The 72089-nt window shown below is 42.7% G+C and overlaps 1 protein-coding gene across 1 annotated transcript; it reads right to left on the minus strand.

The window, feature by feature from the left end:
* Nucleotides 1-698: 698 nt before the first annotated feature.
* Nucleotides 699-36947, minus strand: LOC116357429 (uncharacterized). Its single transcript, XM_031804577.1, has 13 exons — nucleotides 36774-36947; nucleotides 9568-9686; nucleotides 7789-7825; nucleotides 7492-7613; nucleotides 6388-7288; nucleotides 6163-6250; nucleotides 5184-5746; nucleotides 4922-5048; nucleotides 4077-4588; nucleotides 3801-3927; nucleotides 2945-3489; nucleotides 2669-2795; nucleotides 699-1261 (listed from the first exon to the last, which is right to left on the minus strand). The coding sequence occupies exons 1-13, from the start codon at nucleotides 36945-36947 to the stop codon at nucleotides 699-701; spliced, it is 4005 nt and encodes a 1334-aa protein (XP_031660437.1).
* Nucleotides 36948-72089: the final 35142 nt, after the last annotated feature.

A 72089-nucleotide genomic window follows, 5' to 3' on the forward strand; every position in this document is an offset into this window, starting at 1 on the left:
GATGTTGTCTATCTTAACTGGGTTATCAACCAGGGGTGTTGTGATGTTGTCTATCTTAACTGGGGCATCAACCAGGGGTGTTGTGATGTTTTCCACCTTAACTGGGGCATCAACCAGGGGTGTCGTGATGTTGTCTACCTTAACTGGGGCATCAACCAGGGGTGTTGTGATGTTGTCCAACTTAACTGGGGCATCAACCAGGGGTGTTGTGATGTTGTCTACCTTAACTGGGGCATCAACCAGGGGTGTTGGGATGTTGTCCACCTTAACTGCGGCATCAACCAGGGGTGTTGTGATGTTGTCCACCTTAACTGGGGCATCAACCAGGGGTGTTGTGATGTTGTCCACCTTAACTGGGGAGTCAACCAGGGGTGTTGTGATGTTGTCTATCTTAACTGGGGCATCAACCAGGGTTGTTGTTGTGTTGTCCAGCACTTTGTCACGGATAGTGGTCATGGGCTTTTTGATGTCTGGAAGTGACAGGGGTTGAAGCAACTCCAACACCTTGACAGGGTTAGGGACAAATTTGTCGGCGATTGCCAGGTTCATGTCCACAGACTGAAAGAAAAATATGAAATATTTAATATAGATATTATTTAACATAACATTTACAATATTGCAGATAAAAAAACAACAACAATTTTACCAATATTGACAACAATACATTTTTGGATCAGAGACAACTGAATGAGTGGACTTTAATAACCCTTGCTTACTCCATTGCTCCCTGAATCTTCAGCCTTGTCGACGTCTGCTGCTGAGAGGAACATCTTGGGGTACAATTTCTTTGCAAACAAGGTGGCCAACACTAAACATCTCTCCTCATCACATGTGAAGGCTTCAATCCCCAGGCACTGGGATGATGGGCACCTCTTCATGTACTCCCAGTCTAAGGTGTAAGCCCAGTACTGCTTACTGTCAGAGTCGGTACACTTCTCCAGCTCCTCATTAACGATGTTGCCGAATCTGTCAGTGATGCTTTGAAACAGCGTGCAGATATGATCGGCAATAGTGAGGAACTCTGACTCAAGGTCGTCTGATATAGGAGGGTGCCTCTCCAAGAATAGCAGGACCATTTGTTTCAGGATGATTTTCGTGCCAAAGCCCTGCATGGCATTAGCGGCGAAGCTTGGCGATGCGGTGCAGGATGTCAGGGGAAAGCCTGAGGGTGGAATGCAGGGTGCTGGGGAAAATCCTGGGGGTGGAATGCAGGGTGCTGGGGAAAAGCCTGGGGGTGGAATGCAGGGTGCCGGGACAAAGCCTGTTGGTGGCGGACAAAATTAAGATCAGTCTTACATAAAAACTAGAAGTGGCACTCTAGTGTCCTTTTCACCTCAGTTAACACCTGATGTACTTAACAAAAGTCACCTCTCAACAGGTGGTCTAGGTATGTCATGACATAGCACAAGTGTGGGGGTGGGCCATTTCTCTTTTGTTCTATATTGCTTCTTTATTGTTCCTCAAGAAAGGGGGGCAGCCGATGACATCACGGATCACCATCAGACCAACACCTTGAATAGCCTGCTCCTTGAAGTTGGCAGTTGTCTCTAAGAAACTGTATTTTGCTAAAAACGTATTATTTTCCCCTTGAGAGCAATAGTCGCCAACCTTTTCTGAGTCAAAATCACTTTCTGAGTCAAGATCAATTTCTGAGTTAAAATGCAAGTCCAGATCTACCGCTCAGATTTTTTTTAAACATGACTTTAAAAAAGGTTTACCTATGCAACATTAACTATTTCTAAACTGTTCTGTAGCAATGAGATTTGTTCCGTAGGCTGTAGGCCCAATACATTATGACTGCATATTGGCTATGCTTGGATTGGCCTGCCAATGTTCAAATCAAATCATATCAAATCAAATCAAATCAAAATTTATTTGTCACATACACATGGTTAGCAGATGTTAATGTGAGTGTAGCGAAATGCTTGTGCTTCTAGTTCGACAATGCAGTTGTTGATCTGTTGATCTTTTCACACCGTGTGTTTAAATAATATATTTATATATTTTTTTATATATGATAACACTGGTAATAAGATAATGTGTTGTATTATTTGGGAGGCAAAGCTGAGTGAGCATAATAATTCAATATAATTTTTTTACAGGACTGATGGTCAGGTTGGGGGGAGGGAGAAGCAGTGAGGCTGCCTCTCAACTGACTCCTCTGCACTCCAGCTGAGGGTGAAACTCAAGGCCCACTGCATTATTTCCACCTCATGCACCAATTCATTTGATTTGCTCTCTGCGCCTGCCGGGTACGCGTTCTACCTTCAGACACATGAAATGGTTCAAAATGGGAACACTATGCCTTCCCGGCGCTAGGGCTGCTGAATCAAGTGCACCTACCACCAACAGCGTAAAAGTAATACAAAAAATAGGAACGTAAAGCTTTATTGTTGGGTTTTTTACATACATGTTTGGTGATTGACTAGAAATGCCTTGGTGATCGACCAGTCGATTGCGATTGGCCGGTTGGTGACCACTGCTTTAGTGTGTGTACTTTACTGGATTTATACTTGGGATATCGCTTTTCAACAGGAAAAGTTCAACAATCTCTGGGGGACGTCTTTAACTTAATTACCAAACTGTCTAGTTATAAAACTTTAGCCAATAAGTTACATTACAGTGAAAAATGATCACCTGTCAAAGTGATTGTGACAGTGTAACTCACCTGACTGAAGGACAAGTGTTTCATCCAAAACCTCAAGGTTGACTGGATTAGTGGTCAGGGGTGTTGTGATGTCTACCACTTTGACAGGGTTAGCGGTCTCTAGGATTGCCAGGTTCAAGTCCACAGACTGAAAGCAACAAGGACACAATATTTACCAGAACATTTGCTGCATTTCATATCTACTTTTTCTCAACATTGACATTTATTTGTATTTTTATCAGAGATAATTTAATGAGTGGACATTCATAAAGATAAACACTTGAAATCATCGCTTACTCCATTGCTGCCTGAATCTTCAGCCTTGTCGACGTCTGCTGCTGAGGGGAGCATCTTGGGGCACATCTTCTTTGCAAACAATTTGGCCACCACTAAACATCTCTCCTCATCACATGTGAAGGCTTCAATCCCCAGGCACTGGGATGATGGGTACCTCTTTATATACTCCCAGTAGAAGGTGTAAGCCCAGTACTGCATACTGTCCGAGTCGGTACACTTCTCCAGCTCCTCATTAACGATGTTGCGGAATCTGGCAGTGATGCTTTGAAACAGCGTGCAGATACGATCAGTGATAGTCAGGAACTCTGACTCAAGGTCCTCTGACGCAGGAGGGAGCCTCTCCAAGAATAGAAGGACCATTTGTTTCAGGATGACTTTCCTGCCAAAGCCCTGCATTGCATTAGCGGCAAAGCTTGGCGACGAGGTGCAGGTTGCCAGGGCAAAGCCTGGGGGTGGAATGCAGAGTGCTGGGGAAAATTCTGTTGGTGGGGTGCAGGGTGCCGGGGAAAAGCCTGGTGGTGGGGTGCAGTGTGCCGTGGAAAAGCCTGTTGGTGGCGGACAAAGTGAAGATCAGTCTATTGTTGAGTTTTTTACATACATCTTTAGTGATTGACTAGGAATGCCTTGGAGATCGACCAGTCGATTGCGATTGGCCGGTTGGTGACCACTGCTTTAGTGTGTGTACTTTACTGGATTTATACTTGTGATATCTCTTTTCAACAGGAAAAGTTCAACAATCTCTGGAGGACGTCTTTAACTTAATTACCAAACTGTCTCGTTATAAACCTTGAGCCAGTAAGTTACATTACAGTGAAAAATGATCACCTGTCAAAGTGATTGTGACAGTGTAACTCACCTGACTGAAGGACAAGTGTTTCATCCAAAACCTCAAGGTTGACTGGATTAGTGGTCAGGGGTGTTGTGATGTCTACCACTTTGACAGGGTTAGCGGTCTCTGGGATCGCCAGGTTCAAGTCCACAGACTGAAAGCAACAAGGACACAATATTTAACAGAACATTTGCTACATTTCATATCTCCTTTTTCACAACATTGACATATATTTGTATGTTTATCAGAGATAATTTCATGAGCGGACTTTCATAAAGATAAACACTTGAAATTATCGCTTACTCCATTGCTCCCTGAATCTTCAGCCTCGTCGAAGTCTGCTGCTGAGGGGAGCATCTTGGGGCACATCTTCTTTGCAAACACTTTGGCCACCACTAAACATCTCTCCTCATCACATGTGAAGGCTTCAATCCCCAGACACTGGGATGATGGGTACCTCTTCATATACTCCCAGTAGAAGGTGTAAGCCCAGTACTTCTTACTGTCAGAGTCGGTACACTTCTCCAGCTCCTCATTAACGATGTTGCGGAATCTGGCAGTGATGCTTTGAAACAGCGTGCAGATACGATCGGTGATAGTCAGGAACTCTGACTCAAGGTCCTCTGACGAAGGAGGGAGCCTCTCCAAGAATAGCAGGACCATTTGTTTCAGGATGACTTTGGTGCCAAAGCCCTGCATGGCATTAGCGACAAAGCTTGGCGACGAGGTGTAGGTTGTCAGGGCAAAGCCTGGGGGTGGAGTGCAGGGTGTTGGGGCAAATTCAGGTGGCGGGGTGCAGTGTGCCGGGGAAAAGCCTGGTGGTGGCGGACAATGTGAAGATCAGTCTTACATAAAAACTTTAAGGCTTTATTGTTGGGTTTTTTACATACATGTTTGGTGATTGACTAGGAATGCCTTGGAGATCGACCAGTCGACTGCCATTTGCCAGTTGGTGACCACTGCTTTAGTGTGTGTACTTTACTGGATTTATACTTGGGATATCGCTTTTCAACAGGAAAAGTTCAACAATCTCTGGAGGACGTCTTTAACTTAATTACCAAACTGTCTAGTTATAAACCTTGAGCCAGTAAGTTACATTACAGTGAAAAATGATCACCTGTCAAAGTGATTGTGACAGTGTAACTCACCTGACTGAAGGACAAGTGTTTCATCCAAAACCTCAAGGTTGACTGGATTAGTGGTCAGGGGTGTTGTGATGTCTACCACTTTGACAGGGTTAGCGGTCTCTGGGATCGCCAGGTTCAAGTCCACAGACTGAAAGCAACAAGGACACAATATTTAACAGAACATTTGTTACATTTCATATCTCCTCTTTACCTCTTTATTTTTATCAGAGAAAATTGAATGAGTGGACTTTCATAAGGATAAACACTTGTGATCGTTGCTTACCCCACTGCTCCCTACTTCATCCACATTAAAGTCTTCCACTGAGAGGAGCATCTCTAGCTGGAGATTGTTCAGCAATATTCTGCCGATTATGTTGGCCACCACTAAAAATCTCTCCTCATCAAATGAGAAGGCTTCAATCCCCTGGGGTGATGGGTACATCTTCATGTACTCGCAGTAGAAAGTGTCAGCCCAGATGCTCTTACTATAAGAGTCGATACACTTCTCCAGCTCCTTGTTGACGATGTTGTTGGATCTGGCAGTGATGCTCTGAATTAGAGTGCAGATATGATCTGCGATAGTGAGTGGTGGGTGGCAAGAGGCCGGGGGAAAGCCTGGTGGTGGGGGGCATGACGCCGGGATAAAGGCTGATTGTGGGGGGCAGGATGCCTGGGCAAAGCCTGGTGGTGGGGGGCAGGATAGATGGGCAAACCCTGGTGGTGGGGGGCATGATAGAGGGGCAAGGCCTGGTGTTGGGGGGCATGATGCCTGGGAAAATCCTGGTGGTGGGGGGCAGGATAGAGGGGCAAAGCCTGGTGTTGGGGGGAAGGATAGAAGGGCAAAGCCTGGTGGTGGGGGGCATGATAGAGGGGCAAAGAATGGTGGTGGGGGGCATGATAGAGAGGCAAAGCCTGGTGGTGGGGGGCATGATAGAGGGGCAAAGCCTGGTGGTGGGGGACATGATGCCAGGGAAAAGCCTGCTGGGAGTGGGCATGATGCCGGGTCAAAGACTGGTGGTGGGATGCAGGATGCAGTGGCAAAGCCTGGGGGTAATATGCATGGTGCCGTGGCAAAGCCTGCAGGTGGAATACAGGGTGCTGAGTGTTTTACCACAACATTCCCTTGAAATTAGAAGGAGAAAATCCATCTCATACAAACACAACTTATTGCGAAACTGTCTATTTTCAAAACATTAGCTAATAAGTTATATTACAGTAAGACATGGACACCTATCAAAGTGATCCGTGTCAATTTAACTCACCTGACTGGAGGTCAACTGGAGTCGTGGTCATGGTTGTTGTGATGTTGTCCACTTTGACGGGGTTAGTGATTAGGGGTGCTGTGACAGACTGAAAGCAACAAGGACATCATATTTAACGTAATATTTGCGACATTGCAAATCTTCTTTTTACCAACAACAACAACAACAAAAATGTTTTGTATGAGTGGACCTTCATAAAGATAAACACTTGTAATCATTGCTTACCTCACTGCTCCCTGAAGCTAGTGTCCCTTCATCCACGTCCTTCAGCTTTACCAGCTCCTCGACCACATGGTGAACCATGTGCCTCGTTAGCATGGTGGCCCTGGCAGATGTTGCAAACTTTAGTACCAGCTCTGTGCCAGTATAGTGGTGAAGATGAGTATGGATGTTTGTCACCATCTCAAGGATCTGGTACCAGCCAATGTGCCAGTTGGCCTTGCCCCCTTTCTTTGTGACTTTGACCCCACACAGTGACAGCTGGTGGATTATGTCGTTTATGAGGGGCCAGTAATGAAGGTTGATGTCTTCCTCTAGGTGGCCTTCGAAGACTACATAAACTATCATACCAATGATGTTCCTCAGGAGCTCCGAGGAGATTACCAGCTGGTCAGGGCACTTTGGACGAACCTCGCTCGCCTTGGGCTCTGATAGCCAGCTGCGGATAGAGCTTAATGGAATGTAGTCAGCAGGAGCTTCAAACAGCCTCTGGACTTTGGTGCTCACAGCTTCAATGATGGTGCTGATCAAGGTGGAACTTTGGGTGAAAAGAGCTCTCCTAAGGTCCTCAGGGCTGTTTAGGCACTGGATCTTACGGTTGAGTGAGTGGACCATCCTGACACCAGTGGAACGGGAGTAGAAGACTTGAGCGACAGGAGGAGCCTTCAGAACTCTAGAGAGGTTCTCCACTACTGCCAGCACTATGGTGACACTCATGTCACTCAGGGCCATGGAGGACTGGTCACAGGGGCTCTCCATCTGGCAGGACCAGAGGGCCTGGAGCAGCCTGGACACGATGTCCACCACCACCTTAGAGGGACAGCACAGCTCGGAGTACGGCTGGAAGGCCAGGCTCTGGGAAATGCTCTTTAGAGCTCTTACAACTTCATCGCAGACCTCAGGGTTTCTAAAATATACAAGCAGGATAGAGAGAAGAGGAAACACTTTTATGCACTTTGAAACGCATCCTCTGTAAGAAATGTGCTACATACAGTAAATGAAGTTCGATTGATATCGGCCCCTGCACTCGTCATTTCATTTAGCATCAGTGGATGGATAGAATAATACATAGACCAAATAACTGTAACATAAAGAGTGAATGTGACTCACAGGTAGGAGAGATCAGCAGTAAAGTCAAGTGAGTTAATGGCCTGACTAAGGTCGGTGGCCAACTCAGTAAAAGCCTCATGTTCAACGTCCCTCATTCTGAGTTGAGTGTTCACCTCCCAGGTCTGTCACAGGAAACAGGGGGTGCCATTAATGCCCATAGCAGTGAGGGTAAAATATTGATATCAACATACCATGAGCCAATGCTAAATAAGGACATTGTTTATTAGAAAGGATAACTCACTAACTGTATATTATCTCCACTTAACTTATACTGTAGAGATCTTTCCAATCTCTTACCAGGTGACTTATGTCATTCCCTTCCTCTGCTTCCTTTCTGAACCTTAAAATCAAATACAGAGCAACTGAACATTCCTGCCTTTTTTATCCTTCCTCTACTTTCACATTGATTTCCCATTGAGCCTATGATGGTGATTCAGTGGCGTAGCCAGACATTTGTTGGTGGGTGGGCCTGCAGACATTTGGGTGGGCCAGAAACTTCCTGCTATTGTACACATTTTGCCATGAGGCTGAGAGAAAAAACATTTTTAAAGCTACAATATAGATATGTTGACTGATAAAGGCACTGAATTATGAGCTGAATTGTTTTCTAAATGAACAAATGAAATAGGCTGTGGCATGGTGCATATAGCCATAGAAGCATAGTGAAATATGCCTCAATGCAGTCATATTTGTGGCTTATTGGGAGTGTGGCTTTCAGTTAGTTATTTTTGGCAACCCATCCCGGGAGAGTGAATGTCATTCCAGAACATCTGTTCTGTTATATTTCATCACATTTGTGCACTGATAACTATAAATTCTATCTGATGGTGTTTAGGTAAAAAGAAAATCATGTCCCATTCAGAACACAAACAATTCAAAAAATATATACATATTTCTTTACTCAAGCCGAGTTGGTGGACCTGGCTCCCCAGTGGGCATGTCTATGCCCTTGCAGTGAATGACAGTGGTAGTGTACATGGCATTGAGATCCTATAAAATTATATGGGCTATGCCATAAACGCTCAAAGTTACAGAATGGGAGGAAAATGGCTGCCTTTGTTGTCAGGGAGAAAACCGGAGTGAATTGCAGTACAGCAGCCTGGCCTCAAATACTAGACGTAATATAGTAAATGTAAATCTGTGACACTCAAATGAGTATGATATGTTACGTTGTACATAAGAAATAAGGATATTTAAGCCAAAAACAAAATGAGGGAGGTTGATTGGGGAAGTCCCAAAGGTTGCGTGTTCGTATCACATCATTGACAATTTTATAATTTTTTGCTAATTAGCAACTTTGCAACTACTTAGCATGTAAAACAACCCTTCCCATAACCATAACCCCTAACCCCTAGCCTTGCTAACGTTAGTCACCTAGCTGACGTTAGCCACAAATAAGTGGAATTCGGAAACATATCATATGTATTGCAAATTCATAACATATTGTATAGACTGCTTAAAAAAAAAAAAAATCTATTTTTGATGTAAATGGCATGTTACAGAAGGGTCCTGACATTTTTGGGGTAATTTTACTTGTTTTTGAAAAACTTACCCCAACCAGCGATTCACTTCCTCATCGTTTTGCAGTACTGGGGCTCTAAAAAAACATGAACAAATGCTCTCAATATAGCGATGCTGGTCTTTAGATGTTGTACACATGAAATTGTGTCATTCCAAATGTATCCGCAACATTTTATTCCATTTTGTGCGAATCAAGCTGTTTCCCCTATACAGCTGTTCCATTCTCTGTGTAGCCTGCTGCTAGAATGGACAGAGAGGTATCCCTCGAGTTGCAACAAAATGTAATATAACGTTGTGGATAAAGTTCAGAATGATACAATTCTACCCCACCTGCCCTGAATGACGGGTCGCCACTGTAGCTAACAAACATACTGTGCAGATAATGTTCAAATTCATTGTTTTACACAATATTTTATCATAGCACTGGCTGACCACTGGCTTACCAACTCCCTTACCAAAATGGCTGACCTTTTATACTGTCATATGAAGGTTCATGTCAATTCTAGTATTCTGATTCCTAATTATATGGTACATAGTACAAGTAGCTGTACTCACCGCTCCAGGGACTTGTTCTTAATAAGCCAGTTGCTCATGTCCTCCACGGTGGTGTGGTGAGGGACATGACTCTGGAGGCCTTGTCTCTGGAGCACCAAAAACTGCTTCATCAGCTTCTTCTGCAAGACAAATCATGTTGTCAAAAAGACAACCTAGGGTTTGCTTTAGCCGGTCTGAATTGACAGGTGGGCAGGGTTTGTACTAGGGATGTGCCAGCAGCATACCACCATGCATCCCACTGCATCTGAAGCTAAGCAGGGTTGGTCCTGGATGGGAGACCAGATGCTGCTGGAAGTGGTGTTTGAGGGCCAGTAGAAGGGACTTTTTCCTCTGGTCTAAAAAACAATATCCCAATTCCCCAGTGTAGTGATTGGGGACATTACCCTGTGTAGGGTGCTGGATTTCTGGTCACTAAAGATCCCATGGCACTTATTGTAAGAGTAGGGGTATGAACTACAGTGTCATGACTGGCCCTCATACCATCATGGCCACCTAATCATCCCCAGCTTCCAATTGGCACATTCATCCCCTTCCTCTCCCCTGTAACTATTCCCCAGGTCATTGCTGTAAATGAGAATGTATTCTCAGTCAACTTGCCTAGTAAAATACATGTGCATCTTTCCCTTTCAAGATGATTTGATATGTAGTGTGTCTTGATGCAGGAATCAGTAAGTTTTAGTTATAAGCGATTTGATAAGAAAAACAAATCGATGCACTGACATTTGTTGAAAAAACACATACATTTTCCTTTCTAAATAAAATTGTGCTGTTGTTGATGGAGCTCATGAGCTGAACCTCACTGAGCTGGATCTGTCTGAGCTGACTTCTATGTGTGTGTGTGTGTGTGTGTGTGTGTGTGTGTGTGTGTGTGTGTGTGTGTGTGTGTGTGTGTGTGTGTGTGTGTGTGTGTGTGTGTGTGTGTGTGTGTGTGTGTGTGTGTGTGTGTGTGTGTGTGTGTAAATTATGTACAGTGGGAATCATAAGTATTCATCCCCCTTGTGGATGTTTTCAAATGTTCTTGTATTACAAAGTGGGATTTTTTGTCAATGATCTACACAAAATACTCAATCATGTAAAAGTGAGAAGAAACATTTACAAATGAATAAAAATTAAATAACTAAAATATAGTCGTTGCATAAGTATTCACTCCCTTGTTTAGGCAAGACTAAATTAGTTCAGGAGTAAAATGTGGCTTAACAAATCACATAAATTACATGGACGGTGTGAAAAAATAGGGCAAGACCTTGGAAATAAAGTTCTATCTGACATTTTGGTCAAAAATGAGTTACTCACATAGAGATTCCCTTTAGGTGGTCTTTCATGTGAGATATGTCCGGTTTTTCTTGAACTCCATTTCCATTGAAAGACAAATGTATAATCTGAAAGTTCTGTCTGAGCAAACATCTTTTAACTTGGTGCTATTAGGTTCTGTCTGCAATCCAATTATACAATACTGGGTTGTCAGTAAAAAATAATTGCCTGTAAGGTGATATACAGCGCATTTGGAAAGTATTTAGACCCCTTGACTTTTTTCACTTGTTGTTACATTACAGCCTTATTCTAAAATTGATTAAATTACATATTTTCCTCATAAATCTACACACGATACCCCATAATGACAAAGCAAAAACAGGTTTTCAGACAAGTTTGCAAATGTATTAAAGGTAAAAAACAGTAATACATTATTTCCATAAGTATTCAGACCCTTTAATATGAGAGTCAAAATTGAGCTCAGGTGCATCCTGTTTCCATTGATCATCCTTGAGATGAGTCCATCTGTTATAAATTCAAATTATTGTAAATTATTTGGAAAGGTCCCACAGTTGACAGTTCATGTCAGAGCAAAAACCAAGCCATGGGGTGGAAGGAATTGTCCATAGAGCTCTGAGACAGGATTGGGTTGAGCATTGAAGGTCTCCAAGAAGACAGTGGCCTCCATCATTCTTAAATGGAAGAATTGTGGAACTACCAAGACTATTTCTAGAGCTGGCCACCCAACCAAACTGAGCAATCGGGGGAGAAGGGCCTTGGTCAGGGAGGTGACCAAGAACCCGATGGTCAATATGAAGGAACTCCAGAGTTCCTCTGTGGAGATGGGAGAACCTTCCAGAAGGACAACCATCTCTGCAGCACTCCACCAATCAGGCCTTTATGGTAGTGGCTAGATGGAAGCCACTCCTCAGTAAAAGGCATATGACAGCCCACTTGGATTTTTCCAAAAGGCACCAAAAGGTTTCTCTGATCATGAGAAACAAGATTCTCTGGTCTGATGAAACCAAGAAAGAACTCTTTGGCCTGAATGCCAAGCGTCACATCTGGAGGAAACCTGTCACCATTCCTGATGCATGGTGGTGGCAGCATCACGCTGTGGGGATGTTTTTCAGTGTCGGGGGCTGGGAAGTTGTCAGGGTTGAGGGAAAGATGAATGGAGCAAAGTACAGAGAGATCCTTGATGAAAACCTGCTCCAGAGCGCTCAGGACCTCAGATTGGGGCGAAGGTTCACCTTCCAACAGGACAACCACCCTAAGCATCTTGGTGAAACTCCCCAGATACAAGTGTGCCAAGCTTGTAGCGTAAAAGCCAAGAAGTTTCAAGGCTGTAATCTCCGCCAAAGGTGCTTCAACAAAGTACTGAGTAAAGCGTCTGAATACTTACGTAAATGTGATCTTTCTGTTTTATATTTTTATACATTTGCAAAAATGTCTAAAACCTGTTTTTTATTTGTCGTTATGGGGTATTGTGTGTAGATTGAAGAGGGGAATTTTGTTTACATCTATTTTTGAATAAGGCTGTAACGTAACAACATGTGGAATAAGTCAATGGGTCTGAATACTTTCCAAATGCACTGTATTTATTAAGTCATGAAGAGGAAGACATCAATAAACAATTCTGAGATCTGGGACTTGAATAATACCCATTATCTCAAAACCTTACATTTTGCATTTACTTTTTCAGAAGAATGGCCATAACGTAGCCACCCCCCACCTCTAAAACAACAGATTTACAAATGGCTTAGGATTTTGATACTCAGCACTTTAGGTACCTTTAAGGTGAGGACCTTACTGGGTTATGAAAGAAGAATGAACTACAAAACAGTTCTGAGATCTGCGAAGTGAACACTTTGATGCTCAATATCTCAGACCTATGCTTTGTACATATAGAAACGTATAGTCCCAAGGTCTGAAGGGGATGACATGATTTTTTAATGACTACCCTTTCTTCTGTCCCCTGTACATACAACATCTGTAAGGTCCCTCAGTCAAGTATAGAATTTCAAGCACAGATTCAACTACAAAGACAAGGGAGGTTTTCAAAAGCCTCGTAAAGAAGGGCAGTGCTTGGTAGATGGGTAACAATAACAATTAGACATTGAATATCTCTTTAAGCACGGTCAAGTTAATAATTATGTCGTCCTATTTGACCTAAATGCAGCCCATGTTTGGTGCAAATCCAACACTTCACATCACGAAGTAACTGCATCCTTATTTTCAAGCATCGTGGTGGCTGCATCATTATATGGGTAGGCTTGACATCGACAAAGACTGGGGAGTTTATCAGGATAAAAAGAAATGGGACGGATTTCAGCACAGGAAAAATCCTAGAGGAAAACCTGCTTTGCACCAGACACTGGGAGATGAATTCACCTTTCAGCAGGACAATAACCTAAAACACAAGGCCAAATCTACACTGGAGTTGCTTACCAAGAAGACAGTAAATGTTCCAGAGTGGCAAAGTTACAGTTTTGACTTAAATCTGTTTGAAAATCAATGGCAAGACTTGAAAATTGCTGTCTAGCCATGATCCCCATCAACTCCTAGACAGACCTTAAAGAATTAAAACATAAATAATAATGGGCAAATATTGCACAGTCCAGGCTTGCAAAAAGCTCTTCAAATCAAAAATCAAATTAAATGTTATTTGTCACATGCGCCGAATACAACAGGTGTAGGTAGTAGACCTTACAGTGAAATGCTTACTTACAAGCCCTTAACCAACAGTTTTATGAAAAAAAAGTGTGAAAAAGTATTTACTAAGATAATCTAAAGTCAAACATAAGTAGAAAAATATCAAATAACTAAGGAGCAACAATAAAATAACAGTAGCAGGCTATATACAGGGGGTACCGGTACAGAGTCTATATGCGGGGCTACAGAGTCAATGTGTGTTAGTTGAGGTAATTGAGGTAATATGTACGTGTAGGTAGAGGTAAAGTGACTATGCATGGATAATAAACGAGTAGCAGCAGTGAGAGTAGCGGCAGTGTAAAAATGGGTGGGTGGGTGGGGACAATGCAAATAGTCCGGGTAGCATCTTGATTTTGCTGTTCAGGAGTCTTATGGTTTGTGGGTAGAAGCTGTTAAGTAGCCTACAGTGCCAGTCACAAGTTTGGACACACCTACTCATTCCAGTTTTTCCTTTATTATTTACTACTTTCTGAAGACAGCAAATCTGAAATAAAACATATGGAATCAGTGGTGAAAAGTTAAAATACTTGAAGTAGTTTTTGGGGGTATCTGTACATTACTATTTATATTTTTGACTACTTTTACTTCACTACATTCCTAAAGAAAATGATGTAAGTTTTACTCCATCCATTTTCCATGACTCCCAAAAGTTCTAGTTACATTTTGAATGCTTACCAGTACAGGAAAGATGTCCAATTCACACACTTATCAAGATAATGTCCCTGGTCATTCCTACTGCCTCTGATCTGGTGAACTCACTGAACATAAATGCTTCCTTTCTAAATTATGTCTGAGTGTTGGAGTGTGCCCATGGCTGTTAAAAAAATGTAATAAAAAAGGAGTCTGGTTTGCTAAATATAAGGAATTTGATGTATAGCATTTACTTTTACTTTGTACTTTTACTCAAGTATGACAATTGAATACTTTTTCCACCACTGTACTTAAGTACATTTCAAATTTGATACTTTTAGACTTCCACTCAAGTCGGATTTTACTGGGTTACTTTCACTTTTACTTGGGTCATTTTATATTAAGGTATCTTTTCCTTGTACTCAAGCATTTTTTTATTTTTTCATTTCACCTTTATTTAACCAGGTAGGCTAGTTGAGAACAAGTTCTCATTTGCAACTGCGACCTGGCCAAGATAAAGCATAGCAGTGTGAGCAGACAACACAGAGTTACACATGGAGTAAACAATTTACAAGTCAATAACACAGTAGAAAACAAAGGGGGAGTCTATATACAATGTGTGCAAAAGGCATGAGGAGGTAGGCGAATAATAACAATTTTGCAGATTAACAATTTAATACTTTTTGCACCTCTGTATGGAATCATGTAGTAAACAAAAAAGTGTTAAACAAATCTAAACATATTTTATATTTGAGATTCTTTAAAGTAGCCACCCTTTTTGCCTTGATGACAGCTTGGCATACTCTTGGCATTCTCTCTGAGGTAGTCACCTGGAATGCATTTCAATTAACAGGTGTGCCTTGTTAAAAGTGCATTTGTGGTATTTCTTTCCTTCTTAATGTATTTGAGCCAATCAGGTGACATTGTCTGCGATTTATTTAGAATTCAAGGCACACTTAACCAGCATGGCTACCACAGCATTTTACATCAATACCATCTGGTTTGCGCTTAGTGAGACTATCATTTCATTTTTAACAGGTCAATGACCCAAAACACACCTCCAGGCTGTGTAAGGGCAATTTGACCAAAGAGAGTGATGGAGTGCTGCATCAGATGACCTGGCCTTCACAATCACCCAACTTCAACCTAATTGAGATGGGTTGGGATGAGTTGGACCGCAGAGTGAAGGAAAAGCAGCCAACAAGTGCTCAGCATATGTGGGAACTCTTTCAAGACTGTTGAAAAATCTGGTTGAGAGAATGCCAAGAGTGTGCACAGCTGTCATCAAGGCAAAGAGTAACTACTTTTGAAGAATCTCAAATGTAAAATATATTTTGATTAGTTTAATAATTATTTTGGTTGCTTCATGATTCCATATGTGTTATTTCATAGTTTTGATGTCTTCACTGTTATTATACAATGTAGAAAATAGTAAAAATAAAGAAAAACCCTGGAATGAGTAGGTGTGTCCAAACATTTGACTGGTACTGTATATATAGTCTATATATACAGTATATACTGTATATATCTGAAACAGGATGCAATTTGAATGGAATGGATGGAGAGAGACTGCTTGTGCGTGCTCTGATTTAAAGCAACTATATTAGAGTGATAGGCTGTTTTAAAACTCTGCAGCTGCAATTTATTTTTTTGTATTAACAATTAAAAAATATAGTGATCCCAGAAAGCCAGATTGAGGTGTGTAAATTAGACTTGCATTCAGTCCTTATGTTACTGTAGCATAGGCTATGTTGCAGCAAATTTAGGCCTTTATCATAAGAAAAACAGTTACCATGATGAGATGATAGGTCTACATGCATTGTGAACTACACTCCATACTGAGATGGGCTGTCTGTCCGCACCATGAGCATTGATGATTGATCATGCAGAGAGTAGGCCGTAGAGAGGCCAGATTTAGACATCACATATACAGTAATTTAACAGTTCCATTTCACGTCATGCTGTTGATATAAAGGGAGTGATTTTGGGTGCTATATCTCATTAAATCTCTGTAACTGAGTTCATGCTATTCAACCCTAGTGAGATATAATGCGAACATCTAGCAACCCATAGGTTAGCAACACACATTTGAGGTAATTAGCAACTTTTTAACTAATTACAAATGTTTTGCAACTTTGCAACTACTTAGCATGTTATCTAACCCTTCCCCTAATCCTAACACTTTACCTAACTATTAAACTTAACCCTAACCCCTAGCTTAGCTAACGTTAGACACTTAGCTAGAATTCGTAACATATCACACATTTTTCAAATTCCTAACAAATTGTACTTTTGCAAATTTGTAAAATATTGTACGTTTTTCAAAATCGTAACATATAATACGAATTGTAATTTGTATCATATCATACGAAATGGGTGAGATGGACATCCACAAATGAATACATACCATACAAAGTGTAACATGTCATACTAAATCGAATGTCTCGGATTTACGTACATGATAAATACTCTGAGACCAGGTTGCCACGGTGGTCTGCAAACCCACAACCTTCTGGCCCACAGCCCCGTGTGCTATCAAAATTACCATGTTGCCATTTAATGCTTACAGGATGATTAACAATTTATAAAACTGCATATCTAAGGCTATTGTCTGTCCAAGAAGTTAGGGTAAAAGGTAGACATGTTATCTGTTATCCACTTTGTCTTACTTAATATTTTGGGTATATGGGAGTGCCACTTTTTTTTTTTAAGTAGGGTTTTAGGTTAAATATATTTTGCTGAAGGGAGGGCCATACATTTTAATTTCAGAAAGGTTCGATTTCCTCCATGTAAGTCTTATCATAAATAACGTTCACTCACTACAACATTCACATTTACTCCACTGTAACATACACTTTCGAAATGGTGTAAGTGTTTTCTGAAATGAAGATGATTTAATTTTACCTGCTCATTGTAGTAGTTCTTGTCCCAGCACCGCTCTACAGTCTGACGGTATTCAGTACTCGGACTGAACATCTTGAGAACAGAAAAACATACCAGGACTTTCTACAAGGACATAATTGAACTATTTAAACTCAAATAAGATATATCATAGGATTTACCTGTGCAGATGTAGAAAGGGCACGCGGGATTGTATTGCTAAAATCCATGAATTATTTGAGGAAATTATAGATGGACTTGTCAATAACTCAAAATAAAGATGAGTAATCGTAGCTAATTCGCAAATGTGTTCGTGCTTGGGTTGGCGCAAACTAATGTTTTTAGCTAACATTCTGACATTCTGGAGAAATCAAACATTCCATCTCCATAGAAATGGATTGTGAACATACTGTTATGGATTGTGCGTATTGTTGCGTAATACTGTAGGTTACAGGTTCGATAATAGTCACACTGCGTGTGATAGGTGATGCGCTGCGCTCTCGTTCCTCACTCGTGAAAGCTAGCTAATGCAAAAATGCATGATGTCTATGATCAAATAACGAAAACATCAACATAGGAATAATTGTCAGCAAAATTATAATTTGATTTGATTGACTGCTGCTTAATTAAATATACAAACATGTATTTATTACCAAAACATCAAAGACAGTGGCAATGGTCTATTAAATACAATCTACATTTATTTACACTTGCAAATAGCCTACATCTACAATCTATTTGGAAATAACAATAATGTATATGATTGTTACAGTAATTTAATACACTGATGCACCGAACCACAACAGTGTTTTGTGAAATAGGCCTGCATGTATTTCAGGAGAATGTTGCCAATTATATTTTAGCAGATTTTCGATTATGGCTCAAAATCTGTGTATTGGGCTCAAGTGACACAAGGGACATTTTCGTTCATTATATCCCCTTCAAAGTATAAACATATCAAAGGAATTTCTGTAGCAAACTGGGGCCATTTTCTCAGCTGAGCTGCTTCAGCTCTTCTTGCCAGGTGATTTAACAGTCCTATTGTGAAGACAGAGATGACCACAGAGCACTGATATATACTACATAGCGGTAGAGAACAGTCTTTAGCGTACACCAGAGAGGCTAGGAGTTATTGTGGAGGACAGAGCAGCATATGTTATAAAGCTGAGCCAGACGGCTGCTTTGTGACCTTTTTATACCTCACAAGGAGAAAGGGACTGGCCAGACATCAACAGAAGTGCATTGTAAACTTGAAACACACCTCAGTGCAAGCCAGGCACAGTGTGTGTGTGTGTGTGTGTGTGTGTGTGTGTGTGTGTGTGTGTGTGTGTGTGTGTGTGTGTGTGTGTGTGTGTGTGTGTGTGTGTGTGTGTGTGTGTGTGTGTGTGTGTGTGTGTGTGTGTGTTTGGAGTGAGAGCAATGGAGGCCACGCTTGGAAACAACAGCAGCATAAACTTGTTGGAGACATGCCTGAAAGAGCAGAAGAGGTATTGAACTTTTTTCACCGGTTTAGAAATGCACGTGTCTCATTTCTCGACTACGACTCATATAGTTGTATTACTTCAAGGCCATAATTGGTAAATTTTTGAGGAGCAGCTATCCCCAAATGTGGTTACTCTTCCTACAGTATGTGATTTTCAGGTCCAGACACTTCACCTTCTATATGCCGGCTACCATTGTATAAGTAACTGGTGGAATTACAGTGGACCACTAGATTACTCGACTTTATTTAGCAAAGTAATCGAGCTCAGTCAGGTTCGGTAACATTCAGTCCAAGTGAAGATAGGTAAAGTTACCAAGTATGTTCATTTCACTGATATTATCTATCACCTGTTATCAACATTACACTGTTTACATTTTTCCTATACCGCTGGCACACCGTTTACAGTAATATCCCACACGTTGTGTCACACAGTTCATATTCAATAGGGCTATTATTAACAACTGTGGTGGTCTTTGAAAATGAGGGACATTGACCCTCTCTTTCGTCACATAAACCGTCTACAGTGTTTGCCATTGAGCGTGGTCGCAGTTAACTCCGTGAGTGGCCTCACCGTGAGAGGAGCACGGTCATGGGAGGCTTGGAGTAAACTATTGTTTTGGTTGTCCCACCCCATGTCAGGCAGTTGACCTATATTGCACCACCCAAGTGCTGTTTCCACAAGCACATCTGTCCCCAATCCGCAGCCAACCATCCACAACCGCCTGCCCCACTCGGTATTCACAGACAATGAGTGGCTTTTCTGCTTTACGCCATCTTACTACAGCAGATTTATTTTGAGATCGCCCTGAAGAAGGACACATTTGTGAAACATGTATTTATTAGCTTGATTAGCAAACTGTCTTCCCTCAAAATTCGGTGTATTGGTTGGCCTGAGTAAGGAATTGAAGATCACTGTCATTATTAGGAGAGAGTCTCAGTGATGGTCAATGGAGAGCCCACAGGGCTTAAAGGCCCAGTGCACTCAACATTCTGTAGTTTATATCATATATAGGTAGACTAGTGGTTAGAGCGTTGGGATAGTAACTAGAAGGTTGCTGGATTAAATACACGAGCCGACAAGGTAAAAATCTGTCTTTCTGCCCCTGAACCAGGCAGTTAACACACTGTTCCCTGGTAGGCCGTCATTGTAGATAAGAATTTGTTGTTAACTGACTTGTCTAGTTAAATAAACAAAGTATTGTATAACAGCTGATGAAACTAACACAGTAAAAGTGTAAAACATGTTTTGATCAGTGTTATTTCCTGACAGGACCTTCTAATTAGCAGGTTTGCTAAGTTTCGACTTTCCATGGTGACATGGAAATAACAAAGAGAGGTCCAAATCTCTCTGCCAATAACAGTAAGTTTTCAGTTTTTCCCTCCCAACTCAGACCACTCTCAGACAGTCCTACCAAAATTATTGTTTGAGAAGTCGTTTTTGCTAAAAAGCTATTTTTTGGCCATTTTAATAGAAAGCTATTACAGTAAGGTAATTAATTGCAAATTATTTGATATTGATATAATTAAATGGCTAAATTAGGCTTTTAAAATAAGTGTTGCTGCTAAGACTTTGGACAAGGTGGTGATGCATTTTCTTTTCAGTGTCAACCACAAGTGGGCGCTAGATGACTACTGTGGTTCCTTTTTGAAGTACGAGAAACTGAGCTGGAATGGATTTGCTTTTCCATCACATCCCACAGACAATTCTCTCTGGTAGAATCAAATGTTTTTACAGTGGTGTGCTAGTTATATTCCAATATTTGTTGTGCCATTTCTTTGAGTAAAATTACGTTCAATTACGTACGTCAGTGTTGTTGGAACAGATCTGCATTTCAGGTGCTTACCCCATCTGACCAGCGATAATTAGTAAGATATGCTCATAGTGCATATTGTTCTAGTCATTCTTTGCCATTTTGTTCTAGTCGTTATTTTCCATTTTGTTCTAGTCATTCTTTGCCATTCTTTGACGCTGTATTGTACTCTGCGTAGATCTGTGCCGTAAAAAGCTGGTGCGATGGCCAGGTCAAGCTCTTCTGTGGTTCTCTCTGGAGTGTAGTTTAATGCATGTTTGGAACTATTTTATACAGCACACAGTCTGTTTCAACACATGGGAGAAACCCTGGCCTACACATGAGTATAGTTTAACAGTATCCACAGTAAACACCAGTCAGTAAATCAGCTCACAGCACAGACAGAATCGATCCATGACTTACGTGTGTGTGTGTGTGTGTGTGTGTGTGTGTGTGTGTGTGTGTGGGTTCGTGTGCATGCTTTCATGTTTTTGTGTGTGTGTGTGTGTGTGTGCACAAGCACACAAACAAAACAGGATGTAGAAACATGTACCACTATTTGAATCATAGAATTGCTATGGGGTCTCCCGAGTGGCGCAGCTTTCTAAGGCACTGCATCTCAGTGCTCGAGGTGTCACTACAGACACCCTGGTTTGAATCCAGGCTGTATCACATCAGACCGTGATTGAGATTACCATAGAGCGGCGCAGAATTGGCCAAGCGTGGTCCAGGGTAGGCCGTCATTGTAAATAGGAATTTGTTCATAACTGACTTGCAATCTAAAAAATGATAATAAATGAGTAGAACATTCTAATTGCCTTGTAAAGCCAACTGGCTGGTGGTGAATTTTGATCTATTTCTGACTGAAATATTAAAACGTTATGGAGTTTAGAATCGTCAATCAAACTATTTATATGACCTAAACTCCACTCATCCTGCCCATTAATACACAGTCTCGACCTATCTGCCTATACATAATGTATAGGTTAGATTGCGTAAACAGATCCGCCCTACAGTTTCGAACAGGGAGTAATAGTAATTAAAGTGTATGCGTTTCGTGCAAGCGGGGCAAAATCGTTTTGACTAACCAACCTGCCTCCCTTCCGCCCCTCGACCCTACACACTTTCCATCGCTTGCCTGCAAAGTAAACACAGCAAGCCATAGGAATGTTATCCCAAGCCTACTAATTTGCCTTGATTACATTAATATTTTTCAGCTGGAATTGCCCTTTTCCCCTTCCTATTGCTCTTGTTTATTTTGTTCCCTTGCTCCTCTCCTTCTCCCCCCATGCATTGCTTTCTCTATTAGTGTACGATTAAGGATGATTAGCTGGCAGACAGATGCCCTGTAGTTCCGGTGGCGAGGGGAGGGTTGTGAGCAGGAGGGAGGAGGTTTGTGGGGGTGGATGCCGATGGGTTTGTAGTAGAGGGGTTGAGGGCAGGTTTTCAGTGATTGAGTGTTCTTGTCTCAGCTTGGTCTTCTTCCTGGGTCATTTGTTCTCACCAGGATGTACTTTCTTCCTCTCTCTCTCTCCCTCCCCCTCCCTCTCCCTCTCCATCTCTATCTATCTATCTATCTATCTCTCTTTCTCTTTCTTTCTCTCTTTCTCTCTCCCCCTCTCTCTCTCTTTCTCCCTCTCCCCCCTCTCTCTCTCTCCTCCTCTCTATCCCCCCTTTCTCTCTCTCTCTCTCTCTCTCTCTCTCTCTCTCTCTCTCTCTCTCTCTCTCTCTCTCTCTCACCCCACCCCCTCTCTATCCTTGCTCTCTTGCTCTCTTGCTCTCTTGCTCTCTTGCTCTCTCCATTTCTCTATCCCCCTCTATCTACTCCCCCCCCCTCTCTCTCTCTTTCTCTCTCACCCCCTCTCTATCCTCCTCTATCTACCCCCATCTCTCTCTTTTTCTTGCTCTCTCCATTTCTCTATCCCCCTCTCCACCCCTCTCTCTCTCTTTCTCTTTCTCTCTCCATTTCTCTATCCCTCCTCTCTCCATCCCCCCCCCCCCCTCTCTCTCTCTCTCTCTCTCTCTCATGTTTCCGTAAATCTTTGTTGTTTTTGCTTTACATCTGTTGAAGTGTCTGTGTTGGGTGTCCATAATGGGGTATGATGGAAGCATCTTAGCTTGGCTCTAGGACATAGCAGGACATCCATTCCTGTCTTTGGATCATAACCCATAAGGCTTATGTTGGGAATCCATCCAGGGAAAGCACTTACTTCCACTTACTTTCCGAAAGCAGTGAGGTGTTACTACACAGAAACAGCATTGCAGAGCAGTAAAGAAATCACAGCCTGACATCTCGGATGTTAGGTTTACATGCGTCATGATTTTGTGAGGCAGTGAATCCCATAAACCTTATTGCTATTTATGTGCAATAAAAAGCTCCTCAGCCAGGCCGAGCTGGGCCAAAGGAACATATGAACAGGTGTTTGTCTGTTTCTTGAATCTGTTGCAGCTGTGACATGGCAAATGTACACACCTTTTTTTCTCCATTGTTACTTAGGGCTTGGTCGTAATATCATACTGTGCTATGTAGCATACATCACAGAAAACATGTGGCGTTCCTAACCTTGGACTTTCGATTGGGAACAACAGACCTATTTGTCCGGTGATTGTGTGTTCAGATACTAGAAAACCAGTCAATGATTCTTGCAAGCCTCTTTTTTTTTATCCCTCTGGGAAATTGATTATGTGCAACACAGTGCCACTCAAATAATCATATTGTAATGAAGAACAAAAAAAATCTAAAAGGTAATTCTATGTATTCTCTACCACCTGCATGTACTGCCTATTTGATGTCTTAGAAACAACTCCTGTAAGTTTGTTGGTACACTTGTGGAGAGTGTCGTCTTTTACATAGGCCTTGGCTTAAGAGCTCCTTTGTCTTTGATGAAGTGGGTCATGCTCACGGGGGAAAGGAGGGACCACCAGAAGAACGAGGAGAGCAAGGAGATGAAGTGTGTGGTTATTCTGTCAGGACTGAGCAGCACGAGGCACCATGCCAACGGAAACTCTCCCTCGCTCGCTCTCTTTGTAACACACATGCATGGATGTGTGCTTTCTCTCTCTCACGCACGCACATACACACATTTTCCCCATGCGTGAGACAGTTTGTGCCTGGGTTTGTCCACAGAAATGATTTATTAAATAAACAGAATTATTCGCCTCGTAGACAAGCCTAAATATCAGTGTGGTAACCCTTCAAAGCTAACAATTTTCAACAATGGGCCCAATAACTTGGCCAGACCTTGCTGTATTATTGTCTAGAGAAGCAATTCATTAAACTATAAAAAAAAAGAAAACAAACTTCATGATAGCATCATAATCTATTGCGGTAACATTATAACTTTCCCATTGCAACCTGTGTAAACACTCCAGAATTATTATCCCTGTGTTTATAAAACATCATTATGTGTGAGACATAATGATTTTCTGTGTTTCTCCAGAACACACAACTGCGGTGGTCAGTGGTCACAAGGGAAGGGTGTACAGACACACATTGGCACCATGAAAAAAGAGTTTCCTGGAAAAAGAGTGAGCAACTGAAGCCATCTATGAAATGACAAAATATGTCTACGTATTTCACATCCCTGTATACAGTACAGTATAGTCAATACATTCCACGTTAATGGAATTACACTTTAAAATGTATGCCAAACCAAATCCATTGCGTTCAAAGTTTACACAGTAAATACAATTAAAAGCATTTTCTTGGAAAAACTGAGCAGATGCAACGTTTTGTAACACAATTAGGTTAAAATATCCCTCCATTTTATTCTGTTACCAAACTTTGTATCTGCACAGTTCTTGCTTTAAACGGGTTATTTTAACAATTGAAAGTAGTCTTTGTGCATAGAGTTCTGTAGTTTGGTCAACTATGATATCAAAGGTTTTTGTTTGGGGAAAAAAATGGATTCTCTAATACAGTTACCATGGAATTCCCCAGTGTTAAAGTAACTGTCCAGTTCTGTTAACTCATACCTAAATAATGTTGTTGACTCATCCTGTACTCGTATTTGTGGCCAAAGCATAAATTGGAGAAAAAAAAACACTTAAAAACCCCACCTCAAACAGACCGTTTAAAAAATGCTTGCTATTTCCTCATAGAGGATGATGTCATCCTCCCGAGGAGGATGAGCTGGCCAATCAGTGGTCTACTCACATGAATATATATACACCCACACCATTCTGTTGTTGGGGTACACGCACACCATTCCAACACAACAGAGAAAATCTACTTTTTAACACACTTAATTACACTTTTTGTTTTGACTATTTTACTCATATTGCAATTAATTATAGGTCATATTTAATAGAAATCTGTAAACACATTAAAGTTACTTTAAGAGTACAGTACATAGCAGAATTGCACTATATGGAACCCCTTTCTATCCCACCTCTCTAGCCCTAGGCATGTTCAACCTGGTCTCAGAGCATTTCATATCATTCAGTACGTAAATCTGGGCCACTCCATACATTATGTTACGATTCGTATGGTATGTATTATTTTGTGTATGTCCATCAGCCATTTCATTACAAATTAGTCCATCAGCCATTTCATTACAAATTACTATTTGTATTATATGTTACAATTTGCTAAATGTACAATATGTTACGCATTCTAGCTAGGTGGCTAACGTTAGCTAGCTGGTTAATGTTAGCTAGGCTAGGGGTAAGGTTTAGGGGTTAGGGTTAAGGTTAGGGTTCAGTTTAGGGGAAGGGTTAGCTAACATGCTAAGTAGTTGCAAAATAGCTTCTTTTTTTTAAGTAGACGTATTTGAAATGTTGCCTTTGATGAGACTCAAATTCACACCCTTTGGGTTGCTAGACATTCACTTTATATATTCACCCAACCACCCTACTTTCATTTTTGACTTAAATAACCATCTGTCTTATGTAACCATACCAAACGTAACATATCATACTAAGTTCAGTGTCACGGATTTACATTTACTATGTTACATCTAGTCTATGAGATCAGGCTGTACTGTGTCAGATACAAGACTGCATGAGGCATGGGGCTGGTTTGGCCCATGTGTGTTTGTAGTCTGCGTGTGCTCTGCGTGTGGAGGTGCATTCATAGCAAGCCTATGGGGGATTTGCCCATTGAGCCAAATCGTGGCACACTTATCTCTTCCAGCTCTTTATCTCCACGACCCCTAATTGCTGACTTCCAATCACACTGTTTATCCTCTGATAGAGGGAGGATTTTTTCCCCTTCCACATCCAGTTTGTTCACTCAGACTTCCCTTCCTAACCTCCACCCACCCTCTGCCCTCACTGGCTACCTAGACCTGAGGGGAAATGAAACCATTGACTTCTTTAGAATAGATGGTTACAAGAAGAGGAGGAACTACTTATGTAGATCAAGAGGATGCCCGTGTTTGATGAGAAAAGAAGATGTATCTCTGATGGTATGCGTGTGTTTACTCCCCGAAATAGCTAGGCTCTTTTGGTGTTCATAGGCTTCCTCTGAAACAGATTATCTCTCCTTCTTGTTGTGTATTGATTTGCCTCATTATTTCTTCATTGTGCCCTTGATGAAGAAGTGTCCCCATATACAGGTAACTGCAAAAAATAAAGGAAACGCGTGAGTAAATGAGGGATACAAAGTATATTGAATGGTTCCCGAGTTTTTATAAGCAATCAACATCCCATCATTCTTAGGGTCATAAATACAAATGAAGAGTTGCCCATTATTTTGGCTACCATGGCTAGAAGAGATCTCAGTGACTTTGAAAGAGGGGTCTCAAAGGAGCATAAGTGGTTTAGAGTGTGTATGTGTGTGTGTGTGGGGGGGGGGGGGGGGTGTTGGTCTCAGTCACCTGATCTCAACCTAATTGAACACTTATGGGAAATTCTGGAGCAGCGCCTGAGGCAGTGTTTTCCACCACCATCAACAAAACACCAAATTATGGAAATTCTAGTGGACCAATGGTGTCGCATCCCTACAATAGAGTTCCAGACACTTGCAAAATCTATGCCAAGGCACATTCAAGCTGTTCTGGCATCTTGTGGTGACTCAACGCCCTATTAAAACACTTTGTGCTGGTGTTTCTTTTATTTTGTCAGTTACCTGTATACACTCCATGAAAGATCAGCCATGAAGTATTGTCCATAACATTTATTTGACAGGCTTTTCCCTCCAACACATGATCCAGTCCCAAGCCAGCAGGCCTTGGCGGTCTGTGGTAAGGAATCCGCCAATGTTGTGTTGTGGTGAACCAACACGCCACCACCTCAAAGCAGCCTAAATCAACGCAAACCATCTTGAACTAATTCTCTGTTTGAGGAGGGTTGTGGATGGGGAAGGGGAAGGGGAATACCATAATCCAGTGGATGAATTACGTTCTCATGGATCTGGTCTTCATAACCTGGACTTGACTTTGTTGGTAGACCACAGCAACCAGAACTTCAGTTTCAGCCCTAAAGCACTAAAACCTAACTTATCTTGACTGTAACTCGACCACCTTCAAAATGGAACATGTTTCAGATACTGAAGGGTAGAAATGTGCTTCAGCGCTCACAGCTGGTTGATATGTGGTAACAGAGGGGGGAAAACACACAATGGAAGGGCGTTTTTGCATCATTTGGAGGATGAGAGAAAGTGGTGGTGGTGGCGATGGGCGTTTGGCCCATCCCGTGGAACAGTTGAGCTCACTGCGTTCTCACTGCTGAGTGTGATTAGCCAAACTGGAGCAGGACCAGGCTAGCTAGCTCTAATGAAGCCGGCTCTCATCTGTCAGTGTGTGAGTGTGAGTGTGAGTGTGAGTGTGTGAGTGAGAGAGTGTGAGTGAGAGAGTGAGTGTGAGTGAGAGAGTGTGAGAGTGTGTGTGAGTGAGAGAGTGAGAGCGTGTGTGTGTGTGTGTGTGAGAGAGAGAGAGAGAGAGAGAGAGAGAGAGAGAGAATAACAACGTGAAGTGGGATCAGTCTGACTGCCATTCGAAATTAAAACTGAAGCGATGTGTGACCCAGCACCATGGTTTCAGAGTTACACCCAAAACAAACAAACAAAAGAGCTTTGGTCGTGTGTGTGTGTGTGTGTGTGTGTGTGTGTGTGTGTGTGTGTGTGTGTGTGTGTGTGTGTGTGTGTGTGTGTGTGCGTGTGTGTGTTGTGTGTGACAGATATCCAACGGGGATCCTATCATCTTACTGTGTATGTGTGCGCACACACACACACACATATACGATACGCACACAACATTTTGATGGATGGATTTCCCCTCTCCAAAACTGAGACAGGGCTTAGAGGAATCCTCTGGTGGCTTCATTCACCAGACTCACATGGAAACCAGCTCGCCAAATACCTAACACTGAACATCATGTTCCATTGGTTCCATACAGCCAATGATATTAGGGTGTCTTGGAAACTCAGGTAAAAAGGTGACTGTCAGGAGTCAGGACTGGCTGTGTTATTGGAAAGTGAGTGGTGGCCTTAACAAATAGAATCTCTATTGTGGTGAGACATGTTTTTTAAATGACTAACGTTAAATGAACTACGTTACGTTAAATGAACGACAAAAGTTGCCAACCTTCAGTTGTGCTTGTCTGCTATCGACGTATACAATAGTTTGTGTGTGTTCACCTCCTCTACAGCTCTCACGAAAGTTATTGTGTCTTATGTGCATTTGGATGGGGTTCAAGTATACTGCACACGCTAGCCGCGTATATGTGAATGAAAACCATTTTTGTTTTTATCTTTATTTATGCTCAGGGGAGGCAATGGGACTCTCCATTCACTCCGTATTTTTGTCACCTAAGGTTAGCTCATATGGAAAGCTGATTCCAGAGGTTGCTTCATCTCACATGGTTTCAATCGCAGTGTCCTGGAGACCTGTGGCTCCACGGCAGACCCTCTCCCTGGGACTCTGTGGCCTAGGGCAGGCCTGGGTACAGGGGAGCAGCAGAGGAGAGGAGGGGAGAGGAGAGAGGAGAGTGGTGCTGCGCTGTAAATGAGTCTTCACACACCTCTGTGCTGAACTTGTCAGCTCCCTCAGTACCTCACCCTCATTCCTTCCATATGTTTTTATTAAGTCTTGAAAAATGACATGCTGAATCATTGGGGAAGTTTCCCCTTTCACTTTTCCCTCTGACACGCTGGTTCACGCACCAAATCACTGTATTCTCCAGGCAGCATTCATTCCCGTCAATGTCCTTCGTTGCTGAAGCAGCATTTGACAAATGCAACTTTTCATTTGGAGCAAAATATTCAGCATTCAAGACATTGGCAGGAAAAATAAAATTAGCCTTGTTTGTTTTCATTTTGCGTCCAAAGCAGTAGGGAAAAGAACGAGGTAGGGGAATGTTTCAAGTAGCGCATAACTTTAGCAAAGAGCTTTTCTCCTCTTCACAGTTGGATTCAGCGGTGGGATCTGTGGAGGAGCAGTGTGTTCACATGGATCCCGTGGAGATGAGAGGAGGGACAAGGTCACTCCAGGTCAACGACAGGCACTACAGGAGGATGTGCTGGTGGTGGTGCAGTCTAACCTCACCATGTCTGCTGATACGGGCCCACAGAACACGTCTGTCAGTAGAGCTGGGACTATAGACACTGACAGACAAATCTCCCAGGAACTACTGTGTAAAATACAAAACAGAGGGCGCTACTGCTATGGGAAGTGGGTACATTGTCCATTGCCCATGCTAATAGAATACAGGCTAGCTTCCACACCTTTTTTTCCCATTCTCACACAGGTCAAGAATGTTATTTGGGTTGTCATTCAGTCAGATTTATAAACAAAACTTCTTCATTATGGGAAAAGGAGCTGGGTTTCAGTGTGTCTTCCGAGTATTGTGAGTGTGTTTGACTGTAGTATAGATTAGTATCATGAAATGTATCAACAATTCCCTCTTGAATCAGCATTGCAACAATGGCATCCAATGTCTATTACGGAATGAAGTGGGTTTCATCAATTAAAGTGAAGGATGAGGAAGCATTAGAGCCGAGAAAATGTAAAATAAAAAACACTGTTGTGTAATCAGTTACCCGTAGGCATGGAGTCGTGGTATGTACCAGCACTAGACTCCTGCTGTACTATGTACTGTTTAAGTATGATGACAGACCGGCTCTGGTCTGGTCTAGTGGCTACAGCACCATGATAAGATCTCCTCCAGAGCTGCATTCTACAACAAACAAGGGCCCCCATAAATGATTGGGGAGATTTCCTCAACCCTGGCTGCAGACATAAACACTGGCCCTCATGGATGGACTGAGACTAGGGGAAATGTAGATCTACTACCACCATTAGTCCAATTAGGATTCAATGCCTATGAATCCACTGGGCTTTCCTTGTTTCAGTTGTTTGCCAGTGTGGGGAAAGGGGGGCAAAAGTACACTACAGTTACACGAATGGCAACAAAGGAAGAAGCTTGTGTAACCAACCACTCAGGAGAAGAATTCCCCCTCATCTGAGCAGATTCTTTGCTTTCCTTCTAAGTCGGGCCGGCGAGGTAGAGTTGCAGGGTGAGCTCTCAGATTCCAAGGGGCACTGGTGTTGTGTTGGGTACTGCCACTTCTGACAAGGATCACCCTGATTTAGCAGAGATAAGACATCTCGGCCCTCTCCTTACTTGGCCAGGTGTGTTCTGCGTCCAGGTTCACTGCAATTGGTTGCCACAGTGTCTTTGACTCTGTTGGCTGGCTGGGCTTTAATGATATACCGAGTGGGTTAGATCAAGACTCAGGTCCTCGGGCTGTTTGTGTCCTATCACTTTGACTTTGGTTTAGCATCAGATACACAGTATCTTCCTAGTCCAGAACGGCTCATTTTCCAACACTTACGAAAGAGAGATGCACGTTTCTCTTGATGTCGTGTGGTGCTCCCAGCTTTGACAATGGTCACGTTTTAAAGTTTGGATGCCAAGGAGCATGAGCAGCAGTGTGCAGCGTTTTCCTTTCTGTTTACCTATGACTCCAGCGTCTACGGAAAGTACCTGGATGTGAGTCTGTTCTTCAGCTTTTGTACACGTTTAAAGGTTCCCAGACTACGGCAGCAGAGTCCCGACTGCATCCATTAGAAGCACAGACACAATTGAAATAATTACGGGGGGAAGGAGCACAGGAATTTCAGGGATCATTCTATCCAATACCATCCAGTAACTGAGTTGTACTTTCTGTTAGTCACTGTTAGTTACTGTTACATGTTGTGTAAGACTGTAGGTGAAACAGTTTTTACCGGTAGGCCTATTTGGTTAAAGAATAATAGAAAATCATTATGAAATAATAGTAACATTATTTGGGTAGTCCATCTGTATTTGCTTTACTGACTATCAGTAACATTTCAACTAACTATCTACTAACCCTAGTCCCTAGCTCTGACCATAACCTTAACCTTTATACGAACCCTTATTCCAAACCTAACCCTAACCGTAACCTTAGCAAGCAGTTGCTCATCAACAGATAGTTCGTTTATTTCTATGACCATCTGTAGAGCATCTACAGACGAACTCTCCAAATAAAGTGTGACCGAAATCTTACATTTCTCTTATTGATTTAACCTTCATTTCACCCAGAAAGTCCCAGAATCTCTTTTGAAATAGAAATCTGGACAATAAAAATGTAAAAAGTACCAAATGAAAACATACAATACAAACAACACCATCAACACAACACCATGAGTTAATCTGGCCTTGCTACTTTTGATAAGCCACATTCGTTTAACAACGAGGATGATAAAGTGTACTAAAGCCCTGAAGTCAAACACTTAGGACTTCCAAACATACTGCAAGTCATAAAGATGTGTGGGGTGGGGTATGTCATGTCATAAATATAACCACAAACATAAAGTGTCATGTGAATATTTAACAACGACGTAAGAATGCAGTGTCTTTAGAAGTCTAGCTAAAGCAAAACCGACACTTGCAATGAACTTCAAGGCACCTCGCTCTCTCGCCCCACCAGTTTCTGTGAAGATGCTTACCCTGTGGCCTCATTATTTTACAAAGAAAAAAAGCTGAAGCCATGTTCTTTGTTTCATAAAGTACTCTGGTTTTTAAGGGGGTGTTATGGTTTGCAGATGTCACACTGCATAGCATTTGGTCCGAGTCATTCCCTGTGCTCTTACAGCTGAACCTATCCTCTGAAGCGTCAGGACGAGAGATTTTTAAAGGCAGCCAGTGGAAGAGCAAGGCCACACAGAAATTCAGCTAGAGTGGTTATCTCTGTGTGGGGTGAAAACACAAAACTCATACACGTGGACATAGATGTAGAGACACATGTATGCACACACAGAAACTGATACGCACATGTATGCAGATATGTACGCGCATGAATAAACACACACGTTGCTAACCCACCAATCGTAGAAACAGAAGACCTGCTCAGGGATCTCTCGGACCACATGGGATGATATCTCCTGCAAGCTTATCACATCATTCCTTACACTCCACTTGTATTCAGAGAGACAGCTGCTGGGAGATATACTATGCTAACGACATAGACCTCCAACTACATGAAAATCTGATGGAAATGTCTGCTGTCAGACTCATGAACCAGAAACCCCTTCCACCCCCCAACGGAGCCCCCTTCCGTGCCTCTGCTCCCCGCTTCCCTGCCACACATTTCTGGCTCCAAGACTGATGGATTGGCGTCTTGGTCCCTGGGCCGGAGGCTAGCAGAGGGGGGCCACTCAGTGATGTGAAAAAGTAGTCCCATCTGCACATAGACTTCCATTATTCTCCTCATGAAGGGAAAGCAAATGTCCGTGCATCACTTCATTATAAATGACTCTGATTTTGAGGAGCGCTTAGGCAGAATACCAAGCCAGGCAGGCCGTATCCTTGGGACTGCAAACCAATATTGGACCACAACACAGGGGCGGATGTTCACCGGATATTAGGCTTCGCCATGGACACCTCTGTGGAGAATGGGTGATTGATGAGCATTAGTATGAGCGTGTGTGTGTGTGTGTGTGTGTGTGTGTGTGTGTGTGTGTGTGTGTGTGTGTGTGTGTGTGTGTGTGTGTGTGTGTGTGTGTGTGTGTGTGTGTGTGTGAGAGAGAGAGAGAGAGAGAGTACATGTCTCTGCAGTGTGTGTTTTTGCACAAGGATTTGTTTGTCTACTGCCTAAGTGTGTGCGAGTATGTATACTCTAAGTGTGCCTGTGTATTGGCAAAGAAAATAGCATGCATGTCTGTGCTTTGGACCTGCGCCAATCACAGTGATGCGTATCGTTACTCTAGGCTGGTGTACTTTTGCCCTCACAGTCATTATCAGAGCTCTGTAAATAGCAACCCGCTGCGCCAGTGAAAGGAAACGGCCCTTCTCCAATCAGCCTCATCAGTAGTTTCACTAATGGCTTCCTAAAACGCCACACAGATCATATTTTTCATGATGCATTGCCTTTTCCGCTCGAGATCCAAGGCCCTCAGATATGATTAATCACCAGATCACCTACGGTTCTATCATAACGAGCTACTGACGACATATTTCCATATGCTTTAATTCCTTTTAAGTGGAATTGCAGTGGTTCTGTTGACATATTCTCTTCACACCAATGATTTACATCTAACTAGTGACCCAAGGTTCACCGCTGTGACTCAGCCAATCCCGAGTGGGTTCAGTATACTGGTTATGTTACAGTTTCCTGCTCTGTGGAGGTGAACGTAAGAGCGTAAGGATGAAGATGCTATCAGAGTGGTTGAATTCAGTATGCCTTCTGTACTTTGTAAGACCCCCAGGACTAGGCTATATTGAGATTGAGATTCTCATTGAGATTCTCCAGTTCAATGTTCCTTCCCCTCATCCCAAAAGTGATATGGCAACTTGTGAATGTTTGTGTCAACTATTTGACACAATGACCTCTATGATTGCTGCGGTGTACTGGTTCGTCATCTGTTTTGTTCGAGATTGTGGTCCTTACTTTGGTATGTGTTGAGTCCCCATTGGGTGATGTCACAATGCTTAGTACAATGTGATTGTGGACAAACAGCAACGCAAGGTTTTGTCGTAACTTTTTGGAATCTTGAAGCCATTTGAGATCTCTGCTAAGGTGATTCGTGATTACCTGTCATATCTTTTCCAGTTCCAGTGAGATGCATTTTCCAAGAAATCTGCGCCGTGATCATTGTCGTGATTTACGGCCCATGATATTCATGTTTCGTTTGGTTCTTGTGATGTTCTGTTGTGGTTTCTACTCTGTAACCTGCGATTGTACAGTATTGCCTGTGGTGACCCATCAAATCAAATCAAAAATCAAATCAAATTTATTTGTCACATACACATGGTTAGCAGATGTTAATGTGAGTGTAGCGAAATGCTTGTGATCGTGATATGATCTGTTCAGGAGATCTTTTCTGAACAACCGTCTGGGATGATCTAATCTGCAGTGATCTAGCTTAGGACCTGCTGCTAGAACAGTATCTGCTTCTGTGATCTACTGTATTGGTAGTGATCCATGCTAGTAGTGATCTGTCAATTTGTAATGATCTATGATAATACGTATACACTACGGTGGTCTGTAATGTAGCGGTTTGAAATCCTGTGCTGCCAGGATCTCTGAGGTTCAGCCCTTGCTGCCAGGCCTGGCTTCGGTGTGGGAAAATGTCTCTGTGTTATTGTACACACAATGCTCATGACGCATTTGTTTATCTGCTCCCTCAAATAATGGGAACATTAAATATTTGGCCCAAATAATAACAATCCATTTCCCTCCACCAAAAAGGGCTAATCACGAGAAGATAATTAAGCAAACAAATTCCTTTATTTGGTGGGTTGAATAAAGATCAGTCTGCGCACCCTTTTATTTGCAAACATTAGCTCAGTTTGTGTACCGTATGTCTCCACCGGTCACTGGGTGGGACAGTGGGCATGTTCTAGCATACCTTATGTAGAAAGAATTTAGGCCTATTTTTTTTTTTTATAAAATCCATATACATCTGGATGTCTGTAGTTTGTGTAACCCTAAACAGAATACCCCAACTTTAAAAAAAAAATGTATAATGGCAAGAGATGTTTGTTTCCAAATAACGCTCCAAAATGCCAAATGAAGAGTCTGGTTTGTAGTCCGCATCTTTAACGGAAAGTCTGAACTTGATACTGGGACTTTCCTCTGCCTCTCACCACAGTGATGGCCCTGTGCATTCTTATGCATTCTCACGACAGATAAATCTCTGCCATGTCTTTTTCCATTCTCACCCACACGCACTGCAACTTCTTCCATAAATTGAGAATTCCTATAAAAATGCCAGGACACATGAAGATACAAGCCAGGAATTATAGCCCTGTAAACACTGTGGTGTAGTCATATGTCGTATAGGCTACCTACTTACTTATTTTTCACTGGGCAATGCATATACTAACTTCTTAATTCCCACGATGGGTATCAAAGTAGTGTATTGGAGGTATATGCCACATCAATTATTAAGGCTGATCGAACCGATCAGAATGTTTAGCTTAAAATGTTGATAACTTTTATCACTTCACATTTTAAGCTCAGCAATTCACACGTGGCGGTAGGCCTACTTGTGAATCTTCCAATTGCGGGACAACACAGTTCTAAAATGAGCACTGCAAATGCGAGCGCTTTCATGAACAGAGATGGAAATATCTGAAATTTAGAAAGAGGGCAGATGTAAAGATGAAACAACTATCATGGGTTGCTAATATGACTTACATAATGCCTTATGGCTGCTAGACCACGAAAGAAAGTTGATTTGAAAACCAATCGAACAGGAGAACGCAAAAGTCTTGATAAAAGAATTGCCTACACATTTCTATGTGGGATTTTGGCTGTAGGCTATGTTGATGCAAGGTAAGACATGCCTCATAATATGAAGTAAAACGTCCAGGTTTAGGGACAGTTAAGGAACGTGAAAAATATAGCAATGCTTATGATAGGCCTAAATGTCTTCTGGTAGATGGAAAGGCTTTCCAAAAAACATTCTTAATTAAATGTTAATTAGCTACAAAGTAGCCTATGCCTATCTGGCAGAATGATATCTTGATTGTTTGCATCAAGTCAAGTAGCCATTTGTTTTGCAAACTCCATCTCATGTGCTACAGAAACAAGCTAACCAAACAACAGTGCTAGGTGCCTGTACACTTGAACTAGCCTAAAGGGTAACTACACTCAAAAATGTAAATGTGACCTCAACAGTGGTCTCCCGGCGTGGTTTAAGCATTGTTATGGACTTAGAACGCCCAATTCAGTTTTTTTCCCCTATTGAAACAGTGTGACAATGAGAGCGAAATCTGAAACCTGTGTATTTCTGAGTCAATTGACAGCCTCATTTATCAGTTTCAATAGTAGGACCTACTATTGGCCTACTTGCACAGTACAGCTTGGGTTGGCCTGACTGCCACGCCCTGACCATAGAGAGCCTTTTATTCTCTATGTTGGTTAGGTCGGGGTGTGACTAGGGTGGGTAATCTAGGTTGTTTTATTTCTATGTTGGCCTGGTATGGTTCCCAATCAGAGGCAGTTGTTTATCGTTGTCTCTGATCCCACTGTGTTTTGTGGGATCTTGTTTATGTGTAGTTGCCTGTGAGCACTCCAAAATGTCATGTTTCGTTTATTCTTTATTGTTTTCTTGTGCGGTTCTCTTATAATAAAAAAATGTCGAACCGATTTCACGGTGCGCTTTGGTCCGAATGTTCTTACGACGATTGTGACACTGACTGTGAAAGACCAATATCGTGACAGAAGATCCCACCACACCAGGACCAAGCAGTGTGCCCAGGAGGAGAATGTATCCTGGGCTTGGGAGGAGATCAAGGAGGAGAAGATATCCTGGACTTGGGAGGAAATAATGGGAGGACACGAAAGCCATCCTTGGAAGCAGACGCAAGGAGAGAAGGGAAGACAGCGACGATGCCGCGGCCACAACGAAAGCCCAAAGAACAGCGGCAAGGAAAAATTTGGGTGGGGGCACACCGGGTGGTCGGCGGAGCCGAGGAGCGAACCAGAGCCAATCCGGGAGAAGATGGAGAAATTGGAGGAGAGTGAACGGAGAGAGTCAGAGACAGTCAGTGGAGAAATGGAGGAGAGAGAAATGAGAGAGTTGTTGTGTTGGAATTCGCCCTAAGGAGCGTGTCATCAGTTTGATGCCACCTGAGTCAGCTCTCCATACTCATCCTGAGGAGCGTGCTAGCAATCTGGTAAAAACTGTGTGGGCTCCACGCACCAGGTCTCCAGTACGCCTCCACAGCCCAGTACGACCTGTGCCAGCTCCCCGCACTCGCCATCTGGAGTGTGTCATCTGTCCGGGAAAATTTGTGCCGACTCTACGCACCAGACCTCCAGTACGCCTCCACAGCCCAGTATGTCCTGTGCCAGCTCCACGCACTAGGCCCCCGGTGTGCCTTCCCAGTTCGGTACGTCCTGTGTCCCCAGTCCAGGGCTTACGGAGACGGTCCCCAGTCCAGAGCTTCCGGAGTCGGTCCCCAGTCCAGAGCTTCCGGCGACGGTCCCCAGTCCAGAGCTTCCGACGACGGTCACCAGTCCAGTGCTTCTGGCGACGGTTCACGGTCCGGAAACTCCTGCGACGGTCTACGGTCCGGAACCTCCTACGGCGGTCCACGATCCGGAACCACCTACGACGGACCATGGTCCGGAACCTCCTACGACGGTCCACGATCCGGAACCACCTACGACGGACCACGGTCCGGAACCTCCTACGACGGTCCGCGGTCCGGAACATCCTGCGACGGTCCACAGTCCGGAAGCTCCTACGGCGGTCCACAGTGACAGTCCTCAGTCCAGATCAGCCCGGATCTTGTTTATGTGTAGTTGCCTGTGAGCACTCCAGAACGTCGCGTTTCGTTTAATCTTCATTGTTTTATTGTGCGGTTCTCTTATAATAAAAACATTTCGAACCGATTTCACACTGCGCTTTGGTCCGAATGTTCTTACGACGATTGTGACACTGACTGAGAAAGTCCAATGTGGGATTCATAATTTTAGGTCATTCAGTGTGTATGTCACCATTTCTCATAGAATATTTCACACAGCGCACCCTGCCTTCGCCGGGTAGGCCGTTTAGATGTTTTTGTTGTGAAATTAGAGTATACCCACTTCTCCAGTTACCACTGACATGGGACCACTGACACCGCATGGGAAAACGCTATCTTTTTCCACTGTTAATAAATAAAGTTGAATTGAATTGTATTGTGTGGTGCGTGATTGACAAGTGAATGGGCGGTTGGCATGTAGGCCCATTCATTGGCTTTCCTGTTTATGCATGGCACGGTTTGACTCGGGCCTTGTGGACCTGCTGGGAGAGAGCAGTGTTTACATGCAGCTGACTGGCAGAGGAGGTGAGGGTGTGGCTGTGTGAGAAACCATTGTTACGTCTGGAAGTCTCATGTAGAGAGGAGGGAAGGGGAGAGAGGAGGGAACAGGAGATGTGGGGTGGGGGAGAGGGGAGTAGAGGAGAGATGAAGAGGAGAGGAGAAGACATGAGAAGAGGATAAGAGAGGGAATGCTGTGTAATTGGAATTCTTTGAGGTTTGGGGCTGAGAGTGGCTGTCTGATCTGACAGCAGAACAGAGATGTGGAGGGAAGGCAGGCAAGGGCAGCTAAGGCACAGACACACTGCATCCAGCTGTTTGGCCGTCTTCAACGCTGGCCCATAGTACAGCATCTCTCTTGGACTATCCAAAACCAGCTATTGATCTATTTTAATTAACTTCATTTAAGCTTAAAGGGCATTTGGAAACGTAGTAGCACAAATTACGTTTCAAATCAAATCAAATTTATTTATATAGCCCTTCGTACATCAGCTGATATCTCAAAGTGCTGTACAGAAACCCAGCCTAAAACCCCAAACAGCAAGCAATGCAGGTGGAGAAGCACGTTACGTTTGCAATGAACAATGGCCTTTACTCCAGTTGAAGCAATACAATGTTTTCCGATACATCTGTTTTGCTTTATTATTTCGGGGTGAAATTAGTCATCTGTTTTGTGTATCTTTGCCATACTTCATTCTGATTGTCCCCCAAAACTATATGTTGCGGAATAAATCATATCTCACTGAAATCACGGCCCGCCAGGGTAATACTGTAATCATAACATGAGACCCGCTTGGAGTAAAACTCACCATGATGCATAATCTCATTGATTTGACTTGGCCGTCTACACTGACATTTCCATGCAACTCATCGTCTTGGGTTACAGTTGGAGGTGATAAAAATACTTTGTAATCTGTGTGGTAATGTCCATGGCTCCCAAAAGGGGGAAGAAGCTGCAAGTTATGACATATGGCCTCTCACTAGACTAGACAGCATTAGTAATGAAGAAAGCTATCAGGGGGGACTTACACTGTCAACATGCCTTCCAGCTTTTTCACTTTTTAATCATCGCCCCGGGCAAACCTCCCCGTACAATCAAATACGTTTTTTGGAAAGGAAGTCAAAAGTGGCTAAGACACGTTTGTCTGACTCATGGAATACTAATTGAAGGGGAAGAGGGTGGTCTTTTTTTATTTCTGTACATTTCTCCTTTGAGTGCGAGAGAGGGTGTCAAACTCACGCTGGAAGTGAAAATCTTTCAAAGTCAAGTATTGATATAGCGCCTGCCTTGGGGAATTGATGGCATGTGGAACCTGTTATTTAAAAGATTTCAACCAGACCACCAACACAAAGTATTCCTATTTTTAATAGACGGCTGTTAGGATCTGTTAAGCCTTGTTTCCTTTTTAATACTAATGATATCCTGTTTTATGCTAGCTCTTTGAATGGGGATTCAGGTAAGGGTTGGGTGGGGCCTTCCGCTCCATGACATAAAAAAAATAAAAAAATGCTTTGCTTTGTGCTCGCACATAAAGGAGTTGAAGTATACTCTTCTATGCACTTCCTAAACATAGAGTCTGAGCGCTGTTTTAAAGGAAATTCAATATACTTGAGATTCCGTCGGACCTCGAGTTATCTTTTCCCAACGCTGCTTTAAACAACACACAGAAGTTCTGCCGTCATATTGTTTCAACTTAAGGTCAACCAGGTAGACATGTATGCTGCATATAGTCTTTCTGTGATTTACATGTGTCATTTATGTTGAATAGACATGGTTGAATACATTTGATCTTGTGCAGGGCTCCCGAGTGGTGCAGCGGTTTAAGGCACTGGATCCTACTGGATCCCTACAGTCCCTGGTTCGTATCCAGGCTTTATCACATCCGGCCGTGATCGGGAGTCCCAAAGGGCGGCGCACAGCCCAGCGTTGGCCGGGGTAGGCTGTCATTGTAAATAAAACGTTGTTCTTAATTGACTTGCCTAGTTAAATAAAGGTTATAAAAAACAGTTCCATTGTATTCTCAACTAAAGGATATTGTTCCCATATATTTGTGCATTGAACACACTCCAAGTGTAGGCCCAATACTCTGTCAATATTCATTTTGCTGGGTTATTTCCACAGGGTCAATGGAGGCACTCTGCACAACTTTTGTGACTTTAAGCTGATTTATGGTCAATCCGGAATCTGTATTTGCCAAACAGCATTTATTGCAATGTCAGGGCATTCATACTTTGTGCGCACAGCAATGCCGGACTGCAAACCCAGATCAAGCATAAATCAGCTTAAAAAGTGCTTTCTCCACCACTGCATCCTGCATGAATCTTACTGGATGAACTTGGCTCTTATGCAAATGTGAAATTCAACGCCATACAATTCTCTCGCTAAAAATAAGAATAATTAAAATGCATTAGGTTACCCATTCCCCCCCCAGTTAAGACAATGCTTAACCATTTAAATGCAGACACTGCTATTATTTTATTGAGATCTACAGTACTTCAACTACCTCATCCCCATATTATTACTTACCCTCTTGCTCTTTTGCACCCCTGTATCTCTACTTGCACATTATCATCTGCACATCTATCACTCCAGTGTTAATTGCTAAATTGTAATTATTTCGCCTCTATGGCCTATTTATTGCCGTACCTCCCTACTCTTCAACATTTGCACACAATGTACATAGATTTGTGTTATTGACTGTACGTCTATTTATGTGTAACTATGTGTTGTTGTTTTTGTCGCACTGCTTTGCTTTTTTATCTTGGCCAGGTCACAGTTGTAAATGAGAACTTGTTCTCAACTGACCTACCTGGTTAAATAAAGGTGAAATAAATAAATACGATTCAAAATATATTTTACATTTGAGATTCTTCAAATAGCCACCCTTTGGCTTGATGACAGCTTTGCACACTCTTGGCAATCTCTCAACCAGCTTCACCTGGAATGCTTTTCCAACAGTCTTGAAGGAGTGCCCACATGTACTGAGCATGTTGGCTGCTTGTCCTTCACTCTGCATCCAACAAGTTGTACTTCCATTTCACTCCAAGTTATACACTCTCCATAATACACACTATCCATAAACTTAACTGGTGTAGTACTGTGTAATGTCTGGCCATAAGATGCTTCCTCTAGAAATATGTTATCATAATTCAATCGGACTCATCTTACAGTCACTCTACTGTGCTTCAACTCACTTAGACGTACGCTACCGGCCGAAAGTTTTAGAACACCTACTCATCCAACAAGTTGTACTTCCATTTCACTCCAAGTTATACACTCTCCATAATACACACTATCCATAAACTTAACTGGTGTAGTACTGTGTAATGTCTGGCCATAAGATGCTTCCTCTAGAAATATGTTATCATAATTCAATCGGACTCATCTTACAGTCACTCTACTGTGCTTCAACTCACTTAGACGTACGCTACCGGCCGAAAGTTTTAGAACACCTACTCATTCAAGGTTTTTCGTTTTAAATTTTTAATAGTAAAGACAGCAAAACTATGAAATAACACATATGGAATCATGTAGTATCCACAAAAGTGTTAAACGATTCAAAATATATTTTACATTTGAGATTTTTCAAATAGTCACCCTTTGGCTTGATGACAGCTTTGCACACTCTTGGCAATCTCTCAACCAGCTTCACCTGGAATGCTTTTCCAACAGTCTTGAAGGAGTGCCCACATGTACTGAGCATGTTGGCTGCTTGTCCTTCACACTGCGGTCCAACTCATCCCAAACCATCTCAATTGGGTTGAGGTCGGGGGATTGTGGAGTCCAGGTCATCTGATGCAGCACTCCATCACTCTCCTTCTTGGTCAAATAGCCCTTACATAGCTTGGAGGTGTGTTGGGTCATTGTCCTGTTGAAAAACAAATGATAATCCCACTAAGACCAAAGCAGATGGAATCGCTGCAGAATGCTGAGGTAGCCATGCTGGTTAAGTGTGCCTTGAATTCTAAATAAATCACAGACAGTGTCACCAGCAAAGCCCCCCCCCCCCCACACACCATAACGCTTACTCCTCCATGCTTTACGGTGGGAAATACACATGCGGAGATCATTCGTTCACCCACACCGTGTCTCACAAAAAAAAAAAAAAAGACCAAAGGACACATTTCCACCGGTATAATGTCCATTGCTTGAACTCTGTGAAGCATTTATTTGGGCTGCAATTTCTGAGGTGCAGTTAACTTTTCTTATCCTCTGCAGCAGTGGCGGTCCTCATGAGAGCCAGTTTCATCATAGCGCTTGATGGTTTTTGCGACTGCACTTGAAGAAATGTTCTTGAAATGTTCTGTATTGACGGACCTTCATGTCTTAAAGTAATGATGGACTGTCGTTTCTCTTTGCTTATTTGGGCTGTTCTTTCCATAATGTGGACTTAGTCTTTTACCAAGTAGGGCCAGCTTCTGTATACCGCCCCTACCTTGTCACAACACAACTGATTGGCTCAAATGCATTAAGAAGGAAAGAAATTCCACAAATTAACTTTTAACAAGGCACAACTGTTAATTGAAATGCATTCCAGGTGACTACCTCATGAAGATGGTTGAGAGAATGCCAAGAGTGTGTAACGCTGTCATCAAGGCAAAGGTTGGCTATTTGAAGAATCTCAAATATAAAATATATTCTGATTTATTTAAAAATAAAAATTGGTTACTACATGATTCCATATGTGTTATTTCATAGTTTTGATGTCTTCACTATCATTCTACAATGTAGAAACTTTTGCCCTGTAGTGTACACAAACACATCATGTCTGTTGACATCATTTGGTAAAGCAACACTCGTAAATCACAACAACAGGAAATGCGGTTTTGTTTTTTAAAATCTCAGTTTTGATGTGATAACACGCCTATCCCCATGTCGTTTGGAACCATTTCCCCATCTTTGTGGTTATGATGAAAACAAACATCATCTGCTTCGATTGTCTTCCTTCCTCATGGCCATATGTTGCCTTGCCTGGACCCAGAGTTTAGTTGGTGGAGACTGGGGGAAGAGAAGCGTAGAAGAAGAAAAATATGTCATGGTTAGGAGAGGAACATTGTGCTGTCCTTTCAACCTCCGCAACCCTCTCTGGATGCGTCCCAAATGGCACTCTAATCCCTACATAGTGCACTACGTTTGACCAGAGCCCTATGGGTTTCCCTGTGGTCCTTGGTCAAAAGTGGCACACTAGATAGGGAATAGAGTGTCGTTTGGGACATAACCCTTTCACTTCCCCTCTCCTCTATGAACCTGTTCCCTGGATGCTGGACAGACTCTGGTGAGTCGGAAGCGGAGCACTCTGGGCTAACTGAACCTCGGCAAAGTCTTTGACAGGACAGATGTGGAGGTCCTCAGGTCCTTCTCCTCCGAGTGCGAGATCTTTGGCTGGTGGGATCGGGGGTGAGTCGGACGTGGGTGTTCAAAGTCGAGGTGATTAGATGAGTTATATGAGTCACATCCGACTGTTAAAATGCTAGATCATGTTCTGAAGGATGACTGGGTGGACTAGTCCAATAACAATGTAGCCTATTGGAGGAACAAGACTTCCATCCTCTATAGCTACTGCGCAACTGCTATAACTGACCTCCTTTCCTCTTGGACATCCCTTGGACCATACCCTCTTGGATCTCAACAAACCAGACTGTATTGACAGATAGGGTGTCGTAAGAATGGACTGCTCCTTCAGTATTCAGCACATTATTGTTGTGCAAGGCCGGACTGTACTGCGTGATACCCACAACTCCAGCCCAATCTCTGACTCTGGCTTGGCCCAGGATGAGAGCTCTCCAATGGGCCAGGTGGTTTGGTGAAGGCTCCCACATTGCTCCAGGCTGGCTGGCTCATCTGTACCACTCTGTAGCAGGAGGCAGGGAGGGAAGGGGGGATGAGAGCTCTGAAGGAGGGAGCAGCGGGGTGGTTTCTGGGTGGTGGTAGGGATTGTTTACAGGGCCCTGAATGCTCCATTGCAGCTCTATCTATAGAGGCGTCATACCGCTCTGACAGCTCCATTGTCAGGCATAGCAATGGATTATTAAGGCCTCTGCTCCCACCGCCCAAGGAAAGCGATCAAAATTAAAGAAAAAATAAACTTGTCTCAGTCGATTCCAGCTTTCTCCCTCCCTCCCTCCCTCCCTCCCTCCCTCCCTCCCTCCCTCCCTCCCTCCCTCCCTCCCTCCCTCCCTCCCTCCCTCCCTCCCTCCCTCCCTCCCTCCCTCCCTCCCTCCCCTGTGCCCATGGATCTCAGTCTCCACAAACAACCTGTTACCTGACACACTCTGGCCCTCAGCCACAAAAGTGTTTTCTGAGCCGGAACAATATGTTTGTTCATAGGAGAGGTATATCCATAGTTTGGTGGGGCCCTTTTATGACCCAGAGTTTACAGTCTGCTATTGTTGGCCCACACAATGCTGCAGCACATCCCATCCTTGACTGTATCGAGGCTATGGCTGTTTAAACAAGACCATTCAGGTACTCTTCTTCCATGCACCACGGTGAGTTCCGCTCGCACCATATCGCTTTTCAGGTTAATGATGTCTTGTTTTGTGGGTGGGGGCTTTTCTCGCAGAAGGTCAATGGCTCTTCGGAACAGACCGTCCTTGCTGTGTCTGTCTGTGTCGGATACGGAGAGAGGCAGCCTTTCATTCCTCCCTCGCTACCTCTCTTTCTCCCTCTTCTTCCTCAGTGTCTCATATCTGGCCCTGAGGGAGGGAGCACGTTTGTCTGTAACTCAGACTCCAGTCTTCCCCCATCTCTATGCCTCCTTTACCTCACAAACAAACAGGATAAACGGTACACATACCTTATGCTCTGACAGTTCTCTATTGTCGCATTGCCATGCGCTATTGTCTTGTGCCTCATCAACAGTATCAGAGGCATGGAGTTTGTTGTTTGTGAGTGTAAGTGTTCATGAGATCGAGAGTGTTGAGAGCTAGGTCTGTCACATTTTTGTATTAACTTTTTATTTAACTAGGCAAGTCAGTTAATAAGAACAAATGTTTATTTACAATGGCGGCCTAATGGGAAACAGTGGGTTAACTGCCATGTTCAGGGCCAGAACAATTCAGAGACAATTGTGCATGATTTTCTGCTGGTTCATTAGTACAATGTGGGTGTGGTTGACAGGTTGATTGACACAACATATGATCCGTATGGAACGCCTCTAATCCCGTCTCACCTATTCCCAGCGCCCTCGCTTGTCATGCCTGGTGGGCAGAGGGACAAAGGGGCAGCTCGGTGTGGGTATAGAGCCATAGAGCCATTTGATAAGAGTCCTGGTAAGAAGGGTAAGAGAGGGTTATGAGGGGGGGGGGGGCCCTGCATGGCCTGCATGGCATTCCGCTAGTCTGAGAATCAGTGGGCCCCGGTAACCCCTGGCAGGCACTCAGCGATTCAGCCCCCACTACACTGACCCCAGACCAGCCAGTGAGGTAGACAGCCAGGCTGAGGGAGACCGCTAGAGGCTGAGAAATTAAAAAGTATTCTTCCCATGGGGCCACTCAGGGGCATGTAATTAAACAAATCACATTCCTCTTGCCGGGACCAAAATTGGGGAGAAGGCGCTTTGGGATAAGGCCATTCTGTTCCCACAGCGGTGTGTGTGTGTGTGTGTGTGTGTGTGTGTGTGTGTGTGTGTGTGTGTGTGTGTGTGTACGTGTGTAAAAGTGCTGGAAGACAACTCCATCTTTGTCACAGCAGTGTAAATATTTACAAGCCGATCGACCTCCGATAGGAGGCCGTAATATCACAAGGCTTCCATGTTGTTCAATCATTAATAACGGGAATCCCTTCATTTGCTGCTGTATTGAAAAACAGAGTGAGCCGACTTAAGCCGTGTAGTTTGTTTGGATAATAAACACAATGGAAGGAGGCCAGGCTCTTTCCTTTAATCTTGTTTTAACAGGGACACAACGACTTGACATTTCAGAGCTTCCAGGAGACACACAATTCAATGAAGATGTTGTGGAGGTCGACCCTGGATGAACTTTTGGGAGCAAACAGAAACAATCTCTACGAAGTAGCAGAACAGATCTGCTCTCCCGAGATCAGCCATGCGTTGCACTTCCCTCTGCTGTGTAGTTCCTAAAGTTATTTATAAATAGTTCAGGGACGATTTGCTCCTAAACCTCCTCCGGTTAGAGTGTGTAACTATTATTGCATCATTGAGCTAATTTGCTTGCGTAAATGACCACAGGGACCCCTGAATAATCATTCAAAATCACTTTGAGATCATTCACGTAGAAACCTCAGCAGGTTATTCTTGGCTTTTAGGAAAATGGAACGTCTGGGAACGTTCACTCAGCGGTTCAGTCAAGAGGTGAAGCCGCAGGTGCGGAGGGAGATATTTCTTGTAAAGGTGGAGAGGGGATACAGTCCTAAGCCACGTCCCAAATAGCACCTTATTCCTTATATAGTGCGCTACATTTGACCAGAGCCCAATGGACCAATCAAAGGTAGTGCACTGCATAGGGAATATGGTGCCATTAGAGACGCATCCTAGTAACCCTCCCATCCAACAACTCAAATGAGCCGAGGAGGAAGCACCACCGGGGATCCGGATTGAACAGGGAGATGAACTGAAAAGCATCTTGCAGTTCCTTCAATTAGAGGAAGTTGGAGGTGCCCCAAAGCACACACTGCCTCGATGAAAAAGCGATCACAGTTGCTTGACTAAATCGGCTTCCAGTGTGTGTTCTGCACATGGGCTATGTTTTGTCTGATGTTCATAGCTAGTTGTCTCTGAAAAGACTTGCTTTGTAGCACAGGGGTCTCCACTCTCACACACACACGCACACACACACAAACCAAAAGGACAAGGCCAAGACACCATTTTGCATCCCTTTCGGCTTGTTTGAATTCAATCGCGTGCCCTTCAGGTTGTGTCATGCTCCCAGTACATTTCAGCATCTCCTGGAGTGCATGTGGGTCAGTGTTGTTGTCCCCTTAGTGTCAGCCAGGGATCCATGGCTAGGGGGAAGAGGAGGGCAGTGTGAGATAAAGCTCCCAGCCAGGTTACAGGATAGGGCATGCTCTGCTCTCCAAATACACTCCGCATTGACAGTCACAAGAGCAAACACACATTGAGGGGGAGGAAGTCACAGAGGGAAGGAGAGGAGACACAACCCAGGACAGTAGACTGTTTGTTCTCTCCGACTCGCCCCAGTGATGAATAAACACAGCTTTAAGAGGAGAGGAAAATGTGCTTCAGGTGTCTGGAGAGCCAAAGCTATTATGCAGGCATCATGGAGGCATAGAAACGGAGAGAAACACTCCAAACACAATGAGTGCGAAAGAAACATCCTGGGTGTTGTTTGGGAACGGCTAACAGTGGAAAGGCAAGACAAAGACCTTAGAGCCATAGGATCACCATTCAAGTCTCAGGTCATCACATCTGAAACACGGTAGTCGGCAGCCCATTGAGAATCAGTGAGCTGCTGCCCAAGCCGCCAAAGTGTCAGTGCCTCCCTGTCTCATGTACCCAACCGGTTGGCACCAGGCATTTAATACTAATTAACAAAAGCTGTCCGGGAGCCAGAGGAGCTGTTATGTTCTTCGGCGGCGAGGGGGTGAGAGTGTAAAGAGACATTGTTTATGTGCAGTGTTGCGTGCTCTGACATCAGCTGTCTGTAAACGCTGGCCTTCTATAGCCCCCCCCCCTCTGATTAAACAAATGAACGCAGCGCATGAGGAAGCCCAATCGCGAGCGCCAGACTTTAACAGTAACGTTATGCAGTGGGGTTCCACTTTCCTTGTTCCCGGGAGGCCCGTTTCCAATATTAACAGCACTCTTTAGCCCAGTAATCATTCTAAGATGTCAAAATGTCGCAGTCTGTCCGGGCACACTATCTATAATAATTTATGTCTGCGGTATTCAAATAAATGTTAAGCTGAGATGAAAACAGGGCCAGTTCAAAGTGTCCCCCTCCCCAGTTATCTTGAAATCTTTACAAAGCCCACAAAGCTGTCCCGAGTATCTTGACTTGGGCACCACCCTAAATAAATTCAGCTCCATTTCAGACGAGTGCCAAGAATGGTAATTGATGGGGCTGACCAGTAATGCCTTGAATGCGAACACTTTGGGGCCAATCAGACTTAGGAAATGTACGCCTTTCCTACGCACACTCTTCCTACACACTACTCAGTATTAAATAAATAGTCTGTCGACAATATTCAAGCTGAAAGGTACACAGTAATGTGTTATTCAGTGTTACCTTATTCAGTCGCCTCACACGCTCTGCAGGTGTGGCTACCTTGCGGGCTCTAAATACATTCAATTCAACCGCTGAAAACCCTTCCCACTTGCTGGCCAACATATTTTCTCGTGGAGTTTTCATTCAATAGGCTTTTCGGTACATTTATCTCAAGCCATCCCTTTACATACGGTGTCCCTTTTGGTTTGAATATTTTCCACAGACTCACTAGAATATAATGAGAGAACCGGTTTCACAATAGTCCTATAAATACCCTATTCCTCACTAGTCATGAAACTGTAGCCTAATGACAATGGTTCAGTAATGGTGAACAGGATCCCGGTTTAAACTGCTACGTGTGCTCTTAGTTCCATAATGATTGAGATAAGCTACATGTTTCGACATCATTGCACAACGTTAGCCTAATACGACCAACTATTGCTAGAGACTCTCAGGAACAAATACACAGACGTGACAGAGGAAAGAAAGGTAAAAGAAATGGTAATGGAATGATACAAAATGTAGGCTACAAATTGAAGTAAACTAACACAAAAGTGACGGTTATAAATGTATGTGGGTGTTACTGACAGTGGCTCCCGATAGTGTTTACATTTACGATGATACAAATAGTTAAAAATACAGCTGAGAAAAGCCTGGGCATACAGTTGAAGTCGGAAGTTTACATACACCTTAGCCAAATACGTTTAAACTCAGTTTTTCACAATTCCTGACATTTAATCCTAGTAAAAATTCCCTGTCTTAGGTCAGTTAGGATCACCACTATATTTTAAGAATGTGAAATGTCAGAATAATAGTGGAGAGAATGATATATTTCAGATTTTCTTTCTTTCATCACATTCCCAGTGGGTCAGAAGTTTACATACACAAACGTTTCTGGCAGCCTTCCACAAGCTTCCACAAGCTTCCCAAAATAAGTTGGGTGAATCAAACCAAATTCCTCCTGACAGAGCTGGTGTACCCGAGTCAGGTTTGTAGGCCTCCTCGCTCAGACATGCATTTTCAGATCTGCCTTCAAAAGTCCTATAGGATTGAGGTCAGGGCTTTGTGATGGCCACTCCAATACCTTGCCTCTGTTGTCCTTAAGCTATTTTGCCACAACTTTGGAAGTATGCTTGGGATCATTGTCCATTTGGAAGACCCATTTGCGACCAAGCTTCAAGTTCCTGACTGATGTCTTGAGATGTTGCTTCAATATATCCACGTAATTTTCTACCTCATGATGCCATCTTTTTTGTGAAGTGCACCAGTCCCTTCTGCAGCAAATCACCCCCACATCATGATGCTGCCACCAACGTGCTTCAAGATTGGGATAGTGTTCTTCGGCTTGCAACGCTCCCCCTTTTTCCTCCAAACATAACGATGGTCATTATGGCCAAACAGTTCTATTTTTGTTTCATCAGACCAGAGGACATTTCTCCAAAAAGTGCGATCTTTGTCCCCATGTGCAGTTGCAAACCGTAGTCTAGCTTTTTATGTCGGTTTTGGAGCAGTGGCTTCTCCCTTGCTGAGCGGCCTTTCAGGTTATGTTGATATAGGACTCCTTTTACTGTGGATATAAATACTTCTGTACCTGTTTCCTCCAGCATCTTCACAAGGTCCTTTGCTGTTGTTCTGTGATTGATTTTCACTTTTCACACCAAAGTACGTTAATCTCTAGGAGACAGAACACATCTCCTTCCTGAGCGGTATGACGGCTGCGTGGTCCCCTGGTGTTTATACTTGTGTACTGTTGTTTGTACAGATGAACGTGGTACCTTCAGGCATTTGGAAATTGCTCCCAAGGATGAACCAGACTTGTGGAGGTCTACAATTTTTCTTGGCTGATTTCTTTTTGGATTTTTCCATGATGTCAAGCAAAGAGGCACTGAGTTTGAAGGTAGGCCTTGAAATACATGTACAGGTACACCTCCAATTGACTCAAATTATGTCAATTAGCCTATCAGAAGCTTCTAAAGCCATGACATAATTTTCTGGTTTATCAGCGGTCTTGTATGTCTTCCATTTCCTAATAATTGCTCCCACAGTTGATTTCTTCAAACCAAGCTGCTTACCTATTGCAGATTCAGTCTTCCCAGCCTGGTGCAGGTAATACATTCATTAAAAATCCTACAATGTGATTTTCTGGATTTTTTTTCTCATTTTTTGTCTGTCATAGTTGAAGTGTACCTATGATGAAAATTACAGGCCTCTCTCATCTTTTTAAGTGGGAGAACTTTCACAGTTGGTGGCTGACTAAATACTTTTTTCCCAACTGTAGGAAAAAAATAAGTAAATGCTTTTTCCACTTGGACTAGACCTTATTTATGGTTCTCGTGCATAAAGGTGGTGTAATTATTAGTCAAGATCAGAATACAGTGTATCTGTAGACACACCTCCGCCACACATTTATTTAATTAATCTCCACCCCAAACGAATAGCGGGCGAATGGCATGCTATTCTCATGCTTAAGTTCAGGGACTGCTTGTGCTGGCGCTGCTTACCTCGGTTCGGAATTCACCCCTTAGGCAATTGTGATAGGACCAAAGGGAGAGCTGAACCGGAGCCGTGACATGCAATGCACATTGACAACAAGCCCTGGTTCTCATTTGGATGAGGCATTTACACCGTTTACTCCCATTAATCCGCAAAACAACCGCTTTCGAACATTAAGCCCAACCGTTAGAATTATTTGAACGTTAAACATGAAGAGTTTTTGTTTCTTCTCAGGGTTCCGGTTGTGAGTTAGGGGGACACGGGCATGTGGAGGGAGGGTCCGGCCTGATTGATTAACCTAAGGCACCTCCAGAACTCTGCTAAAAGCCCTACTGTCAGACTGGACTAATCGTCATACACATAAACCCTGTAGCTACACACAAACACCAATGACCAGTGTGACAGCAGCACTAAATGTTTATACTGTACCTACCCCTGTATATTGTATAGGTAAATGTATGGGTATGTGTGCTCCAAGCAGAAGATTAGTTCACTGGTTGCTACCATGCCAGTTTGGAGCGGTGAGTGAGGAATTTGGGGGACAAGAGGGGGGGAAGTGGCCGTGGGACTGGTCAGTTAGTCCCCCTCCCTCCATCCATCACTCATCGAGAGCCCCACCGCCCTCTTGAGCAACGGCCCACACAAAGGTATGTTGGGAGATTGATGAATGCCATTGTTCTCCCCCTCTTCCTGATATTGATAAGCCATGAAAGAGAGAACCCCAAAAGTTTCTTTACTCTCTCTTTCTCCACTTTATTAATTACACATTGGACAGGCTCGACCCCAAGAACAACTGCAGGAAACCGGAGTGGGGGGTGTAGGAGGAGTAGGAGAAGGGGTATGTTTGAAAACAACCCCCAGACAAATAGAAGAGCCCACGTAAGATGAAACTTCATGGTCTGGCAGCAGCCGACTAAAGCCCAGGCAGGCAGTGACTTATGGGCCTTCCCCAGATCTCCGTTTGTGCTGGCACTGGTAATCTTGCTTGGAAAACAAGTCATTAAGGAATTTCAGTTACACTCCCTTGTATCAGTGTTGCCAAGAATACTTTCCCCTTCCCTAACCTGATTTACGAGGAGGGCTGAATATTCCTGAACGCCAATAGACTCAACATGCCCTTATTTAGAGAGGGAGTGTGTTAAAGGGGAGGGGAGAAGGGGGGGGGGGGGGGGGATGTGGGACAGGGAAACAGGGAGGGTTTATTGGTTCGTCCTTGACCCCAGCAGTTCCCGGGTCCTGAGAGCCCCGGGAAAGGTCAAAGGAACTGAACCCAGAGATGGAGCTCCGAGATAAGGCCAGTATTACTCTCCCACCCACGTTCTGTGGAGCCGACAGTGGGGTAGCAGGGCATTGGTGTCATACTGACATATTGCCACCAGTACTGCCACCATCCTTACAGGCTGCATGCCACCAGTATATCCAGAGATTTGCTCAATTGCAGGCACACACATGTATGTGCACAGGTGCATGCTTACATGAGCGCACACGCACGCACACACACAAGTCTAAGGGGTCCCGCTATCCCAATGAATACATAACATGCCTTTCAGAGACTTCGGCCCAGGGTGACATGACTCAATCATGTACACTTCTATATCTGGTGGTTAGTCTCCACACTCTTGGAAATAAAGGTGCTATCTAGAACCTAAAAGGTTTCTTCAGCTGTCCCCATAAGATAATCCTTTGAATAACCCTTTTTTGTTCCTGGTAGAAGCCTTTTCAGTTCCATGTAGAACCCTTTCCACAGAGGTTTCTACATGGAACCCAAAAAGGTTCAACCTGGAGCCAAAAAAGTTTCTCCTATTGGGACAGCCAAAGCCCTTTTGGAACCCTTTTTTGTATTTGGATCATTTTACAGAGATTACAGAGTCTGTAGGCTTCTTAGGGTTGATGATTTACATTTATTCATAGCTGCCTTGATTTATCAAGACGTCATATAGAAACATCTCTTCATTGATTTGCTTGAGAATTCTGAGAACTTTGTACATTGACTAAAACATGTTTATTCATCACATACTGCACACCAGATAGGTGCAGTGAAATGTGTTGTTTTACAGGGTCAGCCATAGTAGTACGGCACCCCTGGAGCAAGTTAGGGTTAAGTGCCTTGCTCAAGGGCACATCACCAGATTTTTACCTTATTACCTTATTTGAACCAGAGACCTTTTGGTTACTGACCCAACACTCTTAACCGCTAGGCTACCTGCTGCCCTGACAAATCAAAACAAAATACTGAACATGTTTGCCAAGTAAGTGCCAACCATTTTTGGGAGTTATCCATACACTGTAGGTAGTAGGTCGTGCAGTTTAGCTTGTCAGGACCTAACATCCCAGTATCTCCTTTTCTTGTCATTATGTTCCCTCTAACATTATCCTTCCAACTCATCCACAGGGTTGTGTCATTATGTTACCTCTAACATTATCCTTCCAACTCATCCACAGGGTTGTGTCATTATGGTTTTCAGTTGAACTGCCGTGAAAGATCTTACACTCCCCCCTATGTCACCCTAATGACCCTTCATGACAAGCTTATGAAATCTTCACAGGTGGTCGTAAGCACAGTGCCTCCATCCCGATAGACCAGTGGATCCATCCACAGGAAGGATGCTGCCGTGTACAGGTCTAACTCAGTTCTTCCATTGTGTATGGAAAAGGCTGAACCAAGTGCAACATCACCTTTCAACTCGTGTCAGCTCAGCTGGACCCAGACCCAGGTTCATGGCTATTAGATTAAGTCAGTACTTGCTCGCCCAGCATACAGCAGATGAAAGTGGTTAGGACAGTCCCGTTAGGAAATTATGTTCCAGTCTATGTTCCTAATCAGGGTGTGGCTAGAACAAAGGGAGGCTAAACTCTTCGGGAAAAAAAGGTGCTATCTAGACCCTAAAAGGGTTCTTCGGCTGTCCCCATAGGAGAACCCTTTGAAGAAGCCCTTTTGGTTCCAAGCAGAACCTTTCTGGGTTCCATGTAGAACCCTTTCCACAGAGGGTTCTACAAGGAACCCAAAAAGGGTTCTAGCGGGAACCAATAACCAATACCTGTAACCAAAAAGAGTGCTCCTATGGGGACAACCGAAGAACCCTTTTTGGAACCCCTTTTTATAAGAGTGTAGATCCCATCTGCTAAGAGGCCTGGGCCATATGAACACACGGACATCCTGTAGCCAGGGCATGTGTCTGTGAATGAGTATCAGTCAGTGTGTTATTGAAACCAACAATCCTTGCTCACTTAGATATACAGTATGCGTTCAAACAGTCTGTGTCCATTTCCTTATTCATCTTTCCACCCACAAATGACTGTTTTGAAGATAAATATGATTGTTATTATCTAACCATTATCATAATTTGCATAGCCCTCTATCCTAGCAGTTGTTTTAGTTTCACCACTTGAAGAACATCTACAAGTGTCACGCACTGCTTTACATCTTCACTGTATTTTATTCACCCGTGTGTGGTAATGAAATGGTAGATATCATATTTAACCACTTTTGTTCATATCTGCCTTGGGGCATGGAGCTTCTTTGCGTATCAAAGCTCAGCAATAGCGTACTGTGGTTTTCTCCTGACCTGGGGGAAGGCTGTTAACATAGATCGTTAAATAAGACAGCTGTCTCCAAAACATCAGAGAGGTTTAGTTCAGCGCACAACAGGCTGTAACATTACACTATTTTATATATGCTTGTTAAAAGCCCTTTTCACACCACCCCTTGTTTGTATACTATAGTGATGGGTGAGGAAATGTCATGCACTGCATGTCATGCAATATGTGCATTTCTATTTATGTATTTTCATATCACAGTAATTATCATGTACATTTAAGCCAAATTGTCCTAATTATAGTAAATACTACCATAATGTTCTCTGTTTTGCTCTCCGTTAGTAAGACTAGTGACTTGTGAGATTTATGAGTTTATGATTAAAAAAAGATCGTGGGGGCTGTTTTGTTAGATTTCAGTGCGGCTTTTGCTGATGGAAAGACATATGTGTTATGGCTTTACACCCCCAGACAGGGGTATTACATATTGAGATACATGGTACATATTGCTTTTTTGTTTTTACACTTACTGATCATTTAAAAGATAATATTTCAATGCTAGCTTAAACAATGTGAAGAGGGGTTTGTTCTCCGTGTTCTTCATTTTATGGATAAAGAATCTGCCATGAAAAATTAACAAATCAACAATGAAAGTTAAATCAGGGTCCATATAATTTGGATCAAAATTCCACTTAATATCAGAGACTTTCAAATTAACATCAATAGTAGTTTATTTTAAAATAAAATCTAACTCACTCCAAAATATTCAGACATAAGAACAGTCCCAAAATAAATTGTCTAGAGTCTCTGGGTCACAACCACAAAATACACATTTGTTATCAATAGCCATTTTGAATCTGTGTTTAATTAAAGGTCTTTACAGGGTGCTTGACTGCTGTTGTTAGTACATAACACTCAGATCAACCCTTAGAGAGATGGGTGGGGCTAAAGCTTAAGAGGGTGTGAACAATGCTGAATGGGTGTAGACAAAGAAGGGCTCTTCAGTAATTGTACCAAAACATTCAAAGGCCATTTTCTCAAAAGTGAGTTTATAAGTTTATCAACTTTCAAAGCAAAATGACTTTCCCAAATGTTCCTCAAATGCAGTGTATGATATACAATTGTGTAGCTCTGAGTCTCTACTTTTATCCAATGTAAAAAAAAAAACGATTTCAAATTTTGCTACAGTACATAAGACCAATTTGAGCTGGTTGGTCACATATTGTTGATAAAGAGTTACCTGTCTAACAGAACACAGAGGGTGTTCTTTAATGGAAGCCTCTCCAACATAATCCAGGTAGAATCAGGAATTCCCCAGGGCAGCTGTCTTGCTTTTCTCAATCGTTACTAATGATATGTCACTGGCTTTGAGTTGCAGTTAGTTTCAGAATGGGTGGCAAGGAATAAGTTAGTCCTAAACACTTTTAAAAACTTAAAGAATTGTATTTGGGGCAAATCATTCACTAAACCCTAAAACTCAACTAAATCTTGTAATAAATCATGTGGAAATTGAGCAAGTTGAGGTGACTCTACTGCTTGGAGTAACCCTGAACTGTAAACTGTCATGGTCAAAACATGTTGATACAACAGTAGCTAAGATGGAGAGAAGTCCGTCCAAAATAAGCACTGCTCAGGCCCTAGTTTTGTCTCACCTGGACTACTGTTTAGTCATGTGGTGAGATGCCACAAAGAGGGACCTCGGAAAATTACAATTGGCTCAGAACAGGGCAGCGCGACTGTTCTACAAGCATAATAATATGCTTGTAGATCTCCCATGGCTCAAAGCGGAGGAGAGATTGACTTCATCACTAGTTATTTTGAAAGAACTGTTGACATACTGAATGCACCGAGGTGTCTGTTTAAATTACTAGCACACAGCTCGGACACCCATGCATACCCCACAAGACATGCCACCAAAGATCTCTTCACAATCCCCAAGTCAAGAACAGACTATGGGAGGCACACAGTACTATAGTACATAGCGCCATGGCTACATTGAACTCTATTGCACATCCGGTAACTGATGCAAGCAGTAGAATCAGATTTTTTTAAAACATAAAAATACACCTTATGGAACAGCAGGGACTGTGAAGAGACACACAGGAACAGACACACATACACATGATAAGAAACTCTACACACGCGTAGACATGAATTTTGCATTGTAGATATGTGATAGTAGAGAAGTTGCCTGAGGGCGCACACTTAATGTGTTGTGAAAAGCGTTATAAAATATAATGTCATGCCTTGGCAGCAGCCAATGGGGATCCTTAATAAACACAAAATACAAACACATCTAAGTCTATGCCATCCAAGGTGTCACAAGCTATAGGTTTAATTCAAAGCATATGATTTACTAACTTTAAGTGGTTAATATAATCCTAACCATACAGTATAACTCCAATAAACAGGGTATGGCACATGTAACCAGGCTGGAATGCAGTCAATGTACAGCCGAGTGGTTGTCGGGGGAAGTGTATCCAAGGAGGGTCACTGTTAATATCCTCTATTGGGAGAACATCACTGCACCAGAAGGGTAGTTCTGGCTCTGAGCCAGGAAGTGTCAAGTTGACATTGTTTAATTTCTTTCCCCCCAACAACCAGTGATGAGACTCAATGAAATTGAAGCTCGAACTAACTGTACACCTTGCATGAACATAATTATGTTGTCATATTGGATGAGTTATCAATCCTCCCCCCCTTTTCTCTCCCTTTTCCCTCCCAGCAGCCCTCTCATCCTTTATCATTTGTTGTTCCCTTGAAACGTGTATTCATCCCTGTCAGCTGTCACCCTATCTGTCTCCCAGGAGAGCTAACTCTGTTAAGTGAATTTGTTCGACTTGACTTTGGAAGCACATGAAAGAGAGGGGTGGAAAACTGTTAATGTGACGCTGCCAAGAGGAACAAATCAGCCAGAACAAGCAGGCACTAGGCAGACCATTTTGGAAGCCGACCCAGGCCACATTCATTTCAGGAAACAGAAACACACAGTCCATCTCTTTATTCCTGACGGGGGCCATTCTCTCCATGTTGGGTTCTCAGAGGTTTGTCTGTTGCCTCCCCCTCTTACATACAGTAGTATCACGGGATTGTTGTTTTTCATATTGAATCAGGTTTCAAATATGATCATACATAGCCTATCCATAGTAATAAATCAAATGCCATGGAAAAGAGTGACCAGTTTTATTTGAATAAACTATACGGTATTAAAAACAGATTGACTAAAAATAGCCACATTTGAAAAGGAAAGGGCTGTCTAAGACAATATAAATGCTGTATCCTCTGTTCGAATTATGAGCTTTTGCAAACATTGATATACATGAGAATATTATGTAACAGAGGCCTACAGTATGTCTCCTAGCTTCCACTTTTGAAATACTTAACCATGCTTGCAGAACATTAAATGTAACACGAATAAATAACGCTGTAAGATTGAGTCATTCGCTTTTAGGGTATAGCTAACTTTCCCAGGTGACTTGGGCTGAGCTCGGAGCAGAGTGTGATGATGTTATGGGATATTTTTTTATAGAACTGATGCATGAGGACACTTCGTCTATGCTGCAATTAATTATTCAACCCGATTCATCTGCGCTTTGAGAACCCACAGTGTTTTATTTGGGAACCCAAGTGGGAGCTGTTTCAATTTAAAATCCTTACCGCTTCGAATTGTTTCCTCCTTAGTCCTCTCTGAAACGTTTGGTCACTTTGTATGGCCCTGCCAGGGTGTTGAGGAACACTTGGACGACTTAGGTGTTTGTCGCAGTAAGGGGAGACCACCAGAGCAGGAGGAAGGTTGCCAGATGAGGGGTGAGGTTGCCAGGCAAATGCCAGCCTGAAAACCATGGAAAACCCAATGGAGACAGAGTTCCTACAGTATACAGTGCATTCGGAAAGTATTCAGAGGGCTGATGGGGCGACCGTATCACCGCCACACCGGCGGTCAGGACCGTTTAGTCATGGTAATTAGGCTTCTCCAAGCTCTGATGTTGCTGCTGGTCATAAGTAGCGTACCAAACGTGCTAACTGCCTGGTATCAGCACTCTATTGTCCCTCTAATCACACTGCCATCAATGCAAATGTATTCTAAAATCTATTCAAACACTTCATGAGTGCCCATGAGCTCACATTTCACACATTTCTATAGGCTGTGCAATTGTGGGAGAAAACAGAGTGATGACCGCTACTAAAAAGAGGAGGATCCCATCAGCTTTCTATAGACTAGGCCTACTATATTTATTTCTCTACTTTCCTAATATTAAGCACATTGCTTATATTTACAACAGGAGTATAGCCTACCTGGCTGGCATGAAAATAAACCATGGGGAAATCGTCCTTATGCTTTAAGTGCATAGATTACATTTATTTTTCCTGCTGCCCCTGTTTCGATACAGGTGCGTGTTAATTGTCCATTATAAATCCAAACAAATGTCACACTTACAGTGGGGCAAAAAATGATTTAGTCAGCCACCAATTGTGCAAGTTCTCCCACTTAAAAAGATGAGAGAGGCCTGTAATTTTCATCATAGGTACACTTCAACTATGACGGACAAAATGAGGGAAAAAAATCCTGAAAATCACATTGTAGGATTTTTAATACATTTATTTGCAAATTATGGTGGAAAATAAGTATTTGGTCAATAACAAAAGTTTATCTCAATACTTTGTTATATACCCTTTGTTGGCAATGACAGAGGTCAAACGTTTTCTGTAAGTCTTCACAAGGTTTTCACACACTGTTGCTGGTATTTTGGCCCATTCCTCCTTGCAGATTTCCTCTAGAGCAGTGATGTTTTGGGGCTGTTGCTAGGCAACACGGACTTTCAACTCCCTCCAAAGATTTTCTATGGGGTTGAGATCTGGAGACTGGCTAGGCCACTCCAGGACCTTATAATGCTTCTTAAGAAGCCACTCCTTTGTTACCCGAGCGGTGTGTTTGGGATCATTGTCATGCTGAAAGACCCAGCCACATTTCATCTTCAATGCCCTTGCTGATTGAAGGAGGTTTTCACTCAAAATCTCACGATACATGGCCCCATTCATTCCCCATTCAGCACATTAATCCGCTTTACAAGGAGTGTAGCGCCTAACTGGAAAACATAAGCAGCGAGTGAGTTTCAAGTGTGGGAAAGATAATTTTCACCATAAAAATGCACCTTCCTAATAAAAGCATTACATGCATAATTGAATTTGCAGTCACTTTTGATAATGGTGTTTTCCGCTAATGGTGTTCGTTAGGCCAACTCATCTTATTGGCTGACGAAAAGTAAATATGGACAGTTCTTCCAATATCTTCAATGTGCACCTCGAAATTGGATAAGTTGCGTCCCGATGTGTCTGTCTTCACTTGTAGCCTGTGAGAAGGACCCGATCACGTGATGGAGCTCACAGCACTGAGTGAGAAGGGCACAATGGCCACTGGCCGAGAAAGGCATGGATTTTTTTAGGGTACATTACGGACACACAAAGGTGATGCTGCCGTGAAATTCTAGGCATTATCAAGTGCTTGTCAAACTGTGAATGAGTGACTGGTGAAGTGTGTGCAGCCTGCACAAAAAAAAATAGCAGAGCTCATGCCTTTCGAGCAACTTTTTTCAAATCATCATTAGAGTCTCATCATGCTGCCTTATAATGTATTAAAAATCAAAACATATAGCCCAACATTTGTAGAAAAACTAAAGTTACATTAATAACTCTAAATTAAGCATATAGGAATACCTATTTCTTTGTTTACCACTCAACACAAAATAGCTGCATGTGCTGACTCCCTCGAATCGTTTGGAGAAGATATCATGCTGTGGGAGTCGGATCCAGGGAAAGATGTACAGAGAGATCGTTGATGAAAACTTGCTCCAGAGTGCTCAGGACCTCAGACTGGGCAAAAGGTTCACCTTCCAACAGGACAATGACCCTAAGCGCACAGTCAAGACAATGCAGGAGTGGCTTCGGGACAAGTCTCTGAATGTCCTTGAGTGGCCAGAGCACGCACAGGAACCCAATTAAACATCTCTGGAGAGACCTGAAAATAGCTGTGCAGCGACACTCCCCATCCAACCTGACAGACCTTGAGAGGATCTGCAGAGAAGAACGGGACAAGGTCCCCAAATACAGGTGTGCCAAGCTTGTCACGTCATACCCAAGAAGACTCAAGGCTGTAGTCACTGCCAAAGGTGCTTCTAAAAGCACTGAGTAAAGGGTCTGAATGCTTTTGTAAATGTGATATTTCTGTTTTCTTTATATATAAATGTGCAAAAGTTTCTATAAACCTGTTTTGTATTGTCATTATGGGGTTTATGTTTTACGTTTGAATCAATTTTAAAACAAGGCTGTAATGTAACAAAATGTGGAAAAGGGGAAGGGGTCTGAATACTTTCCGAATGCACTGTAGGTAAAGTTAGGTACTCACCATGACACAAAGTCGTACATTTCACAATATTCAACCACAAAGTCTGAAGAAAACCAATGGGCATCAAAGTCAAGCTCTAACACAGCCGTCGACGTGTATGATAGCATAAAATAACATTACTTTAAACTTTAGTTATTGACCAAATACTTATTTTCCACCATAATTTACATACTTTGATTACAAGCAGGCTTGACTACTGTATGCTCTCCTGTCTGGTCTACCCAAGAAAGCCATTGGTCAACTGCAAAATATACAGAATGCTGCAGCACGGGTACTGACCAAGACCAGACGGAGAGCACACATTACACCGGTTTTAAAGTCTCTGCACTGGCTGCCTGTGAGTTTTAGAATACATTTTAAGATTATTCTATTGGGTTTTAAATCAATCCACGATTGAGCACCCCTGACATGCACATGTCAGACATGCTTTTAAGTTACCTGGATGTACCCAGTAGGTCCCTCAGGTCCTCAGGTACTGGCCTTTTAACTCTCCCAAAGCCTATGACCAAGAGGCATGGAGAGGCAGCCTTTAGTTGTTATGCCCCCAGCCTCTGGAATGGCCTGCCAGAGAACCTGAGAGGGGCCGAAACTATGGACATACTGTATATAAAAGAGATCTTAAAACAATTTTTTTTAGCTTTCATTTTTTTTCGTATTGTTTAGTAATTATTTCAGCTTTTATTTTCATAGTTTTTAATTCTTTTTTTCCCCCCTGTAAAGCATATTTGCTCTGTATGTCTGAAATGTGCTGTATAAATAAACCTTGATTTCATCATTAAAATGATTTTTTTTTTTGAAAAAGTAGCTGTCCTAACCAAGTTTTTTTTCTGCCTTTGGAATGCATATACTCTAAGCACCATTATTTTCCAGTACATAAAAAAGTTGAGTAGACCATGTTGGGTGTGAAGTAAGATGGAAACCCTGCAGTCACAGCCAATAGCGAGGCCCCATGAGGTATAACAGACTAGGCTTCTATTACCCATCACCCTATCCCCTCCCTCTGCAAACCCCACAAGTAAGCCTTTGAAAAATATAGGGTTACCTCTAAGCAAATCCCCCTGAAACTGAACACTTTTATCCCGTATATAGTCACTCATTGGCACGCGGTGCACTTACGTCTGAGAGAATTAAGAGCTATTTCTTGTATGGGGTGTAGACTCCTCCACTGCTAGTCCATAGTATTAAACAAGTGGCACTGTGACTTGCCTTTCTTTAATGAGCTCCATATTAACAAAAACCAGTAGATTATGATGCCACATTCAACTTCCATCCTAGGAATATGAAGCAGTTTGTAAATTCAAGTTTGGTACACAAAATAAACAAACAAATGCAAACAAATGAATTAGGTAATGCTCATTGGTACTGTACATTCATTTGAAAATGGATGGCTAAGTCATGCCTGAATGTCAGCATAAGCAAATGAAACCGATGGAAAAATGTGTGCATGCACACAGTTAAAGTATGCCGCACACACTCACTTTGGTGTTTTTGTGTACCTCCTTAGCTACTTGCCCAGCCTCACCCACATGACATTAGCTTACCAGAGAGCTACTGGCTGAGCATCACACAAAATGTTCAGATTGGAGTGATTAGTGAGTCATTCTCCAGTGTGTAAATCCAGAACACCCCGAAGGGCAGCTCCCTCACACAACAGTGGGCATTGATTGATTACACATCCTCTACCACTGTCATCGAACTCATGGTTCTTCCTGACTCTGAATAGGAACAGAAATGTGGTGGATACGGTACATGGTACTCCTTCCTCCTTTCTCCTGCTTTCACGCTCACGCTCACAGCCTTATCTGGCCCGTAGGTGTATTCTTGAAATTCATCAGTGAGTGAAAACCCTTGATGATTTAGTGAGTGGACGAGTTGTAATCTCTGGACTTAACAGACAGCCCGTAAAACACCCCCCCCCCCCCCCCCCACTAATGAAGGCCATAAAACAGGGCCTGTGACAAGCAGCAAAAGCAGCTGAGAGTGCAGACTGTTCTAATCGGGCCTCTGGAGAGAGACCCACACATACGAAAAGGACCCCAGGATACTGTAACATACATCAGGCGCGACAGGGAGGCCCCATGCATGGTTTTAACAGGGACTCTCCCCAAGGCACCCTGTACAGGCGCAGGTGCATGGCTTCACGGAGTCATATGGACCGAGGTTAGGACCACAGCCCTTAACCCCCAGCAGTTTCACAGAGGAGGGCCTGAACAGGTTTTGGAATGTGCTTTCAGTATGTACACTGACCAAAAATATAAACATAACACGCAACCATTTGGACCATTTTACTGAGTTACAATTCATAAAAGGAAATCAGTCCATTGAAATGAATTCATTCATCATTCAGAAATAGTTATTGAGAAACACTGACTCAAGAGTATAGAGAGAGAGAGAGAGAGAGAGAGATTAACTGATTGAATCTTAGTTGTAATGATAATTGTAGGCACTTGTCAGCATTAGTTAATGTAACAACACAGGACAGGAGAGTTAATCATATGCACAAATTGCAGAACAGGCCAATTACCTTATTTAATGTGTGTAGAAAGATATTGCCCAATTATACTGCAAATTAATTGACCCCTTCAATATGAAATCATCAGTTTTATCAGTCTGAACATATGGTGTCTGTTCACTGTCTGGTGTCCTTAGTTTTATTGACTAGATTGAGTCTGTAAAATGAGAGTAATTTTCAAAATAAAACAATCTTTCCTTCCAACTAAGATAAAAGGTTAAGTGATTTCACATGGTTCAATAAATTATTTAGGAAAAACAGAAATGTCTGGTTGAAAAATATAGCAACAGATGCAGAACCACTCCAAGATCAAGCTTGCCTGCCAGCCAAGGCTTTAGTGTAATCATTCCCTTGGACTTTTCTTCTTGTCTTTCAAAGAAAAGAAAATCTCCCTTGGCTGTAGATTTAGAAAAGATGGAGAGGGTCGAACCTGCTAATGTCTTTTCATCATCATTTATGTACCATCTCTCTGCTCAATCAGTACCTTGGAGACACCCAGCACTGTTTGTCTGGACTGCCTTCACTTCTAATGGATATTGTAGCACCTTTCAATTATAGTGCTTCCATTCACAATCAGCAAAAAGCACATACAAACCTAAGCTTCACTCTTGGCAGAAAGATGACTTATCTTCAGAAACAGGACGTGACATCACATTCTGCATACATACATTTCCTGATAGTTTACTCAAAGGGAAGGGATTATCTGGTACGGTTGTCTTCTTCTCCAGGGCTCCTGCCCATTTGGACAGTGGTCTGTTGATTCTCTTGAAAGAAGCTGTTTTTAATGGCACACAGATCAGTGAATTCCTCTGTCCTGTGAGATTACTCTCCCTCGCTCTCTGAACTTCACAAACCTGAAGTCAACCCTATATTATTTCTAAAATGCTTTGGTTAAAAGTCGACATTTACCGTTTTGTGCTGTATGTAGTCAGTACCACCTTCAAATTCGAATCTATACCTGTAGCGAATTGGTAGTTCCGGATGTGAGACCACATTCCTTTAGCAAAGCGAGCAAGTGTGGTTATCAAAGATATTCCCTCAGCCTCCTGGATACTTTCTGGACATGTTTTATAGGAGGATTTTTTTTAAACAAGAGCTATCAGGGTAGCCTAGTGGTTAGAGCATTGGACTAGTAACCGGAAGGTTGCAAGTTCAAACCCCCGAGCTGACAAGGTACAAATCTGTTGTTCTGCTCCTGAACAGGCAGCTAACCCACTGTTCCTAGGCCATCATTGAAAATAAGAATTTGTTCTTAACTGACTTGCCTAGTTAAATAAAGGTAAAATAAAAATCCATTGGGGAAACTCAACTAGGAAATTACTGGACCCTATGACCAAGAGCTAAAGGATAAAGTTGGTGCTATGGCAACAAGTGGCATGTTCTCTCTGTGGCAGTGTCCATAAGGCATACATTTTCTGTGGAATACTCTGTAAAGGAGCCATACCGTTAGAACTGCCCAGAGTTAAGACTTGTCCATGTTCGCCACCACAAGATTTGTAACATTATTGGCAAATCGAGAAATGCCTCCCAGAAGGGAATAGCATTTGTCAATTTAAAGTCAACAACATCGGTTGCATTGCTCAAGTGAACTACATGTATCCACCCGAAGCCATCCGTGACCTCTTTTTGCTACGTTTTTCCAGAATTGTCAAAATCACTCTATCGTCTTGGAGAACACAACAATCAAAAACTGCATTTAGCCGTCTTTTTACGGATTAGCTATTGGGGAATACTATTGGATGAAGATTGAACATAATTCGTTTTACATCCGAGGGCCTTTTGGCTGCAGAAACATGAGCAACGCAAGAATTTATATGAAAGAAATGTGTGTGCAATGTTGGAACGTCACGAAATGCGCAGCTTGTTTTTGAGTTTGAGTGATGCAAGTCTAATTGTGTCTGGCTCTTTCGAAAAAAAAGAATAGTTCTTCTTGAGAACACTGAGTGAAATTCTGAATTCATGACTTGGACCAGGCTTAATCTATAATAATGATATTAACCCAATGTCCCAGCATAGAGGTTCCTCCATTTCCCAAGTGGCCAAAGTGCAAAGTGCACTTGTCAGACAGAGATATCAGACGCAAAATTTAAAGAGTAGACCTACATTTTAGACCTGGCCTGTCAGAGGGAACTTAAGGTTAGCCTCCCTAGTCTTTTGATGGGGAGTGAATGATGTGTGTAGTCTTTCCTATCTACACACTCTGTCTGATGTGTAATATTGTGATACCTGATAGTGCTCTCACTACTAACAGAAGCAGAGCATGGCGTCAACCCACGTCTGTGGATATTAAACAACGCTCAGGCTGGGTTGGAGGGGAATAGAAAAGTCCATGTATGGTTGGCGTGGGCTGCGGAAGGCAGCAACAGGGGACACCTGCATAGAGTCCAGAAGCTGCGGGGTCTGGCTCAGGACTTATGGGTGCTGTCACAGGGACCAGGGCCATGTCCTTACTGTCTGACAGGGTGACAGGTCCCAGAAAGAAGCCTGGTAATGAGGCTGTCCATCTCACAGACAACCTGCAGTGCCTCCACATCTCCGAGCAGCGCCAGGTCACCCTCTCCTCTTCAGACTCCACGTCTCCTCTCAAAACAGCTAGCTAGTATTATTAACCTGCATTAGCCAGTATTTGGGTTGAATACTTATACACTTCTGTAAAGATACAACGGAACCAATGGTTTCAAAAGTGCAGACTCTGCACATCAGGCAAGATAAATCAAGCACACCAACTATTAGAAAGAAGGGAAAAAATGCTCCAGGTTTCGTTAGCACTAACATCCAGGCTAGCAGTAACCTGTCCTGTTCAATTAGCTTCAGCATTGTTCCTCCTCTTGGCATAGAACTCAATGTCATTAATGGGATGCTGGACATTGGATATAGTATGGTTAACTTCGAGATTATGAAATCCTGTAACAAACCAAACACGGCATTTTGCATTTGCTCAGTCAGGCAATTGTGCTCGCCCAGTTGTATGGTCAGCAGGAATCTGTGGTATATAGACTGTGGTGGTTAAAGGGATACTGTGATACTGTTGTTTTTCTACTTACCCAGAGTCAGACGAACTGGAAACCATTCTTATGTCTCTCCGTGCAGTGTGGAGATGATTGCAAGTGCAATTGCTGGAAGTCTCGCGGTAGGGGAGACTGGGGTTGGTTGTCACACTTTTTAGTAATTCATGGATTTCTCAGCACCAGTATATCTTACAATAACACTTTCAATATTAGGAGAAAGACCAATGTTATAAGCCATTAAAAACACTCTGTCAAATCAAATCAAATCAAATGTATTTATATAGCCCTTCGTACATCAGCTGATATCTCAAAGTGCTGTACAGAAACCCAGCCTAAAACCCCAAACAGCAAGCAATGCAGGTGTAGAAGCACGGTGGCTAGGAAAAACTCCCTAGAAAGGCCAAAACCTAGGAAGAAACCTAGAGAGGAACCAGGCTATGTGGGGTGGCCAGTCCTCTTCTGGCTGTGAAGGGTGGAGATTATAATAGAACATGGCCAAGATGTTCAAATGTTCATAAATGACCAGCATGGTCGAATAATAATAAGGCAGAACAGTTGAAACTGGAGCAGCAGCACGGTCAGGTGGACTGGGGACAGCAAGGAGTCATCATGTCAGGTAGTCCTGGGGCATGGTCCTAGGGCTCAGGTCCTCCAAGAGAGAGAAAGAAAGAGAGAAGGAAAGAATTAGAGAACGCACACTTAGATTCACACAGGACACCGAATAGGACAGGAGAAGTACTCCAGATATAACAAACTGACCCTAGCCCCCCGACACATAAACTACTGCAGCATAAATACCATAGGCTGAGACAGGAGGGGTCAGGGACACCCTCGGACAGGGCCAAACAGGAAGGATATAACCCCACCCACTTTGCCAAAGCACAGCCCCCACACCACTAGAGGGATATCTTCAACCACCAACTTACCATCCTGAGACAAGGCTGAGTATAGCCCACAAAGATCTCCGCCATGGCACAACCCAAGGGGGGGCGCCAACCCAGACAGGATGACCACATCAGTGAATCAACCCACTCAGGTGACGTACCCCTTCCAGGGACGGAATGATAGAGCCCCAGTAGGCCAGTGACTCAGCCCCTGCAATTGGGTTAGAGGCAGAGAATCCCAGTGGAAAGAGGGGAAACGGCCAGGCAGAGACAGCAAGGGCGGTTCGTTGCTCCAGAGCCTTTCCGTTCACCTTCCCACTCCTGGGCCAGACTACACTCAATCATATGACCCACTGAAGAGATGCGTCTTCAGTAAAGACTTAAAGGTTGAGACCGAGTTTGCGTCTCTGACATGGGTAGGCAGACTGTTCCATAAAAATTGAGCTCTATAGGAGAAAGCCCTGCCTCCAGCTGTTTGCTTAGAAATTCTAGGGACAATTAGGAGGCTGCGTCTTGTGACCGTAGCGTACGTGTAGGTATGTACGGCAGGACCAAATCAGAGAGATAGGTAGGAGCAAGCCCATGTAATGCTTTGTAGGTTAGCAGTAAAACCTTGAAATCAGCCCTTGCTTTGACATGAAGCCAGTGTAGAGAGGCTAGCACTGGAGTAATATGATCAAATTTTTTGGTTCTAGTCAGGATTCTAGCAGCCGTATTTAGCACTAACTGAAGTTAATTTAGTGCTTTATCCGGGTAGCCGGAAAGTAGAGCATTGCAGTAGTCTAACCTAGAAGTGACAAAAGCATGGATTAATTTTTCTGCATCATTTTTGGACAGAAAGTTTCAGATTTTTGCAATGTTACGTAGATGGAAAAAAGCTGTCCTTGAAATGGTCTTGATATGTTCTTCAAAAGAGAGATCAGGGTCCAGAGTAACGCCGAGGTCCTTCACAGTTTTATTTGAGACGACTGTACAACCATTAAGATGAATTGTCAGTTTCAACAGAAGATCTCTTTGTTTCTTGGGACCTAGAACAAGCATCTCTGTTTTGTCCGAGTTTAAAAGTAGAAAGTTTGCAGCCATCCACTTCCTTATGTCTGAAACACATGCTTCTAGCAAGGGCAATTTTGGGACTTCACCATGTTTCATTGAAATGTACAGCTGTGTGTCATCCGCATAGCAGTGAAAGTTAACATTATGTTTTCGAATAACATCCCCAAGAGGTAAAATATATAGTGAAAACAATAGTGGTCCTAAAACGGAAACTTGAGGAACACCGAAATTTACAGTTGATTTGTCAGAGGACAAACCATTCACAGAGACAAACTGATATCTTTCCGACAGATAAGATCTAAACCAGGCCAGAACTTGTCTGTGTAGACCAATTTGGGTTTCCAATCCCTCCAAAAGAATGTGGTGATCGATGGTATCAAAAGCAGCACTAAGGTCTAGGAGCACGAGGACAGATGCAGAGCCGATACCATGGTCCGATACCATTAAAATGTAATTTACCACCTTCTCAAGTGCCGTCTCAGTGCTATGATGGGGTCTAAAACCAGACTGAAGCATTTCAAATACATTGTTTGTCTTCAGGAAGGCAGTGAGTTGCTGTGCAACAGCCTTTTCTAAAATTTTTGAGAGGAATGGAAGATTCGATATAGGCCGATAGTTTTTTATATTTTCTGGGTCAAGGTTTGGCTTTTTCAAGAGAGGCTTTATTACTGCCACTTTTAGTGAGTTTGGTACACATCCGGTGGATAGAGAGCCGTTTATTATGTTCAACATAGGACGGCCAAGCACAGGAAGCAGCTCTTTCAGCTGGTTGTCCACTTTTGACAACCAGCCCAATTCTGGGGTTGGTTGCCACACAGCATGTGTGTGGTTGGTTGTCACAGTGTTTGCCATTTGTTTTCCAGCAACAATTTAACCAATTGTCTAAAGTTGAAGAAAAAGTAAAGCAGTTGAATATTTGCTTTGACATTGTCATTCTTACTCCACTCAAATTGTCACATCAATGCTTTATATAACAAGTAACCATCTGAAATTTAGATCAAGTGAAAAAGTAAAGCTGTAAAAAAAACACACAATTCAAAGAGGATCAGGTGTGTATGCCTATATGTTGACGACCAAATCTGAACAAATCACAGTTTGGACAGCACAGCAGAGTGTATTTTTTTCCCATTTCACCTGGCAAGTCAGTTAAGAACAAATTCTTATTTTCAATGTCAGCCTAGGGGACAGTGCGGAAGGGGGGGTTAACTGCTTTGTTCAGGGGCAGAAAGACAGATTTTTTACCTTGTCAGCTCTGGGATTTGATCTTGCAACCTTTCGGTTACTAGTCCAATGCTCTAACCACTAGGCTACCTGCTGCCCCTGTAATCAGTACAGTACAGTAAAGCAGAGCACAGTAGAATACAGTACAGTATAAAGAAATTAATTACACAACCCGCCCATCCTTGATTTTGAGCAATAAACACTGTGACAAACAATCTGTGAGATAACCAACCCTTGTTTCCCCTGCAGTAGCCAGCTCCTCTCAAAAACAGGGAAATACACCTTCTAACTACTCCAAAGCTGTGTGGCTGGTCATTTATAGTCTTACAAAGCCATACATAGTCATCAATATTTTAGAAATGTGTAACTTTTTACTGATAGTCCTAAAATCCTGTCCACTTCCTCATTCTCTGTCCCGTTGTTGCATTGAGATGCATAGAGATGTATAGAGAGCGCAACGTTGTATCTGTCTCAATGGCTCTGCCCGTGCACTCATAGACGCCATAATGGGACAGACACAACGCTGCAATCTCTATACATCTCTATGCATCAAAGCGACAGATTTTTATTTTTTAAACTAACAAGGGGTAGGCCTATGCTTTTAGCCATTTTCTTTAACAAAAGCCACAATATCCTCACATACCTGCTCAATTCGAGCCCTAGTTTTAATTTAGCACACCATGGTCTTCACTGACACTGAGATATTTAAAGAGTGCATGGTGACTGAAGGAATTGGCTGACAAAATCTATGGATAATAGACCTCTTATCTCATGAATAGGAAGAAACCAACACAAAGCCCTCTTGTTGTTAGTAGCCTACAGTCGAATTAAAATCAAGACTCTTTAAATTAATCAGGTCTTCTCAAATTAGTCTACTGTCAGCACCCGTGCGCTGTCCATCTCCGCGGCTGCTGCTTCTTTGTAATGTAAGTTGTAAATTACTCGAATATAGCTTATTGTGAGGTCAATAATGGTGATAAATAGCTTCATTATGGGCAACCAAAAAATATTGTTTTTATTCAAATAAATTATTGCATTAGCAAGCTTACCTCCGGTCCTTCTTCTCATCTTCGCACTCCCCTCTCAAACTCAACAGACATCAGTAGGCCTAGTCCACATGCACACAGTGCATTTTTGGGATTTAAAAAAAAAGTATTTTCTGAAGAAGCCTCCTGACGTGCCAGCATACACAACACAGTCATTGGTTAGGCAGCAAGAAAGGGTTTAAAACCTGTTGTGACTAGGGGGCAGTATTTTCATTTTTGAAGAAAAAAAACCTTCCCGTAGTAAACGGGATATTTTGTCAGGACAAGATGCTAGAATATGCATATAATTGACAGCTTAGGATAGAAAACACTCTAAAGTTTCCAAAACTGAAAAAATATTGTCTGTGGGTATAACAGAACTGATGTTGCATTCGAAAGCCTGAGAAAAATCCAATCCGGACGTGCCTCATGTTTTGAAAGCGCTGCGTTTCTATGCATCCCTATTGAGCAGTGAATGGACTATCAACCAGATTACTCTTTCTCCGTATTCCCGAAGGTGTCTGCAGCATTGTGACGTAGTTTTACGCATTTATGTTGAAGAATACCCGTAAGCGGCTACATTGCGCAAGTGGTCACCTGATGCTCCCAGAGAGATTCTCGCGTAAAATACAGAGGTAGCCATTACTCCAATCGGTCCTACTGAAAAACGAATTGTCCCGATGGATATATTATCGAATAGATATTTGAAAAACACCTTGAGGATTGATTATAAACAACGTTTGCCATGTTTCTGTCGATATTATGGAGCTAATTTGGAGAAAAAAATCGCCGTTTTCGTGACTGCAATTTCCGGGTGATTTCTCAGCCAAACGTGAAGAACAAACGGAGCTATTTCGCCTACAAAAATAATATTTTGAGAAAAAAGGAACATTTGCTATCTAACTGGGAGTCTCGTGAGTGAAAACATCCGAAGCTCATCAAAGGTAAACTATTTAATTTGATTGCATTTCTGATTTCCGTGACCAAGTTACCTGCTGCTAGCTGGACAAAATGCTATGCTAGGCTATCGATAAACTTACACAAATGCTTGTCTAGCTTTGGCTGTAAAGCATATTTTGAAAATCTGAGATGACAGGGTGATTAACAAAAGGTTAAGCTGTGTCTCAATATATTTCATTTGTGATTTTCATGAATAGGAATATTTTCTAGGAATATTTATGTCCGTTGCGTTATGCTAATTAGTTTCAGGCGATGATTACGCTCCCTCATGCGGGATGGGGAGTCATTAGAGGTTAAATCAGCAAGAGCATTACAGGCCGGGGCTCGTGATTAAGAATGCCTATACACTGCACTGTGTAATCAATCAATAAGGCAATGTTGGCAATATATCACAAGCCCCAGAGGTGCCTTATTACTGTTATAAACTGGTTACCAATGTAATTAGAGCATTACAATTACATGTTTTTTCATACCCGTGGTATACAGTCTAATATACCACGGCTTTCAGCCAGCATTCAGGCCTTGAATCATCCAGTTTATAATAAGCAACTAACTCTCAAACCCTGATCAATCTGACATTTAATCGATTACAAATTACATGACCCTCCCCTGGACTAAATAAAAATATATTAAAACCTCCCCCTGACTGAATTTTAAAAATGACCCTCCCCCATTTTCCTCAAGGTAACAATTATTTACATTTCGACCGCTCCCTTACTACAGTACGTATAGCTTCGTAAAAATATAAATTACCAATCTCCAAACTGCATGCAGAGACATAAAAATTGTATCCTTGATGTTGTAATCTCGCAGTATCCCTTTAAGAAGTGTGTTGGGAGCGGTCACCTCTTCAGTCATTACTGAACACAACCCAATGCCTCTCTGAAAAGGCCAACTCCGCCCTAAGTGGGATTACCGCCTCAAAACCATGAAGACTCCAACTTCATGGCATACTTCTTTAATGAGGGCGTGGTGAGATCAAACAGGATTGTTCTCCTACGTCGGAAGGGGCTGATCTGGGTGGCCATTACTATGATATTAGGGTACTTCTTGGATACTTCATTTTTTTCCCCCTACACTATTTGTTTGTGATCAACAGCAGTTTTGCTATAGGGTTGTGTTACCAAGAATTGTTATTGTGTTTTCTCGTTGAATTCTTTATAAAGTGATAAGTGATGAGAACCACTGGCACGTCTATCAGGGTTAAGCCTTTTCTTTGTTAATGGTTAATGGGGTTTATTAGCCAGATGCATAGCATTGAAGTTTGAGAATCAA

The sequence above is a fragment of the Oncorhynchus kisutch genome, linkage group LG25, assembly GCF_002021735.2.
Source record: "Oncorhynchus kisutch isolate 150728-3 linkage group LG25, Okis_V2, whole genome shotgun sequence".
In the NCBI taxonomy this organism is placed as follows: Eukaryota; Metazoa; Chordata; class Actinopteri; order Salmoniformes; family Salmonidae; genus Oncorhynchus; species Oncorhynchus kisutch.

Excerpts from the sequence above, each read along its gene's own strand:
- LOC116357429 (XM_031804577.1), bottom strand. The coding sequence starts at position 36,947 with ATGTTCCGGACCGCGGACCGTCGTAGGAGGTTCCGGACCGTGGTCCGT. Across the intron at positions 6,251-6,387 it reads TAGCTTCAGGGAGCAGTGAG|TCTGTCACAGCACCCCTAAT; the intron begins GTAAGCAATGAT and ends TGTTGCTTTCAG. Across the intron at positions 4,589-4,921 it reads AACACTTGTCCTTCAGTCAG|GCTTTTCCCCGGCACACTGC; the intron begins GTGAGTTACACT and ends CGCCACCACCAG.